The sequence below is a fragment of the Tenrec ecaudatus genome, chromosome 16 (assembly GCF_050624435.1).
Source record: "Tenrec ecaudatus isolate mTenEca1 chromosome 16, mTenEca1.hap1, whole genome shotgun sequence".
Classification (NCBI taxonomy): domain Eukaryota; kingdom Metazoa; phylum Chordata; class Mammalia; order Afrosoricida; family Tenrecidae; genus Tenrec; species Tenrec ecaudatus.
This window is the reverse complement of record NC_134545.1, coordinates 22,395,166-22,467,254: the sequence shown is the minus strand read 5'-3', so window position 1 is coordinate 22,467,254 and position 72,089 is coordinate 22,395,166. Positions and strand designations below refer to the sequence as shown.

Genomic DNA, 72,089 nt, shown 5'->3' with positions numbered 1-72,089 from the left:
CAAACTCCTTATCTATGACAGTGATAAGAGGCCCTCTGGAGTGACAGCCCGTTTCTCAGGCTCCAGGTCAGGCAACACGGCCTTCCTGACCATCTCTGGGCTCCAGCCTGAGGACGAGGCTGATTATTATTGCTCAGCCTGGGACAACAGCATCAATGTTCACACAGTGCTCCAGGCCAATGGGGAAGTGAGACACAAACATGCTGCTCACAATGAAGGGACACGCCCATGCAGCGCACTACTCATTCAAGACATTTACTCCACTGGTTTTTTTTTACCTAATCCTGATGACTCATAGGAGGTATTATCTAGGCAAGAACCAATGATGCTGAAGGAAGAATATCACGGTGCATGGAAAGCACGATCCACAAACAAGGCTCCAGAATTGATGGAATACCCACTGAAGTATTTCAGCCAACTGATGAAGCACAACATCCACCCACTCAACTATGCCAGAAACTTAGAAGACAGTTACTTGACCAACTGATTGAAAGAGGTGGAAATTTGTACCCATTCCAAAGAAAGGTGACCCAACAGAATGCTCACATCATATGTCAATAACACTAATATCACAGGTCTTTATAATGTTGCTGAAGATCATGCAACAACATTGCAACAGTACATGGACAGTCAGCTGCCAGAGGTACAGGAGGATTCTGAAGAGGAAAGGCAACAAAGGATATCTCTGTTGATGTCACATTGATCTTCGCTGAAAACAGAGACTGGATGTTTTCTATTTGTGTTGTACTGATTATGCCAAGACATGTGACTGTGTGGACCATACCAAACTCTGGATGAACTTGAGAAGAAGGGGGCTCCAGAGCACTTCATTGTCTCACGCAGAACTTGTACCTGGATCAAGAGATGGTTGTGGAAATAGAACAAGAGAACACTGCGTGGTTTAACGTCAGGAAAGGTGTCGGACAGGGTTGGATCCTCTCACCATTCTTGTTCCCACAGTATGCTGAGCAAACCAACAGAGAACCTGGATTGGAGGAAGAAGAATGTAGCATCAGGGTGGTAGGACGCCTACTTAGCACCCTATATGTAGATAACTTACTTTTGCTTCCTGAAAGTGAGGGGGACTTGAAGTACTTGCTGATAAAGATCAAGCAAGAATTGCAGCCTTCAGAATGGGTTACAACTCAATGTAAAGAAGATCTAAACCCTCACAAGACAAATGGAGAAAAGGTTGAAGTTGTGACAGATTTCATCTTGCTTAGATCCACAGAGAATGCTTATGGAAGCAGGAGTCAAGAGATCAAAAGATGAATTTCGTTGGGTAACTATGATACACATGAGCTCTAATAGATTACTGAAAAGCAAGGATGTTACTTTAAGGAATGGAACGTACCTGACTCAAGCCAAGGTCTTTTCCATGGTATCTTATGCACAGGAAACTTGGACGTTGAAGACCGAAGAAGAAACCGCATATTTGAATTACGGTTCTGGAGAAGAACATTGAAAGTTCCACATATGCACAAAGGACAAACCAATTGTGCTAGTCCGTGTACACTAGGGAAACAAATTCATTGTCAAGCATCTATGTGTAAGAGAAAACTTTATTTCAAAGATGAATTGTATATTAACAAAACACACCAGCCCAGGCCAAATCAAGTCCATGAGTACGATGTTAGCCCATATGACCAATACCAGTCTATAAATTCCTCTTCAGACTCATGCAACACATGCAATGTTGCCAAATGCAGGTGGATCAGAGGCCTAAGGGTGGAAAGTCTGTGACTCCAGTGACAGTTGAAAGCATCTCAGTGCTGGCGTCGGTCTCCCCATGACTTCTCCATCTCCAGGGCTCTGGCTGTCATCAGCAGAGCTCCATGTGACTTTTCAGGAAGAAGACAAAGCAGATAGAATTGTCATGCCTGTAGGGATGAACACAGAAGTTCCCAGCATCCTCAGGAGCAGGCCATACCTACACAGAGACATGATTGACTACGATCTGATTCACATTCTGGACTCTACGCCTTCACTAAAGTAACAGAAGATTATGTAACTGCCACAGTGATCTATCTTAGAAGAAGTAAGGCCAGAGCTCCTTAGAGGCTAGGATGCTGAGACTTCGTCTTCTCTACTATGGACATGTTGTCAGGAGAGCCCAGTCCCTGAAGGCGGACATCATGGTTGGCAAACTAGGAAGGCCCACAAGGAGATAGATTGACACCATGGTGGCAACCACGGGCTCTGCAGCACAGAAACCATTGCGAGGGTTCTGTTGGGCATAAGGTTGCCTTGGGTAGGAACCCACTCAATGGCACCTAACGTAACAGAACGACATTTAATACTGTTACTGATATAACGTAAGAGGAGTAAAAACTAGCATGTGTTAGGGACAGTCTTCAGTGAAAATGAAATTTAGCTCCCAGACCACATTCCAGGGCCCATTGATTTCAATCAACAGAGGAAGGAGCAGGCTCAGGTCCTGACAGGGGCAGGGCAGCACTGTGGCCTCCTAGTGGAGATTGCATCAGTGGGCACAGGTTCCCAGGACTGTCCCAAGACCTCAGTTGGGAAAACAGGGAGGGAGGCCAGGTGGAGCAGTAGGCTGGAGGTCTGTGGTGAAAAGAGCCATGGGACCAGTTGAGGGTTGTGTGGGATTGTTCTCTGAAGACTCGTTGTGGGCCACCTCCTGCCCACCCACCACCCTCCCACTTCAGAAACTCTTTATCAGGTGAGAGGGAAAATGTGCTGACTCAACTGTCCTCAGTCCCCAAGGAGCTGAGGCAGAAAGCCACAGTCACCTGCACTGGACACAGCAAGATACTGGTCACCAGGGGCCAGGCTAGTTGCAGCAACAAGGCAGTGAGGTTCCCAAAGCTGTGATGAACGGGCATAACAGCAGACCCTGCAGGAGCCCAGAAGGGTTCTCTGGTTCTAGGGCTGGCAATGCGGCCTCCTTGAGCATCTCTGGGCAGTAGCTTGAAGACCAGGCTTAACATTACTGCACAGCCTGGGGCAGGAGCCTCCGTGTTTGCACGGGACTTGATGCTTGTGGAAAAGTGAGATAAAACCCCCAGTACTTCTTCCCACCAACACACTACCAGATCCATGGGCGCAATGAACCTAGGAGGAGACATGGGCTGAGTTCCTGGTGGTCAATTTGAAGGCTTCTCAAACAAAGTATCTTTATGGTGTTGGGCAACTCACAACGCTCTAGAAATGCAGTTATGAATCATCCGTGTTATCATTTCACACATGCCTCAGTCATCACGCTTTTTAAGTGCACTCCTTTCTATTGAGTGGTGTGCATCACACATTCATTATAAGGAGGAGAGATGGCAGGTGTGTTTATTTACCTTCTGCTTTCTTTTTATGAAGGAGGTATTAAAGGGAAAAAAATCCAGGATGACCTTAAGGGCTTCTTATTGACCAATCTAATTCCTAAAAGTCATTTAATGGTGCAGAATCATCCAGTGTTGCACTCCAGATCCAAAACATATTATGAGGTAGATTGTTACTTCATGCGATCAATAACAATGGAAATCCTAGTCCCACACCCACCCCCCCAAAAATGCACTAAATCTCCGTGTCAACTTTGATTCTTCATGCTGAATTCCCCTTTATTGTGCATTTAACACCAACTGCACCTATTTCTATCATTCTTGTTTGGAACTGTGTGAGTGGGATTAAGGAGTACTAAAGGGGCATCCACTCAGGACTTCCCATGAAGCCCGTGCTAGGCAGTGTTCACTAGAGAAACAAAACCTCAAAAAGCAATATAATGGCTAATTTGTTCATAGCATTAGAAAGGACTGAGTTCAACTCATGTCTGCTGCTGGTCCATGGTCAAGGAAGCAGAGAGCACTGTCTTCCCTCAGGCCAGACAGACAAAGTAGGTCCACAGGGAGCAGGGAGCAGGGTGTGGAAAATAGTCACTAGATCTGGAGCTTAGCAAAGCAGGCCCAATGGGTTCTTGAGATGTACTCATGATGAAGGGAAGCAGGTCTCCATGGAACCTCAGTGATGCCGAGCAAGGGAAGATCCATGAGTTGACTCAGATCACAGTAGTGCAAAACAAGCTTGAGTCAAAGGACTATCTCAGACAGCAGGGCATTTGTCTGATCACCAGGGAGAAAGAGAGAAGGGGGTGGACTTTGGAAAGCCATTTATCTCGTTGCCCTCCAATCAGACTGCGAGCTGATTGAACTCCGCCCACGTTCCTATGGAGGCCTAGTTGGCACAATAAAGATGACCATCACGAGGTCTATGATGGATATGGGTTTGTGCCACAAAGGACCAACCATTGAGGTCCCACAGAGGGTTGCTGTCTAACCTGATGCATCTGGGAACAATGAGAATGAGACAGATGGAAAGATGAAGTGACAGGTGCAAATGTCATTAGCAGAAATATGTGCCCGCCACTCAATGCAGAGAAAACAACAAGGCTAGGGGACCCAGAACCACCGTACATTTAGTACCTCAATGCCCCCCTGTGTTAGTGTGACAGGCTTTAGTCTTAGAGGCTAGGAACTGACCTTGTAATAAATTTTTCTGGACATTTCCCCCTAGCCACAACCCATCCATACTCAGTGTCAACAGCTCAGTCGATTAAGAAATCAGTCTGAACAAACAAGAACTCAGGGATTGCAGCGCACAGGTGAGCCATACTGGCCGACAGTCCTCCTGTGCACAGTACCGAAGGTTCTATGTCGCTGCATAAAATATTGATGTTATCAGTCCAATCACCTCACTCCCAGGTGGATGACTGACAATGATTTATTGTTTGTTAATGTTCTTTTTCTTTTATTCGGGTGTTATTTTATTATTTTGTTTTGTTGTTGTTGTTATTTGTCATACTATGACTGCCAGAGTCAACCAGAGTCATTCATAAGCTATGGAGCAGCAGGTGGATTCTGGTCTTCCACGTAATTCTATCCCCAACGCACGAACAATTTATTCTTTTTACACGGTCCTGCTGAATGCACACCTTCATGAAGAGATCGCTGAAGATGAAAGTGAGCCAAGAAAATGTGGTGAAGAAAGCACATGGTACCCAACTATCAATTGGAATAGTGCTTAGTCTTGAAGTTAAACAGTCACCTAAGTGAGGTGTAACCTGAGTCTACATAGAAGAAACACAGTATCTGTGTGGTCCAAAGATGGCAATAACAGAATCCAAATATGATGCAGGGAAAGTATTTGAGTTCAAACTGTGAGCACCCAATTTGTGGAAGGCTATGGAGGACAGTGGGAGGCCAAGATTCATCTGCAGGGAAGCTAGTCAGACAAAGCCTCTGGCAGATCGCATCTCGTCACAGCTGAAGGACTGGAACAGCTTTTATATCAGACAGAGATTCTTGTGAACTTGATTATGGAGGATCAAACCCTGGTACAATATGATACTTGGTCAGTTGGCCTCTCTCTTGACCCAACCTGAATTTCTTTTTGTTCACATATTCCTTGCTTGTTCCATGACAGAAATTTCTTCTCTTGCGTTTTAGTTATTGCTGGTGGTCTTTTCTTTTTGTTCTTCAGTTTCATATTGTTATTATTATTTCCATTCTTTTGTTTGGTTGTTGATGTTCGGTTTCCAAGTTTCTGAAGCTCAGAAGGAGTGGATGCACAGAGACCATAACTGATGCAATGGTTCATCAGGAAAAGGAGGTGGGGGTGGGGAGGGTGAGGGGAATTGAAGAACAAATGAATTCAGCCAAAGGGAGACAACATAGAGCAGTTTATAATGATGTATATACAACTTTTATAGAAAGTGATTTAACTGTGTAAGTGTATGGCAAATGAATATCATATCAAGAAAACTACTAATAAATTAGAAAAAAGACAGTAATGAGACTTGATCTATGGTTACTACTTGTGAGGGAGGCAGAGTTTTTGTTTATGAGGCATTGTGTTTATGTTAATAATTTGAAAAGGATATTAATAATGGTTTTATGACACAAAGAGTATAATCAATGGCACCAAATCATACATGCAGAAGTTGTTGAATGGAGATTGTTTTGTTGTGTATATTTTGTCAAACTAAAAAATTTATTACATGAATAACAATGAGTACAAGGAAGAAGAAAATGTTCTAAAATTGATTGTCCTTATGATTTTACAGTATTCTTGATATGATTGAACTATTGTATTGTATAATCTGTGGATGAACTGCCCATTGAACTGTTATAAAATAAAACAACAAATGTACCAATGGACAATGCCATGGAAAATGGAGAAGAGAGGAAGTTGTCAAGGACTTACAGGCGCTGGCTGCCATCAGCAAGGCTAAGAGTGGCTAGTCAAAAGGAAGGTCAAGCAGAGAGAGAGACAGGCTCGTGTAAGTCTCAACAATTCTCCCTGTGGATTGTCAACAGGAAGGTGAAGACAGAGATACAGAGTGTCACCCACCTTCCAGGAAGGAAAAGAGGCTGCCCTGGACGACCATTTATGTCGATTGCCTTCCAATCAAGCTGTGACTTGAATGAGAGAATAAACGCCGACCACAGGGTCCAAGGGAGCCAAGTTGGCATGAAAATCCTATCCCATTACCCAATGCCATCTATAAATTCAGTGCAATATCCATAAAAATCCCAAGAATTTTATTTTCAGCAATGGGACCACCTCTCATCAGCTTCAAGTGGAAGGACAGCGTGCTCAAAATCACTAAAGCGATCTTAAAGAAGGATTAAATGCAGTAGAACCACCACGTCCTAAGTTCAAAACACACTTAAAGTGAGTCATTGAAACTACCTGGCATTGGCATGAATAAGCATATAGACTAATTTGGATTGAGTTGAAAGTCCAGGCATAAATCCATCCTTCTCTGGAGCACTGATTTCCTTTAAGAGGCCTGATCTAATTAAGGGCAGAAGAAGGGTATCTTTGAAAAGAGAGTCTTCAATGTCCTGGGAAATTGGGATGACCGCATACAGAAGAATGACTGCATTTTGTCAAAGTGGATGCATGCTGTTGTTTCCACATCTGTGGAGAAGTTGACAGGAGTGGAAGATGCCACCATGAGACCCGCCATGATTTCATGGGAAGGCTTCCATCAGCACAACCCTCGTGAGGAAAAGAGTAGCCTTTCTCCTTTGTTCTGTGGTGAAAGTACAGTGGAACGAGAGCCCGGTTCACAGCAGCTCAACAGGGAAGAAAGCACAAGAAGGGGAGAAATCTTGGAAGTTCCTTCAAGGTTGCTGGTCGGTGCTTTGGGCTGGATTCCTCGCATGGAGGCCCTTGTAGAAGAAAGGTCGCTGTGATAGAACCTGATGGACACTCAATAGAGTCGAGGAAGGTTTATGCCCTGCAGTGTCTGAGAAAAAAGACGGCTCTGAGGTAATGGGGAAGCTTCTTGGTGGACCTCACACTGAGGCAGCAGCTGTCCATGAGGACTCTGGTCTCCATGTCACACAGTGACTGTGTCAGAGTCAGGCAGCAGGGGGCCCCCATGGCCCATTCCTGAGGGGACTGGGGTGCTCAGAGCTGGGTCTGGCCCTGCCTGATGGCCTCAGTGGAAGATTCACAGACCAGCACTGTACCTTCACCCTCCTCCACTCTCCCTCGACCACAGACCCCACCCTGCCCTCGTGCCCAGACATTCTCGGGCAGACCTTGGATATTTTTTCTTCAATCTGTGCCCGAGGAGTCCTTTCTTCCTTTCTGAATGATATCCCATGATTCCTGGTGTATACTTTTTTCCTGTACTAATATGAATGTCACTGATTTTATTTCTCTAGGACACACAGTCTAACACCAGGCATCAGGCCATAAGGCGGGTAGGAGGTTGTACAGTTCAGCCTGGAACACGAACCACCCAGCAGCACGTCTGACACAGGCTCAGTAGGTATCTGCCAGGGACAGACAGGAGTCTCACTGCACTGGGTACATTGTATTGGACCAGGATGGGCCTGGACTCGGGAGGTGACTGAGGATCTGCCCTTCTGTCCCAGCCTAGGAGGTGAGTAGGTCCCCAGGTGATGACCACGAAAGGAGAGGCTGCGGGAAGTGCCCTCCTGTGTGTGAGACAACATCAACCTGAGGGAGTCTGTTTATTGAATGTTGAGATTGATAGGTGTGGTTGAGGTGGTACGTACACAACTCTCTGTGCAACAGAACTAAACCCTGACCCTCCTTCACCAACCTTAACATGGTTCTGAAATTGGGCCCATTGTTGCAGCCACTGTGTCCACCCATTCCAACCTCTCCTTAAGTGGTGACCTTCAATAAAACCTTCCTTGAGTTGAAAATCCCAAAGGAATACACCAGGAAAGAGCAAATCCATCTGCAGAGGGCGCCACTCTGACCAATGGGCTGTTCTCCAACCCCTCTGACTGCCCACCGGAGAAATAAGGAGAATCTGTGGGGCTCACTTCCAAAATTTGCCAACCTTCACAGATGTTTTTCATTTTTGGTTTTGGTAAGTAGAAATGCTTTCTCCACTTGCAGTTGGATTTTTTTGTCCAAAGTAATCAATACTGACGTGTAATAGAGACTTTCTTTCAGGGCAGAGCTTATTAATTTTTATTTATTTTAAAACAGCTCCAAAGCACACCTGCTGGAAGATGAACCATAATTCTTTGCTCCAACCTTCAGATTGACTCATCATAAATCGTGCACCTGGAGTGGAAATTTGTCCAAGGAATATAAACTTTTCCATCACACCCTCCTCAAACATTCAGCATGCATGAACTTTCTGCTACGAAGTACATGCTGTAACAGTGTCGTTGGCCACTGTTTCTCTGATCTCTGTGTCCTGTGCTTGGAGAGTAGCCTCCCACAGCAGAGCACTTCATCAAAGTGCACACAGGACGTTGTTCAACATTCTGCGGAAGTGCTGACAGAAGCTGAAGGTTCACCCAGCAGACCAGCTGGAATGTATGTGAGATTCCTCTCAACATACCCGGTGCAATAAAAAGAACAAAATCTCTCCTTGGTCCTATGGGGGACTCACCGAGCAAGGAGACCCCAGGTTCCCAGGGACGGAACATGACGAGGGAGAGGGTCCAGGAGTTCCTCCATGTGTGCTGGTCTTCGTCTGCACTTGGCTCTTGCTCTGGGGTCATTGAAGGGGACTTTGTAGATGAGCACTTTGTAATGACCCGATGAAGAGACAAGAGCACAGGGCAGATGCAGCCCTGAGGTGTCTGAGGAAAGAGCAGCAGGAACAGGAGGTGCTGTGGCTGACACTGAGGTGCAGGCTTTGGCCAGAGCAGTGGGGAGGCAGGAGCTGTCTCTGAGACTCTGGTCTCCAGGTCTCACAGGGACTGTGCCTGAGTCTGGGCAGCAGGGGGCACACGTGGTCCAGTTCTGAGCAGTCTAGGTGCTCACAGTGGGGAAGCAGACACCTGTCCCTGCCTAGTGCCCTCTGCTCAGAGCTGACAGCCCACAGTCCACTGCCCACAGCTGTGAACCCCACACCCCTGGACCCACATAGCCCCACCCCCTTGACAAGCCCTCTTCATTCTCAGGTAAATGGTTTGTTTAGGAGCCCTGTGTGCTCTGTGGGGACTTCATTTACATAGCGGGCCCTCCCTTCTCTCAGAGTATGAAGAGGGCACTTGTAAGATTGGGGCAGCTCTGCTTCAGCTGCGGGGCCTCAGAAGTCAGGACTCAGGGCCAGAAGTCAGGACTCTTCAGCATGGCCTGCTTCCTTCTGTTCCTCGCTGTTCTTGCTCACTGCACAGGTGACTAGATTGGGGCCTCAGGACGGGGTTCTCAGAGTTACTTTCGTTCCTGTCTAGACCTCACCATGACCACCTCTCTGTCTGCCCCACTCCAGGATCCTGGGCCCAGTCGGTTCTGACTCAGCCTCACTCAGTGTCTGGAAACCTGGGCGAGAAAGTGAGCCTCTCCTGCACTGGAAGCAGCTCCAACATTGGGGATGATTATCCTGTGAGCTGGTACCAACAGCTCCCAGGCACGGCCCCCAAAACCCTGATCTATGGTAATAGCAATCGGCCCTCAGGGGTCTCAGGTCGATTCTCAGGTTCCAAGTCTGGCAACTCCGGTTCCCTGACCATCACTGGACTCCAGGCTGAAGATGACGCTGATTATTACTGTGCAGCCTGGGACAGAGGCATTACCGGTCTCACAGTGCTTCAGGGCAGTGGGGAAGTGAGACATAAACACACTGCCCCCAATCATGGGGCTCCCTGTGCAGCAGCACCCTCAGCCAGGACACCTGCTCCTCCTTGTTTGGCCAAAAGCTAAAGTCTCAGACCCGCTCTAGGGAGCGTCCTTCTGCTCTCACGTTCTACCCCTCATGTCTCTTCTTTGTAGCAGCACATTGGCGTTGTGAAGTTGATCTGGGTTTCTATACAAGACATGGTGCTTGACGGGGTCATGGCAGAAACAAGGTTAGAGACCCAGCTGGGTCTGATTCTTCAATGTTCACTGACTCACAATCAGGTCCCCCACACCACTGACGAATCCTTACTATGTGTCACATGCTGAGGGTCTCAGGACGTAGAGACGTGAGGCTTTATATGATCATGGGGCTGACCCTGGAATGATGGAAGAGAGAGAGAGCAAACAAGCATCAATCATTCATTTGCATCCAGTCAATGCTAATTCGGCGACATTATAGGACAAAGTAGAACTCCCATTTCGTTTTCTGAGGGTTTAAATTCTTACAGGAGCAGAGTCGTATCTTTTCCAGCTGTGGTTGATGGTTTTAAACTCTGACATTGTACTTATCTGTCCAATACCTATATCACCACTCCAGAAAATATTAGTACCAATAATAATTAATAGAAAAAGTTAAGTATGATAAAGCTTTGTATTTCATACCATACACACACATACAGACAGAAAGTCACACACGTTTCTTTCATAAATATCTTCCTTTGGCATTTCAGGCCTCCTGCTGAAGATGGACAATGAAGCCCAGGGATATCTGTCCTTGAAGAAAAGTCAAATATTCAACAGACAGGGCATCAAAATCACGTATCTGTATCGGAACTGGCACACACACACACACACGCACATACACGTCCTCTGGGACAAGATGAAGTTAGCAGGAGGAACAGTACAGACATAATCATGAATAAGAAAGGGAAATCCCACTTAACGTTCCAATGACCCTCCAAGAAGCAGTTTCAAAGGCAGTGAGCTTCATCTCTGTGAAGCCTTTCCTGGACTTGAAAGCTGACAGGAAGAGCCAGTCCACCCACAGCCTGCCTGTCCTCCCTCCCCAGCTTCTCAGACAGAATCCTAGGGGAAGCGGGGGACGTGCGGGCTGCTAAGGGCTGGTCAGCAGTGGGAGCCACCAGCTGCTTCTTGGAGCAGTGTGAGGAGCCAGGCCATGGCTGCAGAGGGCATGGAGTCAGTGCTTTGCTACCCTGGAACTCCTGGGAATATCTCAGCTTTGGAGTTCTGAAGGATCAATATGAAATGTACTTTAATTCCAGGTCCTTGACTGACGTTTTGGTAAAGACCAATCACACACTTGGTGCCCAGCTGAAACCATTCTCTCCATGGGGACTGAAATGAGACACACAGGTAGAGGGTGTGAGAATGTGTCACCTAGATTCCCCTTTAAAGAGAGGTTGCAGCTCTAGCTCTTTGTGGCTCAGTGGACACCTCCCCTGTGAGTCCATCAGAGCATCTTCAGTGCAGAGGGCCCTTCCCCGAGGCAGGCTCTTCCCAGGGCAGCTCTACCCAATGGCTGATGGACAGGAGGGTGCAGAGGCCAGACCAACTACCATGCTGTTGCTGGGTGCCACTGGGCCGGTTCTGACCCACAGAGACTCTCTGTGCTGTGGAAGGAAACATTAAACGCCCACAGTCCTGCCCCACCCTCACCGTGGTTCTTCTGCTGGAGCCCGTGTCTGTGGCCCCTGGCTCACTCCATCTTGTCCAGGTTGCTCCTCCTTTTTGCTGCCACTGTTACTCTCCCCAGCATGATGTCCTTCTCCAGGGACAGCTGTCCTCTGACACCATGTGCACAGTACGGGAGACCGAGTCTCGCCATCCTGGTTTCTAAGGAGGACTTGTCTGTCCTTTGTCCAAGACAGAGTCATCCTTCACCAGCACCATATTCAAAGGCACCAACCCTTCTCAGGCCTTCCTTAGTCAATGTCCCACTTTCACATGCAGGTGAGGTGACTGACAATGCCATGGTTAGTTTCAGGCTCCTTAGAACCCAACGTAATGTCTAATTAAGGGGAAAATATGATGTGCAAATGACATCCTGAAAAGGTCCACTGTCATTCCCTCAGAGCCCACGTGCATCCTGGATCTAGGTGACTGCATGGACTGTCCAGAAATCAGACGATCTCTTGGAGCAGTGATCTAGGAGTGTGGAGTGGCTACACTTCCCACCCTCCGTGTGATCGTGCTTGTCCAGTCTTTCCAAATTTGTGCTTTGTAACAATAAAGGACCTATTTCTAGGATAAGGAAGGCTGACTCAGCAGAGACTAAGAGTTCAATTAAACCCAGCTGTAGCTCCATCACAAATCTCATGGAAGAGGCCTCCAGTCAGAGTTAGGCGCCACCAAACTGGGACAACAACTTTCTGGAATCATGAGATCAATTTGACCCATCTCACCAAGGAAGGAAGGAAGGCAACTGCGCATGTGATGCAGCTGAGACCCAGGCCAGATGGGAGCAGTACACGGACTGACAATGGTAGATGCAGATGGTTCTTGGCGGGAATCACCACCTACGGCTAACCTGTGCCTTTCTCAATAACTGAGTTTGATCTATTTCATTTCATGGGATCTGCAGTGAGAATTCAGACCTGGTAAGTCTTAACTCAAAGCTAAGGAGTCAGACACGGTGACGTGTCAGTCAAGCATCAAGGCAATGTACTCACAGGGTCCTGGAGCCCTGATTACAGGCCACAGGAGGCCCTGGAGCAAGCTGGCTTTGGGAGCAGGATCTCACAGGGCCTGATCTGCATTACCTGGTATGTGCCCTCGAGTGAGGTCTTGTCCAATTTGGACATAAAGCACAAATACATTATTAGTAAATGACAGTTGAGAAATGTTTAGAAATGTCCAAAAAAGGCTTGAACAGAGAATATGATACCACATTTGATAATCCACATCAAAGATAATATTTATTCCATCCTACCAGACCCAAGACACCTTTTATATTGTTCACTGGTGATAATTATACCATGGTTGCTGATTTTGACACCGACTTACGTTTGGAACTCCGAGCATTCTTTGCATCTTCTTCTGCTGCTTCCCGCATCATTCCACGTGTTGTACATAGAAAATTTCAACCACGAAACTCGAGAACTTGAATTTTTTCTCCAGTTCTTTTATTTGAAATTGGTGGAGCTTATCATCCTCTTTGGCTTTCTAACTCTAGGTCTTCACAAATTTCATTATAATACTTTATTTTGTCTTCTCAAGCTGCTTTTTAAACTTTCTGCTCCGCTCTTGACATCCAGGTTTGTCCCATGTACCTTAGCAACTGTATGGTTAAGGGCAACTTCCAGAATCTCCTGTCACATCAGCCACCCTGAGCGTCTCTTTCCCATCTTCTTAATGACCTTTGCTTCCCCGTGTGTGATGTTCTCAGTGTCATCCACAGCTCAGCGGGTCTTCTGTCATTAGTAAATAACGTTCTGGTGTTTTCTGCTTTCAGCCAAGTTCCATCTGCAGTCAGCAATGGTATTCCTTGTTGCATGTTCTTTTCTGGACCCAGCATTTCCTGTTCCAAAAAGAGCTAGTCAACCTTCAATCAATTCAGGAGGTGCATATGAGCCAGAGCCCATGGTCCTGAAGGAAGAGGTTCAAGCTGCACTGAAAGAGGAGCCAAAACAAGGCTCCAGGAATGGATGGAACACCAACTGAGATGTTTCAGTATTTCTTCTTGGAAAAAGTAAAATCAGAATGTACCTGAGAGGCAAGGATGAAGCAACTTCATCTCACATATTTTGGATATGTTGTCAGTCAAGTCCAGTCCCTGGAGGAGGAAATCCTACTTGGTAAAGGAGCAGGGCAGCAAAACAGAGGAAGACTTTTGACAGGATGGATTGACATGGTGGCTGCATCAGTGGCTCACATATACAAATTGTGAGCATGGCACAGGACCGGGCAGTGCTCCATTCTGCTGAACACAGGATTGCTATCTGTCTGAACTGACATGATGACCCCTAACAACAAGTGGCTATTGAATAGATCCTTTAGGATTTTCCACTTAAATTACTGTATCGTTGTGCCTGATCTTCTTCCTGTCTAACTGGTGCCTGAGTTCCTGATGCTGTGATCTCCTTTGAGCCTGAGGAACTCGGGCTTCCATTCCTGGCTTCCTGGTGGCCAATCCCTTTGTTTGACGATATGATTATCTCCCGCATTACTCGAGAGTATTTTTTGGATACACTGTTTCTGATAACTGGTCATATTTCTTTTTCTTTCAGTGCTTTCAAAATACTTCACTCTCTTCTGAAGTCTGTTGTTTCCCACAGCATGTCAAGACTTATTCAAATCATTGAGTTTATAACATAATTATATTCTGAATGTTTCAAGAGACTATATTGACTGTTTATTTGCAATAGAGTGATCATAATGCATAGGCTTATTTTCCATTGTTTTTGTATTGTCTGAAATTAGCTCCATATGTTTGTGCATTTATCTCTCACCTAAATCTGCATATTTTGTTTAAGTTTTCTTAAAGTTGATTCCGCTTAAATTTTTCCTGCAGCCATAATCATTACTTGCTGGAATTTTTGATAATGTTTAATGAAGTGCTAAGGTTTTTTTCTCTGCTTCTTTATTCCACTTTTTGTCTCCATTATTCAGACGTGGTCGTGTCTATTTCTCTGTCTTTACAGTAACTCAACCTTCTGTCATCATCTTCATTCTGATCTCCAACCGTCTGTCTAATAGATCAAATCACTACTCTCTCTAAATGTCTCCAGTTCCATGCTGACTCGGGGCTGCCCTACACGACAGGTTAGAACCGCCTTTGTGGAATTCCAAGGCTGTAATCATTACAGGAGTAGAAAGCACTGTCCCAGGGATCAGCTGGTGGTTTCAAACTGCCGTCCTGGGAAGTGCGGCCCAACTGAAACCCCTATGCCACCAGGGCTCCTTCTTTTACGTGATGCCACTTAGATATAATGTTTGCAATTAGGATTTGTGTCCAAGCAAAGAGATGGCCCCATGGCATCTTGGGCTGGCAGAGGGAGGCAGGGGTTGGCTGGAGGACTCTGGTCTCCATGTCACACAGTGACTGTGTCAGACTCTGGGCAGCAGGGGGAGCCCATGGCCCATTCCTGAAGAGATGGTGGTCATCAGCTGGGGAGCAGCCACCTGGCCCTGCCTGTTGTCCTATATGTTCGGAGCTAAACAGCCCACAGCTGTGACCTCTCACACCCCCTTAAATCGACAGAGCCCCACCCTGCTGGTCCTCTTCAGGCAGAGGAGCCTGCCCAGCTTCCAGGTAGAGGACAGCAAGCCTGGAGGCACGGAATTTGCATGACTGGCCCCTCCTTGCTGGCAGAGTATGAAGAGAGCATTGGGGAGATTGAAGAAGTTCTGCTTCAGCTGTGTGAGCTCAGAAGTCAGGACTCACGGGACAGACAGCACCATGGCCTGGTCCCCTCTCCTCCTCACCCTCTTTGCTCACTGCACAGGTAACCAGTTTGGAGCTGAGGACAGGGTCCTGGGGAGACACCCAGGACCTTGTTACTCTCCTGTCTCTAGACCCTAGGATGGTCACCTCCCTTTTCTTCACTTTCAGGATCCTGGGCCCAGTCTGTGCTGACTCAGCCGCCCTCAGTGTCTGGAAACCTGGGCCAGAAGGTCACCATCTCCTGCACTGGAAGCAGCTCCAATATTGGGATCTTCGGTGTGCACTGGTACCAGCAGCTCCCAGGCATGGCCCCCAAACTCCTCATCTATCAAAATAATAAACGGCCCTCAGGAGTCTCAGATCGATTCTCCGGTTCCAGTTCTGGCAATTCGGGCTCCCTGGCCATCACTGGGCTGCAGGCTGACGACGAGGCTGATTATTTCTGCCAGTCTTACGATATTACCCTGAGTGCTAGCACAGTGCTCCAGGCCCACGGGGAACTGAGGCAAAAACCCTGTCTCATCTGCCAGGTGGGGACACACAGCTGCCCCTGCTGTCGCTCAGCCTGAGGCTTCTTATCCTGCTGCAACCCTGGGCCTGCTTCTCCAGGGGCCAGCCCCGCACTGACTCCCCTTCCTGTGTCCTCTGCCCTCAGTACTCACTGACTGGCAAAACCACTCCCAGCAAACCCAGAACTTCCCTCCATCACGCAGGGGCACTCTGCATTGAAGTCTTGCAGCTGGAGTCCAGCCGTGACCATCAGGCCCAAGTTCCATCTCGGGAGTCTACAGCCTTTTCCTAAGGGTTCCAGGGTCTGATACTCAATCCGCAGCTTCTATTGTCTTTTGTGTGGTTTTTCCACCTGAAAGTAAATCCTCACTGCCATCAGGTGGACTCCAAATCATAGCGACTCTATAGGATAGGACAGATCTTCTCAGTAGGTTTCCTACAGTATAACTCTCCCTGGGGATGTAGTGCTTATTCACTGGGCTGCGTCCTGCATGGTTCACAGTTTGAATCCACCCACAGCTCTTCTAGAAAGACTGGGCTTTCTACTCTGTGAACAGTTACACTTTTCGGATCCACAGAGGGTCACGGGGAGGCAGCCTTCACGGTGGCAGAGAGTTTATTGTTGTCTTTCTCTCACTCTGCACGGGAGTAGAAAGTGTCCTCTTTCTCACAAAAGTGGTGGGTAGCTTCCAATCACTTCCACTGGGATTCACACCCCAAAGAGTTAAATCGCAGCAACAAAAATAAGATGGAAGGAATTCCCAGGGTCCCTGTACCACCAAGAATTGGTCCTCACTGGACCATGTCAAAGGGAGCACAAGATCAACAACCAAAGGCAACCAAGGGCTATGTCCGCAGCCCTGCAGGCCTTCATCAGCCAAACAACCAACACACACCCAAGACCAAACAAGGCTCCGGGAATGGATGGAAATGCCATGGAAATGGTCCAATAAATGAACTCCGTGCTGGATGGCCTGGTCTCTGCGGAGACATTGGAGAGATGGCTGCCGGGCTGCCGAGTAGAGCAGAGCCACACCTGTGCCTCTTCCAAAGGAAGGAAGGTGACCCCACATTGTGTGCGGATGATCACACAGCATCATCACGTCACAGGCAACCATGAGTCCCCCAGTGAGGCCCCTAACAGGAGAGCAGGACCAGAGTGCACTGCACAGTGGATGATTGCAGAGACCATGAGATCAGAAGGTCACACATCATCATTCCAGCTCCCACTGGACTCCCGTAGATATGTTCTAATTATTAATATTCCCTGCTTCCTCTCAGAGTCCACCCATCCGCACAGGAGGGCATATCTGAGGCTCAGAGCCCCTGACCACACAGATCAGTGGGCTGACTACGAGCCGGGCAGGGGGTGAATGCAGACACATTCTCAGGCACAGCCCCTCTCGGCCAGAGCGCAGGACCTCAGAGAAGCCTGGGCAGCCCGCCCCGCCCTGTCTCAGAGAGGCTGTGCCAGCAGAGCCTGGTCCCCTCCTCCTGCTCCTCTCTCACTGCACAGGTGGGAATATATATATATGTCTTTTATCTCTGAATTCCTAAGACTCCTTCCAGGTGTTCCTCACTTCCAAATCCTATTACATTTCAGCCTGGAAGCCCTCTTCTCACTGCTCCTGTCACTCTTTTAATCTCGACTTTGTGGATTCTCTTCTTAACCTAAACCCAGGAGGACTACGCGTACTTCCCTTATACCTTCAGCTCACATCAACACTTCCTTCCTATAAACCCAACTTTCCATATACCCAATCCTATAAACTTCCACCCTCCTGTGAGACTCAGGAAGGCAGCAGTGGATTGCTGGTCCGACCCATGCCAGCTGTGCAGCTGAGGAGGGAGGCACCTCCATGTCCCCACCAGTGGGGTCAGTTGACCAGTCGCTTCAGCCTGGCACAATGGTCAGTGAGCATCTCACACAGCAGAGGCACATGTTCAGGAAGCATTTGCCAAGCAGTCTCACTCAATTGGCCACTTTGCCCTGGCCCACGAGAGGCCTACCTGAGTGTTACTTATGGACCTGTCCCTCTGTCCTCCAGAAGGAGAGCATCCTGGCCAGCTTCCTGTGTTTGAGACCCAGTTCATTAAAGTAGGAGGAAGAGGACAAAATATTCACTCTGAAAATGTCTGCAGGCTCTGTAAGGTGAAAATACATTTCAGGAGCAGCTTCAGAGTGGTGATATCAGGAGGGTGGAGGGAAGGTGAGGGAGAAAGGGGAACAGATTACAAACATCTACATATAACCTCCTTCCTGGGGATGGACAGTGGAGAAGTGGGTGAAGGGAGACGCTGGATGGTGTCAGACATGACTTGAAAAGAGTAATTTTTATATTATCAATGGTTCATGGGGGTGGGGGAGCAGGGATAGGGGGAAATGAGGAGTGGACACCAAGGGCTCAAGTAGCACACAAATGTTTTGAGAATGATGATGGCAACATGTGTACAAATGTTCTTGACACCATGAATGGATGTATGGATTGTGATAAGAGTTGTACGAGCACCCAATAAAATGAGTTTTTAAAAAAGAAAATACATTTCTAAATATTGACTTCTATTCGACAACTCTCAAATTCCCATCACATGTTTGGGTGTACCTTCAACAAAATAAACACTAGAAAAAATAACAGTTTGAAAAGTAAATTATAAAAAGGCTAAGATGAAGAAAAAAGACCAAGGTTTGCAATGAAAATACCCTATTGAATAGTGAGGTCAAGGTCATGTAAATTGAGGAACAGCAGTGCAAGAGTGGGATAAGGAGCGGGCTGCTCACCACTAGGTCAACTATGGGCCTGTCTGCTCTCACAGCGACCACTGTGCTCAAAACCTACACAGCGTCCTCACGTGTCTTGACTGGACTTGATGGCACTGAGTTTGGGTGGGGCATCTTGGTAATGAAAATTACGTTACAGCAGACATTTCATTTCCACATAAAATTTTGGGCTATGTTTCTTTAAAGGACTACTTCAGAGCTTAATCAATGTATTTACCATCTTTGATATGTTGAGATCTCAAAAGAATGCAATCACCCTCAAGTACACATGGATCCACCAGAATAGATCTGTTAAGATTGTGCTGCCTATATATCTACAAGTTTTCCAATCATATAAAAAATTTAGTTCTAATTTTGGTTTGGGGAATGCCACAATTTTCTTTAGAAGTTTGATTTTTGTGTACATGAGAACATTTTAATTTACCGTCATTTCTTTTTCCAGGGGAAGCTGACGACTTTCTCTCTGAGGTGTGAAAGCCCCACAGCACTCGCACTTAACTGGGAATGCTGTATTTTTCTCTCAGCCCATATTTTGGAAGACTACTTAAATAAGCTGACCATGAATCGTGCTCACAGAGCGTTGACTTTGTAACTCACTCCATCCTCAAGTGGGCAGGGTCTTTGTGCTATTCTGTGAAGCACTGCGAAGTGTCTTACCGCATCTGACTCTGTGACTTGTGTCCTGTGCTTGGGGAGAAGACTCCTAGGAGTCAGAGCCTTGGTCAACACACTGATGAGACTACTGTTTTTGAACTGTGGAGAAATCTTCACAGAAGATGACAATTTACTCTGCGGGTCTCCTCTTGGTGGAAAAACAACAGTCTGTTTCAATAGCACCATCAGCAGAGGAAAGGGAGATCAGGAAGACTGCACTTTGGGCTGCTACTCCAAGGGTCAGCAGATCAAGCTCACCTGTCATTCTGCAGAGTACACTGGCTTTCTGCTCTTCGGAAGATTTACAGCCCCAGAAACCCACATTGGCTTGAAGACTTAAAGCAAGCAGCCTTCAACGTGAGGCGTCAGCTAAGACTACATGGAGAAACACGACAAGTGGGTGATCCAAAGATTGTTAACGAGAAAACCCGTGACCAGAGGAGGGCATTGTTGTAGAGCTTGAACTCTGAACACGAGAATTGCAAAGGGCTGCGGATGACCATGGGCGTCCAGAATCTCCCTGAAGATCGTCCACTTTTTGCAGACTTTCTGCCCTGGTAGCCATGACGTCTTTCTCCTGACAGTGCTCTCTCCTGATCTCATGTCCACAGTACATGCAGAAAAGTCTCTGTCCTTACCTAGAAGGAACATTCTAGATGCACTTCTCCCAAGACACACAGGTTTGTTTTCTGTCGGTCTAAGTTACTTCAAACCTTCTTTGCTGGCACCATAATTCACATGCACAATCCTTCTCCATCTTCCTTATTCATTGTTCAACGTTCACATCCAAATAAGGCAATTGAAAATACAAACCCTTAGTCAGGGAGACCTGCTCTTCGACATTTTAAATAGGTCCTGTATGGCAGATGTGTTAGACAGGGTGGACTAGAGAAACAAATTCATAGATAATCATGTGTATAAGAAAGTGTTTTACATAAAAGAGTAATTGTATAGTAAGAAAACATCCCAGCCCAGTCCAGATCAAGTCCATAAGTCCAACATTAGCTTACATGTCTCATATCAGTCTGTAAATTCCTCTTCAGACACACTCTATACCTGCAGTGATATTGAGTGCAGGAAGATCACAGGCCTTTAGGTGGGAAGTCTTATAGATTCAATAGCTGTGGAAGTATCTTTGTGCTCATGGGTCTCCACGAGTCTTCTCCACCTCCAGAGCTCTGGCTCTATCAGCATAGCTCCATGTGGCTTGTCACCAACAATATCTCAGTGAGAGGCGCATACAGAGTGTGTGTCCTGCCTCCAGAGAGGAAGACAGGAGTTCCCAGAATCCTCAGGAGAAATCCATGGGCACACAGAGGCCTCTTTGGCTCTTCTCTTATTGACAGGCTAGACTCCCCTTTGCAAGTCCTCAGGAAATTGTGTGATTACCACAGTAGGTTAGCCCAGAGCAGTGAGTTCTTTGATTTCTTGACTGCTGATTCCCTGGGCTTTGATCGTGGCTCTAAGCAAGATTACTCTGAACCTTTTCCCCAAGGATCGAGACACTGTCAGTCGGTTCCGTTGCCAGTATTTGAAATACTCCTGAGGCGGCTTCCAGCACCACAGGCACATGCAAGTGTCTCCGTAGGAAAAACTGCAGGGCAGTGGGACGCGGCACTGTTAGGTAAGACGCTCCTTCCACTGTAGCCATTGGAGGGATCGTTACCACAACTTGGGGAAACAGAAAGAGATTTAGAAAATAAATAAACAGGGATCTGGTTTCACCAAAACAGCAAAACAAATCAAAACAAAAGAGAAAAACACTGAAATTTTACAAATGATTGATAGGTGCTTATTTTTTAATGAAAGAGAAACTATTGTTGTTGTATTTGTTCCAACCCACAGTGAGCCCATGGGGCAGAGTGTGAGTGTGCACAGGGTTGTGGTGCATAGTGTTTGTTTATCTCTCATCCCCCTACCCCCAGCCTTCAGCCAACACCCCCCACACACTGTGATCTTTATAAACACAGATCATCAGGCCTCTCTTCCATGGAACTGCTGTGTGGACTCCAACTTCATTTAGATATGAGATAATGCACAGTATCATTGATCTGTTCTGAACATGTCACCAGGGGGCAGTGTGGATCTTCACAGAGGTAACAAGACTGAAAACTCAATGAGTTCAAGTTGCAAGGTCCATGGATCTTGCTCACTGCCCCAAATAAGAGGTTACAGCAGGTGCTTCCTCCCTAAGGGGCAAACTCAGAGCTCACAGTCCCCTCCCTCCCCTCACTTGAAGCTGCTCCTGACTGAGGAGCCAGGATTGGGGGTGGAGGCTGTGTTCATGAGAAGGAATTGACCTGATGGCAACAGACTCTACTTGTGGTTGTGAAGGGGCTCGGATTTGCATATGCAAACACACACCTTTCACCCAAGGAGAGGAGGACATAGAAGACCTCTCAGAGGTCCAGCAGCCACTGAGGGCACAGGGTCTCTGGAAAGTCTTCACCATGCAGTGGACACCCCTCCTCCTCCTGCTCCTCATTCTTTGCCCAGGTGGGTGGGGGTGTGAAAAAGTGACCTTTAGAGGGATCCCCAGCTTCCATCTCCACTCCTAACATGTGTGTTTGTGTTTTTTTACAGGGACCAGTTCTCAGGCTGTGGTGACCCAAGAGCCCTCACTGACTGTGTCCCCGGGAGGGACAGTCACTCTCACCTGTGGCTCCAGCACTGGAGCGGTTACCAATGGTCACTACCCATACTGGTTCCAGCAGAAGCCTGGGCAAGCTCCCAGGACACTGATTTATAACACAAATAACAAACATTCATGGACTCCCGCCAGGTTCTCAGGCTCCCTCCTTGGGGGCAAAGCTGCCCTCACCATCTCGGGGGCGCTGGCTGAGGATGAGGCAGAGTATTACTGCTGGCTGGTATATGCTGATACTAGGCACAGTGACAGACTACAATGGGGAACCAAGTCATAAACCTGCCCCTGACCTCCCCTTGTGCTGTATATGGGCCATCTGATGCCTAGTCTCTTAGGGCGGTCTAAGCCAGCGAGAGGTGACGGGAAGGACACTCAAAGGACTCCCAGCACGTCGGAGTCCTCAAGGGCAGGAGTGGACAGCAATGATGCAGGAGAGGGTGGCTCAGGAAAGACAAAAGCGGTTACTGCTACACCAAGGGGTCGGATGCTCTAAACTCCGTCTGTTTTATGGCATCCATCAACAACACGCTCATGCCTTCTCTCTCTGTCAGTACAAACGAACTCACTTTGTTTCTCCACTGCCTGCCCTCGGGTCAATGCTGACTCACAGTGACCCCTGTGCGTTTCCCAGACTGTTTATGGGGTGGAAAGACCAGTCTCCTCCCACTGAGCTGCTGGTGGTTTCAAACTGCCAGCCATAAGGATAGCAGCAAAGAGCATGAACACTACACCCCCAGGGCCCCATGGTTTCCTCAAACAGCCCTCTCCCTTCCCTCGCAATATGGAGCACTGGGTGCAGTTGACTCAGAGCTCTCCTTAAGGAACCAAAGCAAGAAGGAACAGCCCTGGATGCATTGAAACCAGAAGATGAACGATCTGTCCATGTCAAACTGACCGTCTGCTCTGACCTCACCTAACTCACACTACACACACACACGCACACACACACACACACACACACACACACACACCAGGAGCCAACAAGAATAGCTACTCTCGTGAGATATACTGAAGATTAGACACCTGTGTACATCGACAGAATTCACCAGGAGAGTAATAAGAGTGTCCACTGACTGGGAAAACATCTTTAGCAATGACACATCAGACAAAGGCCTTATTACTAAAATCTACAATATTTATCAAGCTTACAATAAGAGAAAAAGTAATTGCCCAAGGAGGAGGTGGGCAAAGGACCTGAAGAGAAGTGTCACAGCATCTGAAAACCGAGTGGCCAATCAACATATGAAACAATGTTCCCGAGCATTAGCCACAAGAGAAATGCAAATCCAACAACTCTGAGATACCACCTAACACCTTCAACGACAGCCCAATCCAAAAAATCAGAACGAAACATGAGTTGGAGGGGCTGTGGAGAGATAGGAACCCTTATCCACTGCTGGTGGATCTGTAGGTATGTACAGCCACTATGGAAATCGATTTGGTGATTTCTCAAACAGATGGAAATTGAGTTACCATGCAACCCAGCAATCCCCCTACTGGGCAAGAACAGAGGCAAGAAAAAGCCACAGCCAGCCGTCTGTGCTCCAGTGCACATTGCGGCACAGTTCACAGCCGCAAAGATTGGAAAAAAACCCAAATCCCATTAACAGTCGCATGGATTTTAAAAATGTGGTACGTACATACAATGGAATACTGTGCATCGCTAAAAGGCAGTGAGGAACCCATGAAACATATCACCACATCGGAAGAACTGGAGGAAAACATGCCAGGTGAAGTAAGCCAAGCACAAAAGGACAAGTATAACATGAGTCCACTGACGTAGGTATATATATATATATATATATATATGTATATGTATATGTATATGTATATGTATATGTATATGTATATGTATATATATGTATGGGAATAGAAAGGTAAGTGCGAAAGGGTCACAGGCATAAAGCTACATTATACAGACACTCCAGGCATGAGGTGCAGGGAGAATGCAGGGGCCAGACCAAATCCAGGAATACATATGGCAGCCAACTCCAAAGGGGGTGGAGGGAGGAAAGGGGAAAGAAAAATGTGCGATGAGGGAATAGGGCACTGACCCACCCAAAGGGAGGGTATTGTTTGTGTCTCCACAGGGAAAGAGGGACCAGATATAAATCCAGTGCCAGACCAAAGCAGTGTGCCAGCAAAGAGTAGGGAGCCAATGGAGGGGCCTGAAGGATCAGCCCCCATACCAGCTACGTGGACAACTGGCCCTCACTCCAGAAGAATTTACTTGAGAGGACGGCACTGAAACTGCAGCTAGTGGAGAGGGGCATGTTTAATCAGAGCAAATGGGAGCAAAAACGGGGAGGAAGGGAGAATGGAGCACATCCTGACTCATCAAGCCTGGAGGACGATATCCAAGTTCTGAACAGCCAATGGACAGAGTGGAAAATATGGCTGATCCCACTACGAGACGTGCCATTCCTTGATGACCCAGGGAGTCTCAGTGTTGGGACTGAACCAGATTGACCCTGAGTCACGGATGCCAACCACAAAAAGTGTGAGGCCGAGAAACCATGGAGCAGATCAGGGAGCCCATGAGGGAGAACAAAGGACAGACTCTGGGGCCACAGCATGGTACCCCATTGAACCTGACTGAAAGACACGCCTAGAGATCAAAAATCAGAACTTGATCTATTTACAGGTCTTTCATTCTTTTTAAATTTTTTTCTTTTAATTAATTTATTCTTCTATGGGTAATTGGTTTCCTTTTTCGTTGTCATCGCTGTGTTCTCACTCATCCCCTATCTTGCTATGGCTTGATTTTTGGTGCATATTGATATCTCTACAGATCTATCTAGGCAAGATAGTCTAGATGAATAGTCTGGAGGAGAAAACAATGGGACTCACGTTTCCAGGGGACACGGGAGAGGGGGAGACGGGGGTAAGGAGGTGGTGCTGACCAACCCAGGGACAGGGGAGCAACAAGTGATCCAAAATGAGTGGCAAGGAGGGTGTGAGAGGCCTGGTAGGGATTCAGCAAGGGCAAGGTAACCGAGAGAAATTACTGAAACCCAAATGAAGGCTCAGCATGGTAGTGGGACAAGATGAAATTACAAGGAAATAGAGGAAAGAACTAGGTGACAAAGGCTATTTACAGAGGTCTAAAGACTAGAATGTACATATTACATATATTTATATATAAGGCAGTCAGGGTGCAGGGTAGCAATGATGAAATGTATAACTTTCCTCTATTTCTTAAACAATTTCTCCCCCACCCCCAATATCATGATCCCAATTCTACCTTACAAATCTGGCTAGATCAGAGGATGTACACTGGTACAGATAGCAACTGGAAACACAGGGAATCCAGGACAGATAACTCCTTCAGGACCAGTGGTGAGAGTGGCGATGCCTGGAGGGTAGAGGGAATGTGGGGTAGAAAGGGGGAACTGATTACAAGAATCTAAGTATAGCCTCCTCCTTGGGGGATGGAGAGCAGAGATGAGGGCAGGGGAAGACATCAGACAGAGTAACATATGACAAAATAATAAGATATGAATTATGAATGGTTCATGAGGTAGGGGGAGTTGGGAGGAAGGGGGGAAAATGAGCAGCCGATATTAAGGGCTCAAGTAGAAGGCAAATGTTTAGAGAATGATGATGGCAACAAATGTACGTATGTGCTTGACACAATGGATGGATGGATGGATAGAGACAAGAATTGTATGAGGACCCAATAAAATGATTCTTTAAAAAAAGAAGAAGAAGAATAGCTCCTCTGAGCAGGAACTCCTCTGGCGGTTCCTGTCCCATCTCCCATGGACTTCTCCTCCTGTCTCTCCTCAGGCACAGATCATTCCCCCCACTCCTCTTCCTGCCGCTCATTGATGGCTCTTTCTGGATTCATTCTGGGTTCCTTTCCTCTCCGATCCCTAACTCCCAGGTGAGCTGTTCAATGAATTGTTAGCTTTTATAAACATACATAAAAATGACATTCCTCTTTGTCCAAGTCTTACCTTGATTTTGAGAGTTGTATGTCCTATCAAGGAACCCTGCTGCTTATGTGGTTGTGCATTGAGCTGTGATCCACAAGGGGGTCAGTTCAGAACCACCAGCAGCTCCATGGAAGAAGGACTGGGCTTTCTACTCCTGTAAACAGCTGCCATCTCTGGACCCACGTGGGCCCCTGTGAGGCAGCAGTGACTTGTCGGCAGTGAGTTGCTTGCGTTTGTGCCCCATCTAGTCCTCGAGCTTTTCTCGGCCTCAGTCCTAAGTCGTTCTAAATCTGCTGCGTCTCATGTTTTAAAAACCATGCTGCAGCACATCCTTCAATTACTTGGGTCTTGTCACTCTCCCCTAGATCCAGTGGACCAATCAACATGCTAACTGATGACCCAGTCTCTCCCACACTTCCTGTGAGTGAGCAGTAGGAAGAGAGGACAGTGGATTTGTGAACGCCCGGGGAAGGAGCTCAATGCAGACCTGTCCCTTTCCTCAGCCAACGCAGTTCTTATGTTTGTATTTATTTTCCAGTGGTTCTATGGGAAAGTCATTTTCATATTACGTAACCTAATAGTGAAATCATTCTACCATATCAAGGAGAAGTGTACAATTTCCCCTCAACAATTTTATTTTGGAATATCCCCTTCCATGGTCAAATCATCTCCACGATGAATTATGGAATCACAGTCCCTCTCCCGTCTTCACCACTTATCTCCGAGAAGCCCTGACCCTCATCATCATCCACCCCACACTCCATGCCTGTATTCCCTGTAACCCCTTGAATCAGTTATTCTCGTGATGCATCCACGCCTCCTGCGCTTCTCAGCTGGGAGACCCTACAGAAAAACCATGAAAACCAAAATCACAGTAAGGTGGAAAGATAACAGTATACGGAGATACAAACACTGTGTAAGAAGGGACAGACTACAGCAACATTCAAAAAGTCAGGGAAGACACTTCTGTGATGGACCCGTAAGAACCACCTGCACCCAGAACATTGTCAGGTCCCGTCTATACCGTGGTCAGCTGGCCAAGGGTCAAGGTCGATCCAGCCTAATCAAGATGACACTGGTCTCTGCCTGTCAGAGATCCTTACCTGTAGCCAGCATGAATCTGCCAGGGACTCAGTCTGAACAGATACTCTGTAGATGGTTTTCGGTTCTCACTGCCCCCCAGAGACCCCACACATTGGGTGTTCATCATTTCTGCTTTGATGGTTTTCTCTTTACTGTATTCGAATTTTTTATTTGTCATCTCTGAATCACACTAGCTGGTGTGCTTCCTCTGTGTAGACTTAGTTGACTCCTCGCTTAGATGGCTTCTTGTTTTTATACAAGTCTGATGGGGAAGCAGATCTATGTGCATATGTTTACAGGTTTAGTATTAAGGCAGCTGATGGACATCTGGCCACCATTCAAGCAGTCCCTCAATGCAAGAACACTCTGATCTTTTAAACGGGCAGTGCAGGAAGCTCACCTTCCCGACATGATCGCTGAAGACAAAGCAGGTGCATAAGCAAATGTGGTGAAGAAAGCTGATAGTGCCTGGCTATCAGAAAATATGGCATCTGGGGTCGTAAAGGCTTGAACATAATCAAATGGCCATCTAACTGAGAAGCAACAAAGCCCACATGGAAGAAACACACGAGCCTGTGGGATCACATGAAATGTCGATGAGATCAGGTAGGAGGCATCAAAGAACAAAAATTCTTTGTAAATGTGGGGAAATGTAGAGTGGAGACCCAAAGCCCATCTGTAGGCAACTAGACATTCCCTTAGAGAAGAGTGGCAGGGAGGAGAGGAGCCAGTTAGGGCAAGTGTAGCAAAAATGAAACATACAACTTTCCTGTAGTTCTTTAATGCTTCCTCCCCTCCCAGTATCATAATCCCAATTCTGCCTGAAAAATCAAGCTAGACCAGAGGATGTACACTGGTACAGAAAGGAACTGGAAGCACAGGGAATATAGGACAGAAGGGCCCCACAGGAGCAATGGTGAGAGTAGCGATACCAGGAGGGTGGAGGGAAGGCAATGTAGAAAGGGGGAACTGTTCACAAGAATCTACATACAACCCCTGTCCCTAGGGGACAGACAACAGAAAAGTTGGTGAAGGGAGACGTTGGACAGTGAAACACATGACAAAATAATACCAATTTATAAATTATCAAAGGTTCATGAGGGAGGGTGGAGAAGGGAGGGAAAAAATCAGGAGTTGATACCAAGGGCTCAAGAAGAAAGAAAGTAAGAATCCAGCCAAGGCCTATGCAGTTGATGGCATGTTTGTGATCTGCACTGTGGAATGCAGAGCTTCCTGCTGAAAGAGTTCCCCACTGACCTCAGTTTGGAGAAATCAACCCCTGCCCATGTGAATGTAATCACACAGTGTGACCTGCAGTTTCTGGTTAGATTGGCTTTGAGACAGTTGGTGTGAACCAGCAGACACGCATGCACAGGACCACCCCCCCTCCACACACACACATTACTGAACTAGACAAGCTCAATGTCACACATGTAAGCAGAAGTGTCACAAAATCACGTCACTCTAAAAGGACATCCTCCCTGTCCCTCTGATTGCACTCTGTTTGGCCCAAGGAAGCATGAAGTCTTTATCAAGGAAGCAGGAAGTCTTTCTTCTGGGGACAGGCTCTGCATTTTCCCCTCACCACGGACGCAAGCTGGAGACGGAATCTAGGGATAGGATCATAATAAAAAAAGGCACCGGATAGTTACCTAAATATACTTTTGTTCTACTTCTGCCAATATGAATTTTAACTTGCTTTCTGTTCAGCTTCCTGTAGTCTGCGCTCCTGAGTAATATGAAAGAGGCTTGTCCAGAGAAGACAGGCATACAGTGTGGTGGATGGATCCTCTGGCCATCCCTCTGCAGCCCGGCTGACCTGTTAAGAACAAAGACTTCACCTAATTCAAATTGTACACTGTAGTGCTCTTCTTTACGCAAAACAAAACATCACCATGACCTTCAACGACACAGGCTATTAGTCCAACCCGACGACCCAGTTTTGCTCTCAGTACCAGAAGCCTCTGGCATGGAATTCATCTTGAAGAGCCTAATTACATGGCCCAGTCTTGATTGGCTGCTTTCCTGGCATCTCGGCCTATCAAATGAATAAGCATATTGATTCTTCCGACCCTCAAATCCTTTATAAACCCAAGCAGTGCTTTTGTTCAAGGCATTGGGGTTGGGTGTGGCATAGGCCTCCCTGTGTCCGTGAGCAGACTCCTAGGTAACTGGTTGCTTGGAAGGAGCATCTTCCCCTTTTTTGATTCTTCTTAGTTGCCTAGAGGTCAGATCCCTCTCTTTCAGCTTTGACTGAGGACAGAGCACCAGTAACAGGAGCACGTGGATGGCAGAGTCATTCTGGGGCAGAAGCCAGCCTCCATGAGCCAGCAAACCACAGAGGATTTCTGCTAATGTCTGTCTCCACCTGGAGCTTGTGAGTCAGTCATTTGTCAACAAGATGCTCAATACCACAGCCTGATGCTAAGAACTCAAAGCCCACCATACCCTCATGATTCCTCATCTCCAACTCCTCTACTGGAACCCCATCCAAACATGAGCGGGGGTGGGAGGACATGCTCTTGATTAGATTTGTAAATTCTGTGTCCAGAAAGATTCCCCCGATGAAAGAAATGAATAAATTGCTGAGCATTTATGTGACAGGATGAACTTGAGAGAAATAGTGGCTCCTGGAGAAAAACCATCAGCATAGATCATTTTGGGGACAGAAAACAAAAAGGGAGGGGTCCTCATTTAATGGGAAGACACCAGGAGCTTGTCCCGGGAGGGACTGTGTGTTCTAAAAGGGCAGATGCTCCCTTCAGAGAGGTGCCTTGCACACCCTTCTCCAAGGAGCTTTTGAAAAAAGATAAATTCCTTTTGAAAGCTGGTTTTCAGAAGGACTCCTTTCAGCCAAGGCACGCTGACTAGCGTCATGATGTTGTGCTCTGACAGCATCCCAGGATACCTGCGCTGATGACCTCCCACTCACTGCAGACAAAAGGATTGATGGCAAAGGCCATGACAAGGAAATGCTGCGCAGGCATCTGTCACCACAGGGTTCCCTATGAGTCACTTCCTGGAAGTCCCAGTCCATGTGCACAGTTATGAATGTCCATGCAGGGGTGTCCCCTTCGGATAAGGAAGTGGTAGAGACCGGGCCCTGGACAAGGACGCCATGCTTGGTCAAGCTGAGGGCAGAGAACCAAGAGGAAGCCCTTCACCAAGATGAAGGGACTCGTGGGTGTGTTGATGAGTCAGAGGTGCACCTGATCCTCTTTGCCTCAGCCTAAGAGCTGAGGGAACCCGGGGGAGAGCCCGGTGGGCACTGAGGCTCCTCCTGTGTGCGAGGAACACTCAGCCTGAAGCGCCCCTGGTCAGTACAGTGAGGGGGAGGGAGAGACGGGCACCTTGAAAACACCATGAAAGGGCAACTGCAACCAGCAAACAAGAGTGGAGACTTTTATTCACAGGAGTTTCTACTGGAGGATCCGGTCGAATTTTTTAAATATCCAATAGGGTTTTACACGTGCCTACACTTTCAAACTGCCTTTAAACAATTTTTTAATCGAGGATTGCAAAGAAAAAATACTTTCAATGAATGACATCTTTAAAAATCCTAAATGAAAACACAGCCTAGAGTTTCCTTAAAACAAATGAACTCTTCTTTAGTGGCTACTGAAAACAAACATGTTAAGTGAAGAGGAAATGTTTTGAGAACGATGAGGGCAACGAATGTGCAAATGTGCTTTACACAATGAATGTGTGTATGGACGGTGATAAGAGCTGTATGAGGCCCTCATAAAATGATTCAAAGAAAAGAGACATGTTGTTGCCTGGCAACAGGCAGAGCGATACAACCTCCTGAGGAGCATCATGTACGGTCAGACCCCTGACCCTGCACTGCTCTCCGCCACCTTGTCCGACACCCCAGAGTGAACCTCTGCAGATGCGTCTGTGTGAGCTTCCAGATGTGGATTTTCAATTCACTTTCCTTTTAAATATCCGTGCACAGGAGGGCTGGGGTGGAGAAGAGGGGGGAGGAAGGGAAGGTTGCTAAATGTTGATGTCTTATAGTAAAATAATGAATAAAGGTGATGATCTTTCACAGAAAAAAAATATTATTTTCTTGCTCCTGTTCCACAGCTCCACAGGACAAACATTTAAGTAGGAACCATACTTTTGACTAAACCCCTTGTTTGAAATGGTTCATCATAAACCCACCGGGAATCAGGTGTCCCCAGGGTCATTCATTAGGTAAAGAATTGTAACATTGTATCTCATTCCCCTGTCAAACGTACAGCACACTGGTTTTGTGCTTTGAAGCAAAATGCAGGCAAGAGTGTCATTGGTCTGCCCCTCTGCACACTTGAGTCCCTGTGCTTGGAGAGTAGAGGCCAACAGGGGTCCATTCACCAAAGATTTTCCACATCTGTGGAGATGTTGACAGAAGATGAACCTTCACAGGGCAGGACCTTCTGAGAGCACACAACGGCTTCTCCCCCCAGAAAGATGACAAAAGAAAAACAGCCTTTCTCCCTAGGACAGGGCTGGAAGCCCAAAGGGGGAGAGCTCAGGTCCCCAGGGAAAGGACATGCATAAAGAGAGAGAATCCTGAAGTTCTTCTCCGGTTGGAGGTTTCTGCCCCGGACCTGATTCATGATGGGGAGACATTGGTAGAAGGAAGATCACAGACCACTTAGGTCATGAAGAGAGCCCTGAACAGATGGGGCCTGTGGTGCCTGAGGAAAGAGATGGCCCAGAGGGAGCAGGGAGGCTGCTAGAAGCAGCACCAGGGCAGGGCAGTGGGCAGACAGAGGGAGGCAGAGCTGGGTGGAGGATGTCACACAATGACTGTGTCAGAGTCTGGGCAGCAGGGGGAGCCCATGGTCCATGGTTGTCATCAGAGCTGGGGAGCAGCCACCTGGCCCTGCCTGTTGTCCTCTGCCTGCTCAGAGCTTAACAGCCCACAGCTGTGACCTCCCACTCCCTGCAGAGTCCCACCCTGCTAATCCCCCTCAGGCAGAGGAGCCTGCCCAGGTCCCAGGTAGAGGTCAGCAAGCCTGGAGGCACAGAATTTGCATGACTGGCCCCTCCTTGCTGGCAGAGTATGAAGAGAGCATTGGGGAGATTAAAGAAGTTCTACTTCTCTCTGTGAGCTCAGAAGTCAGGACTCACAGGACAGACAGCACCATGGCCTGGTCCCCTCTCCTCCTCACCCTCCTTGCTCACTGCACAGGTAACCAGATTGGGGCCAAAAGGAGGGTCCAGGGAAGACACCCAGGGTCTTGTTACTGTCCTGTCTCTAGACCCTAGGATGGTCACCTCTGTCGTCTTCACTTCCAGGATCCTGGGCCCAGTCAGTGCTGACTCAGCCGCCCTCAGTGTCTGGAAACCTGGGCCAGAAGGTCACCATCTCCTGCACTGGAAGCAGCTCCAACATTGGGGATGGCTACTATGTTCACTGGTACCAGCAGCTCCCAGGCACGGCCCCCAAACTCCTCATATATGAGTACAGCAAACGACACTCTGGGGTCTCAGATCGATTCTCAGGTTCAAGGTCTGGCAACACGGGCTCCCTGGCCATCAGTGGACTACAGGCTGTGGACGAGGCTGATTATTTCTGCCAGTCTTACGACAAAACCTTGAGTGCTAGCACAGTGCTGCAGGCGCATGGGGAAGTGAAACAAGAACCCTTTTTCATCTTCCAGGAGGGGACACACAGTTGCCCCTGCTCTGACCCATCCTGGTGCTTCTGTTAGATCTCTCTGGAGATAGAGTTGCACCTTGGTCCTTGGCTCCGCGCGAGAAAGAATTCACGCCCAAGCTGGCTCATGATCCAAGTGAGTTTTATGAGAGTTAGAAGAAGTTTCAGGTTTTACACGGCACCCATAGGACTCCTCCTAACCACGCAGCCTGGCAGAGACTGCTCAGTGTCACGCAAAGAACTCTTTCCCTGCAACTCTATGTTAGATCTCTCCCAGGTTCGCCTCCCTCTCCCTATGGGATCCTGCTCTTTCAAGGATTCCACAGGGAGCCATGGTGGATGACCTCAGATTGACCCCATTGGCTGCATTGAATTCACCTGGCCCAGGTGGGCCAATCCAGGTTTCATGCCCACCCATGCCCACCGGCGGGAAACCTGGGCCTCTGAGCATGTGCAGTGCACTGCCCTTTGTTTTCATGCTTGGCTCTCTGGGCACGCGTTAATGGACATCCCATCCCTGCACTATCTGCCTAATGCTTCTGCTCCTGCTGTGTCTCCATCACTGTCCCAGCTCCTCCATTAGGCACCACAGGGAGGGCAGCATCTCCCCTCTCTATTTGGCCATCGAAGTCAGCAGCTGACAACCCTTCCTGGAGAAAGCGGCTCAGAGGATCTTGAAGTTCTTCTTCTCCTGATGCTGGAACTGTCTTCCCTTAATGTTGGCCAGTCGGGGAGAATCTATCTGTGACCACATCACACTGAACCTGACTACGGAGCCTTGTGTCTCTGTGGGGAACAGAGAGATTTCTCCCAAGCCCTCTCCCTCAAACATATGTTAGACTTAGAACACTGCTGGCAGCTTATGGTACATGATTGTCAAGTTACCTCCCTGAAGGGAAGGCAGTCAGTTGCCAGACTACTGTCTGCTCCCACCACAGGTAGGCCCCGCTCCCTGCTGTTAAGGACAGTGGGCTACTTCTCCCTAAAGCCTTGCTGCCATTAGTCTGGTCCCTGTAGGTGGAGTTTACACCCTACTGATATGGTTTCCATACTGAGCCAAAGAACAGGTCAAACTGGCTCAGTGATATCCAAAGTTAGGCTACCATCCTGAATCTAGGATCTGCCCATCTTGTCACATGTATACCCCCAATCCCTTCTCTTTCTATTGTGTGAATACTCCTAGATCACCCTCCTCCCATTACAGTATTACCTATAGCACAACCATTTCCTGTGACATATGTCTTCACCTGTAATTAGGGGGTTTGCATGTCCCCAGAGGATATAAAAGTCTTGGTTAGCAATAAAAATTTCTTTCTCTCTCTCTCTCTCTCCACATGGACCACCAAGCAGGGCTGAGGTGAGCATACTACCATGAAATGTGTCTGACTCCATTATTTCAATCTCTCTTCTATCTCTCATGCTCTCTCTGACTTTACTATAGTCTTTACTTATTATTGATTTACAATTGCACCTACCAGATCGTGATGATGTGTTAGAGGTGTGTACCCTGACATGTCTCCATCATCAACTGTCCACATCTCTCAGAGATTCCCCTGCTCTGGCAGATTTGTCTGTGGCCTGATTTTCTCATTTTGCCACCCCTCGAGCCTAATTAACAGAAGATAGAAGAAATACATGGAGTCACCTCACCACAGAAGCATGAATCCATTTTGAACACTACGGGTACCATCTGACAGCAACAATGACTGCCAATTGCAAACAGACAAGCACAAATGCTCAGAGGATATGGAGACATGGGGACCCTCATGCACTGCTGGTGGGACTGTCAATATGTGCGACCACTGTGCAACCTGCCATGGTGCTTCCTCCAACAACCCAGGAGAGAATTCCCATGTGACCCAGCCATCCCTGACCCTAAAGTGGTCAGATTCATGCGTGAACAGACATATGTACAGAAATATGCATTCCAATACTGTTGGCAATCACAAGAAGTTGGAAACAACATAAATGCCCATGAGTAGAAGAATGGAGGAAGGTACTTTTGGAGACAAACACAATCAATGACTAGGCCAGGGGCAAACAGCATGAAACCAGTTCATGATGTGGATCAACCTGGAGAACATCCTGCTGAGGGAAAGGAGTGAATCACAAATGGACCAACACTGTATGGCATCTTGGTTGCAATGAAATACAGAAAGAAAGGGGGAGAAGAAGCCAAGTCTTTTCATACCAAAGGGAATAGACCTTTGAGATCACCAAGCAGGTGAGGACAACGCAGAGAAGATGGAGCAATAGGGTTGGGGGTTGACAGGTATTAATGAGGATCAAGAAGATAATGAGTCACAAAAAAGAAATGAGAAATCAATGAAAAGAGTAGGATGAGCTATTGGGGAGGATTGATATGCAGTTTAAACTATAGGGTAGAAAATGGATGATCCGAAATGTGAATCCCCACCTAGATCACAATAAAATTCTTGTCTTCTTCCTTATTCAAAAATCACTTTATTGGGGGCTTGTATAACTCATATCACAATCCATTCATACATATATTGTGTCAAGCACATTTGTACATTTGTTGCCATCATCATTCTCAAAACATTTTCTTTCTACTTGAGCCCTTGGTGTCAGCTCATTTTTCTCCATCCTTCCCCACTCTCCCTCCGTCCCTCACAAACCATTCATAATTTATCAATTATTATTTTTCAATGTCTTACAATAAAACTCTTTTAAATGGAAGAAGAAGAAGTGAAGGTACTGAGAGATGTGGTTCAAGCTGCACTAAAGCAGAAGCTAAGCATCAGGCTACAGAAATGTGTGGCATGTCAACTGGAGTGTGAAAAACATCTGATGACGTTCTGGAAGCACACACCAGTCTATGTCAAGAGATATGGAAGACAGCGACCAACTGGCCAGAAGGGCTCCTTTGCGGTCCAAGTCCAAAGGAAAGATGACCTGAGTGGTGAAATAATCAAACAATATATTTCATGTGATATGAAATTAGCATTTTTCCTGAACACCACTCAAAAAGGGTTGCAGCACTACCTGAACATGGAGTTTCCAGAAAGTCTAGTCAGGTTCAGCAGAGGATGGGAACCAAGGAGGGCACTGCTGAGTTCACAGGGATGTGTCTGAAAGCAGAGAAACCTGGAGAGACGTTTGCTTGCCTCTCACTGACTATGAAGGCCATTACAGTGGGGGATCATAGCAAACGATGGAGGAGATTTGGAAGAATGGCAATATCAGAACACTTAATTGTATTCATGGGAAACACACATGGGCCAAGAGGCAATCACTCAAATTGAACAAGGGAAAGCAGAATGCATTGAAATCAGGAAATTTGTGCATCAAATTTGTATCACTATGTTTATTTAACAGTATGCTGAGCTAATAATTGGGAAGCTGGAGTATATGGCGGAGAGTGAGTCATCAGATTGGAGGCAGACTCATGAACAACCTGCAGTATGAAGATGAGATCAGATAATGTTGTTATCTTAGGGAGCAGTCCTTCAGTAAAAACTACCAATCAACATGAAATGAATTCTCACAAATGGACCAATTAACCATGTCATAGTGGAGAACAGATGAAATTTGTGAGGAGGTCTTATTGATTGATGCACAATCTACGTTCATGGTTCTGCTGCACAAGACCACTCAGTGCTCAAGAGCAAGATGCCTGTGTGAGGACTAAGAGGTAGCCAAGTCCTCGTGTTCTCTGCTGTTTGATGGGCCTGTGGAAGCTTGTCCGTGTATCAGGAAGGCTGGGAAGAATGGGAGCATTTGATTGATGGAGAACGTGGGTGAAGCATATTCAAAGAGCAACAATGTGGTGGAGAGAAATCAACTACTTATGGTTCTTCTGTTCGTTTCTCTATCGCTCCTACGAAACAGGCTGCGTGAGATCATCCAAACGATGTGTAGCCGACTCTGACTGAGATCAGTCAGTTTGTCCTTCCCCTGGGCAGTAGAGAGCCACCTCAGAGCAGGAGAGGGAGTCCTGTGATGGTTAGGGGAGAAGGTTCTCCAGGGGAGTGCTGTGAGCTCCTTGCTCATCTGCTGGCGTCAACACAGTCATGTGAGACAGAGCCGAGGAGCAGTCACAGAGAAACAATGAGGCCGAGCAGCTGGGCAGCAGGCCGACTCATGGCCCAGGGAGGCAGGGGCCCAAGGACCATGTGGCTGAGGGACCAGAGAAACCCTGGGCTGCTGGCTGTCAAGAGGAGCTGCTGTGGCCCGAAGACTGTGTCCTCCATGTTTCATAATGCCTGTGTGTGGTCGCCTGTGTGGGTTTTCAAGCCTCACTGCCCTCAAGGTGATTGTAACTCATTGACACCTTCTGGAGAGATTAGAACTACCCTTCTGGGATTCCCATCCTGTAACTCTATACAGAATGACAAATCCTGTGACCTTGCCCAATGAGCACTCACAATCACGAGCACTGTCTGTGAGGTCTGTGTGGCCACTGAGAACCTGAAACATGGTGAGATACGTTACGTGCTGTCACAGGAAGGGCTGGTGTCAGAATAGGGTGAAAGGGAATAGAGGGTTGACACAGACCTCAGCTCTGCCTGTATCATGTGCCCTTGAGCAGGTGAGACGTTGGATCCTTCTCCCTAGTGAAACAAGCAGAGGCAGATGTGGTCCCCACTATATTTCTCATGAAGTGGGACACAGGTACTTAGTATCATCCATTGATGGGATTGAAAGGTATTTTAATGTTCCATAATGTTTATGTTGGTATATTTGTGGTCTTACGTCACTGACTTGATTGTTGAAAGAGACCTAGAGGCAGGATACACTGGATACTGGCTGCATTTTTATAAACGTTTCCCCACAAAGCCTTTTCATGTCTCAAGTCCATCTTCTAAAACTCAGTAGATGCTCGAGTCTATACGGACGCATAGTGACCGCCAGGACAGGATGGACCTGCCCCATCTGGGTATTTGAGACTGTCCCTCTTCCATTGTTGTTGTTAGGTGCCATTAGGTCAGATCTGCCCCATAATGACCGTATGCCCAACAGAATGAAACTCTGCCTCATAATGGTTCCTATGCCTGAGCCCATTTCTGCAGGCAACGTGTCAATCTACCTGCTTGAGGGACTGTTACCTTTTCCTGCAACTCATTGCAGGAGGAGAAAACCTCACCGTGCGGTGTGGCTCAGATGAGCTCTTTACTGTCCTGTAGCTCTCTAGTCTTCCCCCCCCCCCCATCACTCATATGACCTTTATTTGTTTTACCTCATTAAGTGTGCAAGATTTGTGTAGGTTCATCTGTATATTTAAGATCATGGGTTCATGAAAGGCAAGATAGAAAACCCTTCAGAAACAGTAGCATAAGTAATGGTTCCTTGAGGGTACAGGAAGAGAGGAGAGGGAGGGGAGGGAGAGGGAACTGATGGCTTTGATGGTTGTAACCCCGGTCCATGGGCTCAAACAACAATGTTGCAGGCTATTGATAGAAAGGACTGTGTAACACTTGGCAAAAAGGAACAAAGGATAAGGGATCCAAGGGGACAGGGGATTATGAAAAGGGTGGGAGAAGTCAAAATAAAGCAGATATCAAAGAGTTAGGGAAGAAGGAAAATGTTTTAAAACGGATGTGGTAGCAATTATATATTACTCCTTGGTATCACTAAAGGTGGGGTGTTATGCTTTCGGTAAGAGCTCCCAATTAAATATTTTTGTAAAAAATCGAGGGATAGGAAGAGACTGGTTACCAAACAGTGTGCATTGGAGAGATGACTATAGAAGATAAACATGATAAACCTGACTTGAAAGGCTGAAACCTTGTCAGATGAGCCCTTCTCTGAAGCACGTGGGGCCTGATCAGGTGGTCAACATTTTCTGTAGTTTTTTTGTTTGCTTATATTGGATTTAATCTCAGATGTATTCTATCATTAGTAGCGACGCTCTTCAAATTTTGTTATATGTTTTTCTGCTTTACAGTACAAAAACCCCAGAATTGGTGAACCTAAAGGAAGTAGAATAAGGCTTTGGGCAAGTACAGTGGGGATGGAATAAAAGTGAGCTGACATCAAGGAGTTCCAAACAGAAAAGAATGTTCTGAAATTGATCGTGGTAGCAAATGGACAATATCACTTGATGTGACTGTCCTTTGGAACACTGTGATATCAGTACTGGCTCCTGATAAAATGGTTTTGGAAAAAAAAACGGACAAACATGGGGATGCACATTCATCATAAACTATAGTGTCCACCATATACCTTTTTATAATTGACCTGGAGGAACATGCATCATGTCAAATTCACTGTCTGACTTAGAGTTTTTCGATTGCACCACGCGCTTGCTGGTCATGTCCCAGTTAGTCAGTGTTCATCGTCTGCCAAGCAAAGTTTCCGTGTCAGTGATTTCTTTTGTTTTCTTGAGGATCTTCATGTCTGTTCTCTGCTAGGATTGTTGGCTCCCTAGCTTGTTGTAGCTGATGCTTCCTGGTTCCACGACAACAAGGGGAAACAAGCTGCCCACAGTTGACTATCCCTGTGTGTCTAGAAGAGCCGGGAGCGTCCTCAGATGCAAGCTCTCTGGGGCCTCCTAGAGGTTTCTCAGGCATGTGGGGCACTGCCACTAGACATGTCTCCTTCCTGCTGCGCTCTAGAACATTTGGTGATTTAGCCTACTCACTCACAGGATGTTGGGGGTGGATGCAATACCACCAAGGCATTGTAGGTGTGTCCTTCCACCTCCCCATTGCCTGTTGATTCTCCCATGGTAGCCTCTAGTCCACCTGCCTCTAGTCCCTTATGGAGCAGCTCTCTGTCCAGAGGAAATCAGACAAGATGAAGTGGTCCCTAAACTTGTCACACTGCAGTGAAGGACCCCCTTCCCCTAACTTCTGGTGTCACAAAATCCACAGAATAACTGTGGGAGGCTTCCACCTCCAAAGGAGACCTTATTCTGTCCCTGGAGGTGGAGGGAACAGTGGCCAGGACAATGGTGGGTGAGAATTCTCTGTCAGGATCACCTGTGATCGTAGTGATGGTTGGAGAGGACTTGGGGCAGGTCAGAACAGCAGGGGGCACTGTGCGCTTGCTGCTGGGGGTCAAGGATGGGATCTCACTGGGGGACCCAACACCTGTCTCTTGGGTGGAAGTCAGACTCACAGTGAAGGAACTGGCTCCTCTCAGGTCCCTGGGGAGCAGAACTGACCCAGCCCAGCCCTCCCTCATGGGACACCCAACCACAGGGGATGCACATAGGATTCAGGGCGACACTGGTTGGCCAAAAGAAGAGGGACATATTTGCATGAAGGGCCTCTCTCTCCTCAGGGACTTAAGGGGAACAGGAAAGGCCTGTGTTGTGTCTGGTCCTTCAGAGCTCTAGGGAGTCTGCACCATGGCCGGGACCCCACTCCTCCTCCTCACCCTCCTGCTTCACTGCACAGGTCAGCATGGTCCCAGCCCCCTGACTCCCCAGGTCCCTGAACTGACACCCAACCTCATTTCTGGCACCTTCTTCTCTCTTGTCCCTTCTCTGAGACATCATGAGTGTCTGTGTTTTCAGGGTCCCTCTCACAGTCACCCCCAGTGCTGACCCAGTCGCCCTCTGCATCCGCCTCCCTGGGAGCCTCAGCCAAGCTCACCTGCACCCTGAGCAGCGCTCACAGCAACTACATGATTGAGTGGTATCAGCAGAGAGCAGAGAAAAGCCCCCGGTTTGTGATGGCAGTGGGTAGCAGTGGCATGAGCGGATCCAGAGGGAACGGGATCCCAGAACGCTTCTCAGGCTCCAGCTCTGGGGCTGACCGCCACTTGACCATCACCAACGTCCAGGCTGAGGACGAGGCTGACTACTTCTGTGGAGTCTCTCATAGCATTGGAGTGTCTTTCGGGTAAAGCACAGTGACCCAGATGGATGGGGAAGTGACACAAAAACTGTTGTCTCTGTCCTACTGACAAGGTTGATGAGAGTCTCCACACAATGTGTGTGTACTCAACCATTAAAATATGTTATTTCATGAGAGTAGTCGAGGGGAACTGAAACCTATGGTGAATTCGGCCATGAACTCTCTGGTTGTTAGGTTGACAGTGCCAGGCTTCTCATGAGTGCACTCAAAACTCAAACTCACTCCACCATGTGGATTCTGACTCACCATGATGCTGCAAGACATGGTAGAACTGCCCCTATTGGTTTCTAAGACTGTAATTCTTTACAGAGTAGAAAGCCTTATTTTCCTCCCGAAGTGGATCTGGTGGTTTCAAAGGTGTGACCTGAGGCTAGCAGCCTAGAATGTAACCCACTGCATCACCAGGGCCCCAATCATTTCTGAGAGTCACCCACCATCCATGGTTCCTATAAAGCAAAGAGACACATTTCCATCCAGTGGATTCCATCTCATCGCGACCCTGTAAGACAGGGTAGACCTGCCCTTGTGGGTTTTCACGTCTGTCTTTCCTGGAGTCGAATACTTTGTCCCTATTCCACGCAGTAGCTGATGTTTCCAACTGCGGACACGTCGTTAGCATCTCAAGGAACAGAGCCACCTCCTGGGCTCCTGATGCATTGCTTATTTTATATATGAAAGATCACACAGCCTGTGTCTCTATTGGACAGAATTATTTTGCCATTGTGTTTGGGATTCATCCACAGGGAAAAGTGGACCACGTCTTCCCTTGAGTCAAACCTGCTGTCATGTATAGACAACACTTTGTTCATGCATTCAACTGTTGAGGGACAGTGTTGGCTCTTTCCACTATTTGTCTCTTTTGAACAACCTATCCCTATTCACAGGCCCCATTCAGTGTCTAGAACCCAAGCTCTGGGAGAGGGTCTGGGTCAGGAAGTGAGTGGGCCTGGATTTGCCTATGGAGCTCCTCCCTGAAGACAGTGGGGTGGGCATAAGCCAGACCTAATCATCCAGCTCCAGACCGGGGTTCCCACAGGGCTGTGTCCACAACGACCTGGACCCTGCTCCTACTTTTGCTCCTCTCTCACTGCACAGGTAGTGACAGACATCACAGACCCAGGCACACACACTGCCTGTGGCTCAGAAGCCAATCAGTAGCAGCCTGGTCCGTGGCCATCACCATGAATGTCTGTGTTTGCAGGTTCTCTTGCCCAGCCTGTGCTGACCCAGATGGCTTCCCTCTTGGCATCTCTGGGAACAATTGCCAGACTCCCCTTCACCCTGAGCAGTGACCACAGTGTTGGCAGAACAAACATGTACTAGTACCAGGGAGCCATCCCAGGCTCTGCTACTCAGAGTCAGACAAGCAGCTGGCACAGGGGTCCCCAGCCGAGTCTCTGGATCCAAAGATGCCTCAAGCAATATGGCCTACTTGCTCATCTCTGGGCTGCAGTCGGAGGACGAGGCTGACTATTACTGTCAGGTTTACGCAAGTGGCCGTCATCACAGTGATGGAGAGAGATGAGGAAGTGGGACGAGAACATGGGCTGGCAGGTCCCCACATCATGTGCCATGTCCTGTGAAGACTAATAACTCTATGGACAATGACTTCAGAACCTAGTGCCTGGTTTCATGTGGGCCACATCTTTTCTCTCACATTTGTACATATGATGAGCCCTGGTTGGCATAGTTGTTATGGGGTGGGCTGCTCACCGCAGGGTCAGCAGTTCAAAACCACAAGTCACTCCTTGGAACAAAGACGATGTTTTCTCCTCCTGTAAAGAGTTACAGTCTTGGAAATAGGCAGGGTCAGTCTACTTTGTCCTATAGGTTAATTATGAGTTGGAATCGTCCTATCACCACCTTGTGATCACACAGCCTCGTGTACTTCTTCAGTGTGGGCTCTGTTGCTTCCTGCTTGCTGGCCACTACTGTAACTACTAGTCTTTCAGACTCCAGACCCTATAGCGTTTGATAGCCAGACACCATCGGCTTTCTCCAGCATTTGCTTATGCACCCATTTTGTCTTCAGGAAACATGTCAGGAAGCTGAGTATCATACAGTGTGCGGAGAGAATTTTTAGTCCTCATGGAATCTACATTTTCTGGAGCATCAATATTATTAAAAAGCTCCACCCAAGCACAGCCTGGCCCACCAGGCCGTGATGATGATGTTCCTGAGTAGAGCAGCCAGTCCACAGAGAGAACAACATGGCTGGCCCTACTATGAGACATGATGCCCCTCAGTGACTAAGGGTGATACAGGGGACAGCACCGGAGACACAGTGTGGGAATTGCACCTGACCTGATCCCACCACACCGAGGCAAATCACTGGGGGAGTGCAGCGGAACAGCAAGGGAATGGAGTGGCAAGGTCCCCAGGGAACGCTGAAAGTGGACTTTGGGGCCAGGGCGGGGTGCCCCAACAGACTGGACTGGAAAACGCTCCTAAGGGCCAGCAAACGATCCCTGAACTAACTACAAGCTTTTCTCTTGTGAAAAAAAAAAAGACTCCACCCAAACTATTGCCCTAAGGGAATCTTTGAGATCCTTTGACACTGGGCTGAAATAGTCCCCAAAGTGCCTTCTTAAAGCCAAGGAATAATAATAATTTTTAAAAACACCCCAAACTCACTGCTATTGAGTTGATTTTGACTGAGTGACAATATAGAACATGGTAGATCTGCCCCATGAGGTTCACAGACTGTAAGTGATTATGGGAGTAGAAAGCCTCATCGTTCTCCTTAGGAGAAGCTGGTTTCAAACTACTGACCTTGCAGTAATAAACCCAACCTGTACCATGATGCTACAGGGACTTTCAAGTCAAACAATATTTAAGCTCAATGAATAAAGTCTGTTCATCTGGAGCATTGTGTCTTTTAAAGAATCAACTACCTGAAGTATGATTTAACAACAGATCTCAGTAATTATCTGAATTGTTCTTTAAGTCAGGCAGAACCCCGCCTCCCAGTCCAGTACATGTCTTAGTAAACAAGGAGGGTGTTAACATGACAAGCACATGGTAGTCCTGGGCCACCATCCACTGGGCGCCCTCCAGCAGGTGATCTGAACCGAATTCCAATGACTGCCAGTTGGGCACCACTGCCTAGCAGTCCCCTGCTGCTCCTCACTCTGGGGGTTCAGCCCGAAGTTTAAGGCTGAGTGTGAGGAAAAGCTTGGTTCACTTAGTGAGGTTTCCACATCAAGTCCTTCTGATGGACCTATGATGGTTGAGATCCACCTTGAAAGGGCAGGCTCCAAATTCCCAGTAGTTCTCAGCCCACAGCAGACCAGGTCAAAGGTGTCCAATTAGGAACATAATCTCCTCTTGGCCTCTATGTGAGTATTGTTAGATGTTTTTGTTGTTCCCCCCCCCCCTTGATAGGGGGTTCCTCCCCATTTACTTATCAATAGAAATGTTATTGCCTTCTCTGAGGCAGACCTGCCTGCTCCTGTGCCTTGACTTGAGTTTCCAATAAGGTTCACTTAGCCCTTTGGTAGGTGTGTCTGTTGATTTGGGGTAAACTTAGCACAGTGCTATATGGCAGCAACTGAATGGCCTTCTTCCTCTCCCTCACCCTTCTCTCTCTCCTCTACCAGATTAGACCTTAGGTGAGGTGCCCTCTGTGGAAATGACTTTTAAGATGCACATGTAGTGTCTCCAGTAATGTCCCCTTAGTGTTGCAGGTCAGTGAAGGAATGTAATGTTTTGTGGTGGGGCTGGTCCTATGGTCCTCTCAGTGATTGGCTGCTCTGATCAGGGACGTCGTTCCTGGAGCTTAGTGGGTCATGGTGAGGACAGCACAGTTTGTGATGTTGATCGTCCATGACACCATCAATATTCTTCACCAGCTCCATCCATCCGTCCTTCTGTTGTTGTCAGGTGCTGTCAGGTTGGCTCTGCCTCACAGTGACCCTGGCACAGCAGATGACATACTGCACCCATCTCCCTCACCAGCCTCACTGCGATTATGCGTGAGCCCATTGTTAGAGTTACTCAGTCCACCCATCTCACCCAGAGCCATCCTGTCTTTCTCTGTCACTCTACTCTACCAAGCTTGATGTCCTTCTCCATGGACTGGTCTCTCCTGATAACATATCCAAAGTGAGATCAAATCTGACTCTTCTAGCTGCCAAGGAGAATTCCAAGATGAATGACCATGCTTATTCCAAGCCATATTTATTTATTCTGTCAGTTCTGCGATCCTTTTTATATCCTTAGCCAACACCATAATTCAAAAGCATTGATTCTTCTTTGATTCTCCTATTCAATGACCAAATTTCACAGGCATACGAGGTGATTGAAATACCATAGTATGGGTCAGGCCCACCTTAGTCCCCCAGAGTAACACCCTTGTTTTTCAAAGCTTTAAAGAGGTCTGTGCAGCAGATTCCCTCTATGCAGCGTCGTGTTTGATTCCGTGACTGCTGCTTCCATGAGCATTGATTGTGAACCCATGCAAGACCACATCCTCGACAATGTTCATCTTTCCCCTGTTTATTGGTCCAGTTGTGAGGTTTTTGGGTGAGTTGTGATCCACACTGAAGGCGGCAATCTTACATTTTCCTATACGATTCATCAGCAAGTGCTGTAAGCCCTCCTCACATTTGGCAAGCAAGCTTGTGTCCTGTCCGTATCCCAGAATGCATAAGGATGGCACTGAGAGTAGATACCAACCAGACACACACAATAACTTTTATAGTGTCATTTGTTGATAATTACCCATTACTTATTACTTTCCCCCATTAAGAATAGAAAACACAAGATTGACAAGGTAAATGGTAGGAGTTACAGAAAGTTCTCAGCGAAAAGTAAATTTAGCTCACTCATCACAGATCATGGCCCACTAGTTTCTGTCCACAGAGGAGAAGGCAGGCTCAGTGTCTTGGCAGCTCTGGTGGTCGGATGGAGTGGGGATGGGTCTCTGTCTCTCTTGGGCACTCTGCTCAGTGGCTTCCTTAGGAATCTTTATAAGGGAGGCCTGGTTGCCACCACTGTCCTGAGAACTGGGAGCTGTGACTCTGAGTTGTGATCAGAAGACTGTGATCTTTGCGATATTATCTACCAACTGGGGACGGGGATCAATGATATGGGAATTGGGAGCTAGGAGCTAAGACTTTGGTAAGGAGTCTTGGTGGTTCTGGAGGCTGGTGACCTGAGAGGACTAGAGCCATGTGGCCAGCAGACGGGGCTGTGGGACTGTTCGAGGGCGCCTAATGCCCTGCTCTTTATTTTCAACCCCTTAGCAGCTTAGAGGCTTGCAGGGGGATTTAGACCATTGAGTTCAGGGGACTGTGACCTGAGAGCAGCTGTCAGAACTGCCAGAGCCCTCTAGGGATCTCTGACCAATGGGGCCAAGGGCTGGTGAATTTCTCTTCTACTCCTGCATTTCACAACAGAGAAACTGTCCAGAATTGTGTGCCGTGGGCGTGGTCAGGAAGCAAGGGTATTTTTGAAAGTAGAAACTCCACCCCCACATGTCCCTAGAGAGAGAATAAGAGGGACCAGGGGGACATCGGGGTGCAGATTCTTGAGCACCTGCACCATGACCTGGCTTCATCTCCTCGTCTCTCTGTGCACAGGTGCGAGTCGGCCTGCTCTGGGTTGATGACCCCATCCCTACCCACCTGAGATCCTCTCCTCACTCCCTTGATCGCTGTTCTTTTTCTCTCTCCTCCAGTGTCTGTGACTCAGGCTGCACTGAGTCAGCCACCCTCAGTGTCCAGGGAGCTGAGGCAGACGGCCACGCTCACCTGCACCGGAGACAGCAATAATGTGGGTTTTGAGGGAGCAATGTGGGTGCAACAGCATGGGAGCCAGCGCCCCCAAACTGTGATGTATAAGAATCACAACCGGCCCTCAGGCATCTCGGCGCGGTTCTCTGGATCCACGTCTGGCAATGCGGCCACCCTGAGCATCTCTGAGCTGCAACCTGAAGACGAGGCTCAATATTACTGCGCAGCCTGGGACAAAAGCATCAGTAGTTGCATGGTGCTTGAGGCCCATGGGGAAGTGAGATAAAAACTCATGAGCTTCCTCCCACCAAACACTTCCCAGACCATCGAGTGCAGTGGACATTTGAGGATGGGTTCCTGGTGGAGGACCTGAAGGTTTCTCAACTGAAAATTCTCAAAGATGTTGGGGCAACTTATAAAACTCATGAACTTCAGCCAGAAAAGAGTTGAATTGAGGCTCACATGGAAGAGGCACAGCAGCAAATGTGACAAACAGGATTGTGAATGATCAATATAAAAAACAAACAAACTTGGGAATAGTGTTGTGGTAGTCACCCAATGGGGTGTCAATTTAAGAATTAAGGGTGTAGGGGTGGAGTGTAAACTGTCAATCTGGAGATAGCCAATGAGAGTTCTGTGGGCATGTCCGTCTCTTGAAAATCTTGGAAATGAACTACTTTCTCATTGGAGGTGGAAGACACTGTTCTCTCTCTGCCACTTCCTGGGAGACATTGCAGAAGACAAGCCACAATGGATTCAACCAGACCTCTGAAGCCGGAGGAGCCACAGAGAGACCCCTGCCAGTGCTCAGATGCTTACAACGCTACTGGACGCAGGCACTTTCTACCCACTGGCTTGTGCTGGTCCCGCATTTGGCTTCATTGCATGTGTTTCGCGAGTCTGAAGAGGACTTTATGGATTGATATCAGGCATGTGGGCTAATGTTGGACTTATGATCTTGGACTGCACTGGGTGGGGACATTTTCTCAATGCTTAATTGCTCTTGTATATGAATCTCTTTCTTAGACACATACGTGTGTTCATGGATTTATTTCTCTAGTCTACCCAGATGAACACAAGTATCATAGTTTCTATTGTGAACACCTGGTTTGCCGACTGCTGTGGACGACAGCAGAAACCATAATCCATGTGATGGGTCAGGACACGGATGAAGCCTCCATTGAATCCTTTCTAAATGTCGTCCAGGGGGGTGAGTAGCCTCGTTATCAAAGAACATGGAAAAACCAATTGTGGCAGACATGCTTCAGTTAAATTTAATCCATTATCATGGGATCTCCCTAGTGACCCATTTTAAAGTCGTTTACTTTAAAATAAATAAACGTGGAGGGACACACACGTGGATTAAACCTCTGGAGAATGCGCGTTGACTGCGACCAGGGAAGTGCATGGCTTTGCTATTGGGCAGAGCGCATTGGACAGTGGATCATGGCAGATGCACGGGGTCATGTGATAAAGAAAGCTCTTGGGGTCTTCATTTGCTGAAGTGGCAAGACTCACAATGAGAAGAAAAAGCGGGGAACACCCAATAAAAACCAGAGAAGTTTGGGGGTGTGGCTGCATGGTTTCTCGAGTGGGTAATACTTCGGTCATGGCTTCCCACGAGAAAGAATTCGTGCTGAAGCGCGTGTTGCACTCCAAGTGGGTTCTGATGAACGACGGGAGAGGTTTCCGGTTTTAGTGTCGAAAGAGTACACGGTATTTCTGGAAGCGTGCCCCGACTCAGGGAAGCTGCGCTGGGGCTCACAACTGCAACCTTGTGGGACAGAGCACAATCAGCATGAACTCAAGCCAGCGAGGCCTGCAAGAGGGACAGGAATGTCAGAGCTCAGGACAAGAAAGAGCACAGGGGGAAGAGAGGAAGAGGGAGGTCCAAGAGTGACTTCCTGCCCTGATGCTGGCCCACCCCATGGCTCGGGGAGCGCAGTTGAAGGTATTTATTGACCCCATTGCAAGTGTTAAGACCACCTGTGTGAAGTGCTGGCCCTGGATGTAGTTTGGGCTGCACAGGTGTACCTCCCACCTGGCTGTGGGTCTGAATTTGAGCATGCTCAGTCTCAGTGTCCTCATCGGTGTCTAATGGCCCCCTGAGTCCTTCCCAACCTCCTTTATGGGGGCCTTTGCAGGCACGGGATGAACAACCTTTTCACCTGAATCTAGCTCCCTTACATGCCCAACTACAATTAATGAACATTAAAAAAAATCAAAGATTGTACAAATGAATACACCCAAAGGGGAGGGGATGGCAGACAGAATTGCTAATTCTCATGGAATCCTTTCTTTCTGGATCATCAAGGATGAACCAACTTCTGCAAGGCTATTGCCCTGAGAACGTCTTTACAACTGAAATGATGAGCTGTAACTTATTTCCTGAAATCGACCTTTAAACCGAAGCACAGCTTAATTAATGAAGGTATTGATGCTGGGAATTGTGCTGTTTTTATGGATTAGTCGTTTCAACAACTAAAACTGCTCACTGACATCAAGTCAATGGTAACTCACAGTAACCCCCTGTGGGTTTCTGAGAATGTCACTGTTTTCTGGGAATCGAAGGTCCAGTCTTTCTCCTGTGAAACTGTTGGTGGTTTTGAACTAGTGAAATGCGGATTACAACCCAACGCATAACCACGACACCAACAGGCTCCTCTGCTAGGACGCCAATGTGCAATAATTACTTCAACTCTTCTCAAACCAATCAATAATTTTCTGAATGTTCTTCAAGTAAATAACTGGAGACCTACATGTGCACAAGGTGTTCTGTATCCTCTGTTCTGGCCCTGTTTCCGTGGCAATGTGTAATTTCCAGGGAGCCAGAATAGGGACAAAGTGAGGGGAGAGTTTGTCTCCCAAAATGCCTGCCTAGGGCCGCAATAAAGGGGCTGCAGGGAAATCAGGCACCCATTGGACACCTATGAAATGATCCAAACTGAGCATGCGCAGACTATGGCCACCTGGGTGCAGGCGAAGCTAAACCTGGCCACAGCGTTGGCAAGTGACATGACATCACACAGGTGTGCCTAACCCAGTCAGTCGGGTCTGTAGATACCTTCACCCACGCCTCCTCAGCCAGTGTGGAGGGCAGGGAAGAACAGCAGCAGCCCTGCTGGGACCTGACTCTCTTGCTCACGCAGCAAGCAGGGTCTGAGATTCCTCCTGTGTGCAGGCTCTCTGGTCTTCTGGGGATTATCCTGCCCTTGGTCCCTGCTCTTGGCTCCACAGGCACGTTGGCCGCTCCTGTCCTGGTCTTCTGTCCACGTGGGTTCTGACATTCAGTCTCAGACTCCCGCGGAGTTCCAAGGCAGCCTTGTACACTTTCCAGAAGCAGCGTGTAATTTTTGAGGCTGTGATCCTGACACTGCCCTTCCCGTCATGAAATCACTTGGATGACCAAAGTGCTTCTGCGTCGTGTGTGCTTTCACCTTTGCGCAGCAAGATCCGGTGTACCTCCCCAAAGACCCCTCATAAGCACTCAGGATAAGCTGGCGTGTGAAAAATCGGTGACAGGTTTTTATTCTCTGGGATTTTTCGATTCTTCCATCAAAATTTTGCCCCAATTTTCAAAACTATATTAACTGGACTTCAACCACATGTATGATTGGTGTAATATCATGTTGTTTTTTTCTCCACACACCTAAATAAAGGCATCAGAGAGCTCAGGATTGCCCACCGTCCACATAGTAGGGACACAGGTGTGCGAACGGGAGATGAACAGGGAAGGGGCCAGGGAGGAACTGGAGGCTTCCCTCTCCCAAACCTGCCCCTCCTGCACAAGCACGTGTTTCATTTCCTGCTTTACTGTTTGGCTCCTTGGTCCCTCATTAGATCCTTTGAAGCAGAAGAAGGGACCCTTGGGAAGGAGGGAGGGGGGAAGAGAGGCCTGCAGGAATGCCCCTGGGTCCCTGTCTCTCTGTGGGCAGCAGAGGGCGCTGGGACAGACCCTTGCTCAGCTGCAAGGCACTTCTTGAGACCATGACTCCTGCTCACTGCTGGGAAACAGCTCAGTACCTGTGACCTGACCACACTGTCTGCCACCCTCCCCTGGGAGCTCATTTGCATGAAGGCTCCACCCCCGCAGGTGCTGGGGTGATAAGGAGAGCTGGGGAAGCTGACTGTGGCGCAGAGTCCTGAAGAGCAGGGTCTACAGCATGGCCTGGATTCCTCTCCTGCTCACCCTTCTCACTCACTGCTCAGGTCAGGGGTGGGAGAACGCTTGTTGCTGGAGCTGGAGGAAGATGACACTGAACCGACGTGCCTCTGTCCCCTCTCTTGTTAATTTGTCTTTGCCCTGTTTTCAGGTGCCTTGACCCAGGCCGTGGTGACTCAGGAGCCTTCACTGACCATAACTCCAGGAGGGACAGTCACCCTCACCTGTGGCTCCAGTGCAGGTGCTGTCACCACCAGCAACTATGCCAAATGGGTCCAGCAGAATCCTTACCAGTCTCCAAGGGGTCTAATAGGTGATACCAGCTATCGAGTCCCAGGAGTCCCCGCCAGGTTCTCTGGTTCCCTGCAGGGAGACAAAGCCGTCCTCACCATCACCGGGGCCCAGATGGAGGATGAGGCTCAGTATTATTGTGCTCTGTGGTTCAGCAACCATGTTCACAGTGACAGACGCTTGTGAGGAAGTGAGACAAAAACAGTCTTGGTTCGTCTCAGCCCCTCACTGCTGAGTCTTTCCATTGTACTTTCTCCAAGGCTAGATCTGCGCTAGAAGCCATGATGGACAAGTGGAGTCAGCACTGGCTGCCAACTGCGCATTTGTTTTTAGATCTGTGCTACTGTGGACTCAGGGAGCTTGTTCTGCACCGTCCCCAAAGATAGGTGGTTCCACCCGTGTATTTGAAGAACAAACACATATTTATGGGGCCCAGCATGTATGATACCAAACACACATGATCTCAGTTTCCTATTGAGGTGCCTAGAGGGCCCAATACCTTGTGATTCGCGGATAAACCAAAAGTGGGTGCATCCACCACAGACTGCATGCGGGACGGTCTAGTAAAGAGCTTCCATACAGATTGGGGCTGGTGCTGCTTGACTGCCAGTCTGTTCCTGGTCAGGTGACCTCATCTACGCAGAGCAGAAAGACTCTAGTTTTCAAGACTCTGTCTTTTGGAAGCACAGTGGCAGACCTGTCGTCCAAGGTGACTCAGGCTGAGTTCAAGTGACCTGTGGCTCATAGTTATATCAAGCTACTTGGAGAGCCGTAGCAGAGAGCATTCTCTAACAAAAATAAGCAGGCTAAAGAAGAGAAGAACTACTCAAAATTCCAAGTACCCTCCAGGAATGTTGTCCCAAAGTCCATTAAAGTCCACACCTCCAACGTCTCCTCTTGCCAAGTGTCCACCTGAACCCTACACGTTCTCACCTTGAAGTTCCTATCCACCCCGCCCTAACGTGGACCCTTTTCTTTTCTCTGTAGCAACTTTCTTACACATTCGTCACGCCCTGTCTTTGAAAGAAGTCTTCTGTTATTTGTCCTTTCAGCCCCAGGACCCTCTGTAGATAGGAGTGAACGAAGTAGCAAGTTCCTAGAGTTGACAACACTGAGGAGCATCTTTCTTCAAGCCTTGCCCAGTCAACCCATTTCTCCTTTCTGAATTGTAACCACTTGGGTCCTGGAATCACTTTTCTTGTTCATCTAAATCCAAGAGGTCTTTAGGTAGGCCCTATGCCCTGCTTTCTTAGTGTTTCAACTTGCCCTCTGACTCCACCAACATCAATTTCTTCCATTACCGCATGAGTGTATTGACCCCCTACTTCATTGGTGCATGTGAGGCAAGGTGGCTGTTGTGTTCTTCCCATGGATGCTTCCTCCCGAAGTGTGGAGTCTAGCTCCGCTTAGCACATCTAATTCTTCTTGGCTCATCCACCACTCAGCCCACTCCTGAATCCAATGCTCAGTAATGATTTCCCAAATGCAAACATGAGTGTCACTGCCCTGGCCACATTGCCCGGAATATCCCCTGAAATGTGCCGTCAGCTCTCAATCTGTTCCTCTCTGCCTGGGTCTACAGGAAAGACTCATGGCAGACAGTGAGTGAGGGCAGCGTCCTCCTGTGTGTGAAAAAACGTTCAGTCTGGGGAGCTCCTGTTTATTAAGTGAGAGGAAAAGGGGGAGGGGGAAGCACTCTGAAAATTCTTATATCATAAAATGTAGCAATATTGAGAGTATAGGAGACTATATTTCTAAAACTGTACATCAGTCCTCCTTGAAGAATAAAATGGCTGAAGTGTATTTTAAACACAACTAAACTTGATGTATGTATATGTATGGATTGTGATACGAGCTGTATGAGCCCCAAATAAAATGTAAAAAAAAGACTAAGTTCTAACGAACTTAAAAAAAACACACAACTAAATATATCAAGAAGCACCAATGGGTTTAAATCATGGTACTGGTGAAGAATATTGGAATTAGTGTGGACTGCTCAAAGAGCAAGCAAATCTACCTGGGAACAAGAAGGGCCAGAGTGCTCCTTAGCGGATGGTGAGGCCTCATCTCGTGCCCTTTGGACGTGTCGGGAGACCAGCACCTGGAGCAGCACGTCCTGCTTGGTGACAGGGAGCAGCCGCTCCAAGAGGAAGGCCCTAAACAGAGGTGTTCACACAGCGGCTCCAACAATGGGCTCGAGCGCAGCAGCCGTTGTGCGGACGGTGCGGGTCCTGGCAGTGTCTGCTGCTGCTGTGCACAGGCTCGCTACCGCCAGAGCCAACTCAACTGCATGGCGCTGAACAACAACAACCAACTTTTAACTTGTGCTTTTTACAAAAAGCATAAGGAAGAACAGGACCATCAGGAAAGGAGCATTTCATATCACCATATCCATACAACTGCAACTTTCAAACGTAGCATATATGTCCTTTCAGTAAAACTTGAAACTTTTACTTAAGTGACAACATTAAATAAAACCTTGCATGGAAAACCTAAAAAAAACAAAACAAAAAACAACAACCATATGATACGGAAGGCCTTCCCCTCTTTCACGGTCCCTCTAATTTACCAAGCATGATGTCCTTCCCCTGGACTGGTCTCTCCAGACAACATGTCCAAAGTAGCTGAGAGAAAGTCCCCCCCGTCTTGTGTCTAAGGAACACTCTGCATGTGCATGCTCCAAGACAGGTTGGCTTGTCCTGTTAGAAGCCGGTTGTACTTGCTGTGTTCTGCTCCAGCACCACATCCAAATGCATCAATTCTTCTCCAGCCTTCCTAATTCTGGAACCAAGTAACCGCCCAGGCACCATGTCTTTGGATCTCTTGACTGCTCCTTCCATGAGAGTGGATTCTCGGTCAAGTCAAATCCTTGACAACATTCGTCTTTCCTGTTATCCTGATGTTACCTCTTGGTGCAGTGGTGAGGAATACGGTCTTGTTTACATTGGCTTGTAATCCACATTAAAGTCTGCAGCCCGTGATATTCATCAGCAAATGCAACAGAATTCCGTGCAATAGGGCCGCTCAGTGGCAGGGAACTTGTTTTGGGTTGGGATCCAATGAAAGCACAAGGCTGTGACTGTCGGGAAGGGATGCTCATCCCAGTGACAGAGATGAGGAAGTGGGACAAGAACCTTCAGGCTTGTGACTCCCAATATGTAGTGTCGTGGTGATGTTTGATCATCGTGACTCTAAGAAGACCGGAACAAAACACCGTCCGGTCCTGTTCCATCCTCACAATTGTTCTGGGGATTAAAACGGTAGCCGCACATGCAGCCCCTCAGTGCAGAGAAGAACACGGGGGATGAAGCTGGGGGTCTCATGGGAAGACACCCAGAAACTTCCAGATGGGAACAGTCTAGAAATCTAAAGGAAGCCTGAACAAAGGACATGTTACAGATTCTATGACAAAGGAAACAGCCCTTCTTAACACATCATATACTTTCAAATAAATCCATCCTGTTATGTAATTACTTGCTGATAAGGACTCACTGCTCACTAATCTCACTCATTTGTGTTCAGACTTGCTAACACGTTATGAGAGCACAGTATTCATCGCAGTCAGAAGAACAACAGGATGAACACAAGCTCGATGTCCACCAGGGGAGGACCAGGAGAACAGCCTGTGCTACATGCCCACAATGGGATCCTTCCCAACATTAGAGAATGCGGAATCTGAGATACACTCATAACATTGGTGGATCTGCTAGACACGAATAACACCACCCCCCAGTGGGATGAATTCTCAATTGTATTGACCTCCAGGGCACAGTAGAACTACCCACCCAGCTGAGTTTCTGAGGCGCTAATGTTCATGGAAGCAGGAAGACTCATCTTTCCCAAGCAGATCGCCTACTGTGTTTGAACTTCTGACCTTGTAGTTGGGTTAGTAGCCCAACGTGCAACCTCTTCCAACACCAGGGCTCCTGAAAGATATGATTCTGAGTGTGCCAATTATGAAAAGACAAAGATTGTATGAATCCACTCATATAAATAAAAGTTTCGACATTAAAAAACCATAAAGTTAGATGTTTACCACAGAGGTACGTTTTGGACTAGAGGTCGACATTCATGAACTCGCATGAAAGGGGAAGCAAGGTCAACCAAGGGGAAGGACAGAAACACGTCTGGGGGTGGGAAACAATGACATTGAATGTGGACAATTGTTCAATGGAAACGACTTTGCTCTCTGTAAACCCTCACTGAATATACAACAAAAATTAATGAACGACGATAAGGTGAGACGATGCAGCACAACCACTTCTACAGTGATCTCTGTGTCAGTTAAGAAATTCTCTTGTACCTCCTTCTTGGCTCATGCGTCTCCATCAACAGAGGTGAGGACGAGGCTCGTTGTCCAGGCTGGGAGGGCACTTCCCTGCTTCAAGTCCCAGGTTCCCGATGGAGAAGCTCTGAGTGGTGTTGTGGGGGCCATGGAGTCAGTCGTGACCACAGCGACCTCAGGCACACACAGCCAACACTGCAGGCCTGAGTCACTCTCAAAATGGCTCATCTGCTTGAGGCCATCATTGGAGCAGGTCTGCTTGAGAAACATGGGTCGGTCCATCTGGTCAGGGCCTTCCTGTTTCCCCTGCTCCTCGACTTCACTAACATGCTGTCCTTCCCAGGGACTGGCCTCTCTTAACGACTATCCCAAAGGATGTAAGACGAGGTCTCACCATGCTTGCCTCTAAGGAGTATTCGGACTGTCCTTCTTGACGATAGATTGATTTCTCCTTTTCTCAAAATATTGGACTTTTCAATATTTTTCACCACCACAATAACTCAAAAGAATTGATTCTGATTCTCTCTTCTTTATTCAATATCTAACTTTCCAATCCATCTGAAGCATCGAAAAATACCATGGCTTGGATCAGGCTCACCTTGGCCCTCAGTGTATCGTCCTTGCTTACAGTAATGCATAGAGGCCTTGTCCCTGAGATCTACACAATGCAGCATGCCTTTGCTCTCCTAACGGCTGCTTCCAGGGATATTGATTGTGAATCCACACAAGATGAAACCTTTCACAACCGTCACTGTTTCCTCCCATGAGAGTCTCCATTAGTGAGACGGAGTTCCCAGGGTTGTCCTGAGAGGTGGCAGCCCTGTGGAGCAATGAGACTCACATGCATGACATCGTGACCACAGCCCAGCTGGGCATTCAGGAAACAATCAAAAGCCTCACAGAGCAGCTCTGCCTTGTCTGCATGCTGGGTCCTGGCCTCCAGCAGCAGAGGGCGCTGTGGTCCGTTCCTGAGGGTCCATGCTGGGATCCAGGTTGGGTATCAGCTAACTGCCTCTGCTTGGTGCTCAGTGGGGCTCACAGTTGTGACATCACAGTGCCCAGGGAGTCACAGTCCAGGACCTGTGGCTCGCTGTGCTCTGATGCCAATCTCTAGATGGGTGTGAAATGGGCGGGGCTTCAGTTTCCCTAGTCAGGATGCTATTTGCATGACGGCCCCCCGTAACGTCAGTCGCTCAAGGGATAAGAAGGTCTTGAGGGTGTCAGACGTGGCTGGGAGCCTCAGGGTGCAGAGCGTGTGGGATCTTCACCATGGCCAGGGTGTCCTTACTCTTCTCCCTCCTCCTTCACTGCACAGGTGGCTCCAGGATGGACATGAGAGCTGGGAATGATGGGACGGGGGAGGTCCACTGTGTCCTTGCTCACTAACCCCACCTCTCTCACGGGGTGTCTCTCCTGACTTTCAGGGTCCTGGGCCCAGTCTGTGCTGACCCAGCCATCTGCAATGTCTGAGTCCGTGGGGAAGACAGTCACCATCTCCTGCACTGGAGGCAGCAGTGATGTTGGACTTGGATATCCAGACTGGTTCCAGCAAGTCCCTGGAAACTCCCCCAAACTCCTTATCTATGACAGTGATAAGAGGCCCTCTGGAGTGCCAGCCCGTTTCTCAGGCTCCAGGTCAGGCAACACGGCCTTCCTGACCATCTCTGGGCTCCAGCCTGAGGACGAGGCTGATTATTACTGTGAAGCCTGGGACAACAGCATCAATGTTCACACAGTGCTCCAGGCCAATGGGGAAGTGAGACAAAAACATGCTGCTCACAATGAAAGGACACGCCCATGCAGCGCCCTACGCATTCAAGACATTTACTCCATTGGTTTTTTAAAAAATATTATTTTATTATGCACACATACAACTCTGGTTTTAACCTAATCCTGATGGTTTATAAGAGGTAGCATCCAAGGAAGAAGCAATGATGCTGAAGGAAGGAGTTCACGGTGCATGAAAAGCACGATTCCAAAACAAGGCTCCAGAGTTGATTAAATACCCATAGAAATGTTTCAGCCAGTGGATGAAGCACTAGAATCACCCACCTTCGATTCCAGGAAATTTGGAAGACAGGTAGTTGGCCAACTGAGTGGAAGAAATCCAAATTTGTACCCATTCCAAAGAAAGGTAACCAAACAGAATGTTTAAATTATGCATCGATAAAACTAACAACACCATATTAATCACATGCTTTTAAAATGTCGCTGAAATCATGCAACAGCATTTACAGCAGTACATTGACAGGCAGCTGCCAGAGGTTCAAATGGATTCAGAAGAGGAAACGTCACAAGGAATATCGTTGCTGATGTCACACGGATCTTGGCTGAAAAACAGAGAATGGATGTTTTTTCCTTGTGCTGTATTGAGTATGCGAAGACGTGACTGTGTTACTCATATCAAACTCTGGATGAACTTGATAAGAATGGGATTCTTGAACACTTCATTGTCTCACACAAAACTTGTACCAGGATCAAGAGATGGTTGTGGAAATAGAACAAGAGAACACTGCGTGGTTTAAAATCAGGAAAGGTGTCGGACAGGGTTGCATCCTCTCACCTTGCTTGTTCCCTCTGTATGCTGAGCTAATCTTTAGAGAAGCAGGATTAGCGGAAGAAGTAGCATCCGGGTGGGGGGACGGCTACTTAGCACCCTATGACAAGTAAAGGACTTGCCCTTGCTTGCTGGAAGTGAGGAGAACATGAAGCACTTGCTGACAAAGATCAAGGATTGCAGCCTTCAGAATGGGTTACAGGTCAATGTAAAGAAGATCTCAACCCTCATATGATTCATGGAGAGAAGGATGAAGGTGTAAAGGATTTCATCTTGCTTAGATCTACGAAGAAGGCTTATGGAAGCAGCAGTCAAGGTCAAAGGATGTATTTCATTGGGTAAATCTGCTGCACATGACCTCTAATGGATTACTGAAAAGCAAGGATGCTACTTTAAGGACTAATGTGTGCCTGACCCAAGCCAAGGTCTTTTCCATGGTCTCTTACGCACAGGAAGGTGGACCTTGCACATAGAAGAAGAAGCCGTGCTTGTGAATTGTGGTTCTGGAGAAGAACCTTGAACGTTCCACAGACTACACAAAGGACAAACCAATTGTGCTAGTCCATGTAGACTAGGGAAACAAATTCATTGAAACTCACATATGTGTAAGTGAGAACTTTATTTCAAAGAGAAATTGTATGTTGAGAAAACACCCCAGCCCAGTCCAGACCAAGTCCATGAGTATGATGTTAGCATATATGTCCAATACCAGTCTATCAATTATTCTTCAGACTCATTCAACACATGCAATCATGCCAAATGCAGGAAGATCAGAGGCCTAAGGGTGGAAAATCTTGTGGATCCAGTGACAGTGGAAGCAGCTCAGTGCTGGCGTGGGTCTCCACATGGCTCCTGCAGCTCCAGGGTTCTGGCTGCCATCACTGTGTTAAATTTCATTTTTCATGATGGAGCCTCCTCCATTATGCTTTCCAACCCCACTTGAACCTATTTCTATCATTCCTGGTTGGAGCTTCATGAGTTGAATTAAGGAGTACAAGGGTGCATCAACTCAGGATCACCATAGGGGTCCTTGTTAGGCAGGGTTCTCTAGAGAAACAAAACCGGAACACTTATGAATACACAGCAAGAAGGAATGTAACAGCTAATTTATCCTAGGAGTACCGGGTGCTGAGTTCAATTCATGTTCATGGAAGAGCTAATATACTGAATGTCCTCCATCTCCTGTAGGTTGCTGGTCCATGGTCAAGGAATCTGAGAGCAGAGTCTGCTCTCAGGCAACACAAGCAAAGATGGCTCTCAGGGAGCAGACAGTAGGGTGGGGCAGCAAAAGTCAATGGCCCTGGAGTTTAGCACAGCAGGCCCTAATGGGCTTTCAAGTTGTACTCATGACAGAGTAGCAGGTCTCAATGAAACCTCAGTGATGCACAGCAAAGCAACAAGATCCATGGGTTGGCTCAGGCTACAGTAGTGCAGCACCCATTGAGACAAAGGACCACCTCAGACAGCAGAGTACTTCTCTGATCACCATGGAGAAAGAACGAATTCGGTGGGCCTTGGGAGCCATTTATCTCATTGCCCTCCAATCAAGCTGTGACCTGATTGAACTCTGCTCACATGTTCCTCTCGAGGTCTAGTTGCATTAGTAAATCTGACTGTCACAAGGTCTATGATGGATAAGGGTTTATGCCACAGAGCCCGGGCCTCAGGAGCCACACAGAAGGTTGCTGTCTAAGCTGATGCTTCTGGGAACAATGAGAACAAGAGCAATGGAAGGATGAAGGGGCAGGTGCATCTGTGCTCCAAGCACACTGTGCTGCCTCCCACGACTCTACGTGGAGAACACCACCTTAGGGGGACCCAGAACCGCGTATATTTAGTACGTCCGTGCTCTTCTTGCATTATTATGACAGGTTTTAATCTGAGAGGCTAGGAACTGCATCTATCGATATTATCATGTGGTTCTTATAATTTTTCATGTCAATTTGACATGAATCCCACTTGGTCATGGTGAATTATTTGTTTTATATACTTTTGTATTCTGTTGGCTAGTATTTTGTTAAGGATTTTTACATCAAGATTCATTAGGGATATTGGTGTGTAGTTCTCGATTCATGTGGGATCCTTGCCAGGTTTGGGTATCAGAGTTGTACTAGCTTCATAGAAGGACTTCGGGAGTCTGCCATCTTTTTCTATGTTCTGGAAAAGTTTGCGTAGGATTGGTGTTTATTCTTTCCTAAATACTTGGTAGAATTCTCCAGTGTAGCCATCTGGTCCAGATTTTTTTTGTTGGTAATCCCTTGATAACCTTTTCTATTTCTTCTATTGCTATGGGTCTGTTAAGATTCTTGACGTCCACTGAGGAGAGCCTAGGGAGGGATAGTTTTTCCAGGATTTTGTCCATGTCTTCCAAATTGTTGAATTCATTGGAGTACAATCCTTCATAGTACTGTGTAACTATTCTTTTGATTTCATTAGGGTCTGTTGTAATGACCCCTCTTTCATCCCTTATTCTTGCTATTGAAATGTGTTCCCTCCTTTCTTTGGTTAGGTTTGCCAATGGTCTATGGATCCTGTTTATCCTTTCAAATAACCAACTTTTAGCGATATTAATTTTTTCCATAGCTTTATATCAATATGGGGTTATATGTGTTGTCCAGCCCAGCCCAGTCCACATCAAGTCCATAAATCCCTCTACAGACTCACACAGCTACCTGCCATGATGCAGAATGCAGGAAGATCTCTGGCTGGTGGGTGCAAAGTCTAGTGGATCCAGTGACAGAGGATGCATCTCCCGGGCTCTGGCTGCCATCAGTGTGGTTCCAAGTAGCTAGTCAAGGTAAAGAAGAGAGAGACTGTGTGTGACCCATCTCCAAGGAAAGAAAGAGGCAGGGCTAGAGGAGCCATTTTTGTTGGTTGCCTTCCAATCAAGCTGCGACTCGAATGACAGGCTAAACTCTGACCACGGGTTCTAAGAAAGCCAAATTGGCATGGAAAACCTATCATATTACCCAATGCCATCTATAAATTCAATGCAATGTCCATAAAAATCCCAACAGCTTTATTTCCAGAAACGGGATCCCCTCTCGTCAACGTCAAGTGGAAGGACAACGTGCTCAAAATTATTGAAGCAATCCTAAAAGAGGAGGTTCAGACGCAGTAGAACCACCACTTCCTGAGTTCAAAGCATGCTTAAAGTTAGGCATGGAAACTACCTGGGAGTGTTTTCCAGTCCAGTCTGTTGGGGCACCATGGCATGGACCCAAAGTCCACCTTCAGCATTCCCTGGGACCTCTCCGCTCCATTCCCGTGCTGTTCTGTTGCACCCCCTTCAAGTTTTGCCTCAGAGTTCTGGGATCAGATCGGGCACCATTCCCATGATGTTTCTCCGGAGTTGTCGCTGTAGGGCTATGGGTCAGTGAGGGACATCATCTCTCATAGTGGGGCCGGCCATGCCATCCTCTCGGTGGAGTGGCTTCTGAACCACTAATAAAATGACTAAAAAACAAAAACACATAAGTCCTGCCCAGGGTATAGACAACCAAAAAAAAAAAAAGATTAATCCCCACCAGGAATTACAGTACACGCACGTATTAAAGTCTGGGTGAATGCAGACGGAAGAAAATAAAATTGCTGGAAGAAATTTGGTACGGGTGACCACGAGCAGCCTTAATGGAAAAACCATCATCGCTAGTTTGGGATATGTTCAGAGCTACACATTTGATGACATAAAAAAAATTAGCAAAGTCTTCTCACATTATGATGGCTGTTATTCCAGGTGGGCTTACATCTGCATTGTAGCCCCTAGATGTGTGTTTAAATAAACCTCTCAAAGACCATGTGAGAAAGTTGTGGCGTGAATGCATGTCATCTGGTCAAGCCTGACTGACAAAAGTTGGAAATCTGATGAAGCCCTGCATCGACCTGATAGCAAAGTGGGTTTGTGATACATGGGAAGAGATTGCGGAGGACATGGTGCAACTTGCCTTCAAGAAAGGTGGCGTCAGCAATGCTGTGGATGGCAGTGAAGACAGCGCTTTGTATGAGAACAGCAGTGAAGGTGATGACGGGGAACTCAGTGATGAGGACAATGTCTGTGCTGATAATCCCACACCAGCTGAAGCTGACGCTCTGCTTGGACATCCAGAGGATGCTGAGGAATGCAGTTTGGAAGGATTTTAACTCTTGTGTTTTAGTTTGGTTGCTGATTGATCTAAGGTTTTCATTCTTTTAAAGTTATTGTTGATACCGGGTTGATTTTGTTGACCCTCTTTTCTACTCAAAGAGATAGTTTACTGTTTTTCTATGAAATAAATGTTTCAAACACATTAAAAAAAACTACCTGGTATTGGACTGAATAAACACATGGACTGAGTTGGATGGAATTGAAAGTCCAGGCATAAATCCATCCTTCTCTGGAGCACTGATTTCCGACAAGAGAACTGAGTCTGCTTAAGGGGGAAAGCCTCTTTGAAAAGAAAGTCTTCAAAGTGCTGGGGTTTGCGATGACCTCCTACAGAAGAATGACTCCGTTTTCTCAAAGTGGACACAGGACACAGGTGTTCTCACCTCTGTGGAAACGTGGACAGAAGAGGAAGATTCCACTACAGGACTCACGGTGAGTTCACAGGGTGGCTTCCATCGCCACAGCCCTCAGGAGAAAGAGAAGCGCCTTTCTCTTTAGTTCTGTGGGGAAATTGCAGTGGGAATGGAGCCCAGTTCACAGGCCTTCACGCAGGAAGGAAGCACAAGAAGGGGAGAAGTCTTGGAAGTTCCTTCAAGGTTGTTGGTCGGTGCTTTGACTGGATTCCTCGCATGGAGGCCCTTGTAGAAGAGAGTTCACTGTGATAGAACCTGTTGGACACTCAATAGAGTCGTGGAAGGTTTAAGCCCTGGAGTGTCTGAGAAAAGAGAAGGCCCTGAGGTGAACCTGACACTGAGGCAGGAGCTGTCCCTGAGGACTCTGGTCTACATGTCACACAGTGACTGTGTCAGACTCAGGCAGCAGGGGGCCCCCATGGCCCATTCCTTGGGCGACTGGGGTGCTCAGAGCTGGGCTTGCCCTGCCTGATGGCCTCAGTGGAGGATCCACAGACCACACCTTTGACTTCACCCTCCCCCACTCTTCCTGGACCACAGACCCACCCTTGCCCTTGTGCCCCAGACATTCTCAGGCAGAGCATGGACATTTTTTCAAGCTGTGCCTTTGTAATCCTTTCTTCCTTTTTGAATGATAACCACTTGATTCCTGGTATATACATTTTTCCTGTACAAATATGAATGTCACTGATTATATTTCTCTAGGACACCCAGTCTAACACCAGGCGTCAGTCCATAAGGTGGGGAGGAGATCATCCAGCTCAGCCTGGAACACCCACCACCCCGCAGCACATCCAACTCAGGTGGGGGTGCTCAGTAGGTGTCTGTGAAGGACAGACATGAGTCTCGCTGCACTGGGTACATTGTATTGGACCAGGATGGGCCTGGACTTGGGAGGTGACTGAGGATCTGCCATTCTGTCTCAGCCTAGGAGTTGCAGAGACCTCAACAGGTGATAACCAGGAAAGAGAGGCTGCGGGAAGCGCCCTCCTGTGTGTGAGACAACATCAACCTGAGGGAGTCTGTTTATTGAATGCTGTGACTGATATGTGCGATTGAGCTGGTACGTACACAACCCTGTGTACAACAGAAACAAACCCTGCCCCCTCCTTCACCAACCTTAACATTGTTCTGACGTTGAGCCCAATTTTGCAGCCTCTGTGTCCACCCATTACAACCTCTCCTTAAGTGGTGACCTTCAATAAAATCTCCCTTGAGTTGAAAATCCCAAAGGAATACACCAGGTAAGAGCAAATCCATCTGCAGAGGGCGCCACTCTGACCAATGGGCTGTTCTCCAACACCTCTGACTGCCCAACGGAGAAATAAGGAGAGTCTGTGGGGCTCACTTCCAAAATTTGCCAACCTTCACAGATCTTTTCCTTTTTGGTTTTGGTAAGTAGAAATGCTTTCTCCACTTGCAGTTGGATTTTTTTGCCCAAAGTAATGAATACTGACATGTAATAGAGACATTCTGTCCGGGTAGAGCTTATTAATTTTATTTATTTTAAAACAGCTCCACAGCAGGCCTGCTTGAAGATGAACCATAATTCTTTGCTCCACCCTTTGTTTGGAGTGGCTCATCATAAATCATGCCATGTACCAGGTGCACCTGGAGTGGAAATGTGTCCAAGGAATATAAACTTTTCCAACGTACCCTCCTCAAACATTCAGCGTGCATGAACTTTCTGCCTAGAAGCACATGCTGTAACGTTGTCGTTGGCCGCTGTCTCTCTGATCTCTGTGTCCTGTGCTTGGAGAGTAGCCTCCCACAGTGGAGCACTTTATCAAAGTGCACACAGGATGTTGCTAACCATTCTGCGAAAATGCTGACAGAAGCTGAAGGTTCACCCAGCAGACCTGCTGGAATGTATGTGAGACTCCTCTCAACATATCCAGTGCAGGAAAAAGAACAAAATCTCTCCTGAGTCCGATGGGGGACCCACCGAGCAAGGAGACCGCAGGTTCCCTGGGACGGAACATGTCGAGGGAGAGGGTCCAGGAGTTCCTCCATGTGTGCTGGTCTTCTCTGCACTTGGCTCTTGCTCTGGGGTCTTTGAAGGGGACTTTGTAGATGAGCACTTTGTAATGACCTGATGAAGAGACAAGAGCACAGGGCAGATGCAGCCCTGAGGTGTCTGAGGAAAGAGCAGCAGGAACAGGAGGTGCTGTGGCTGACACTGAGGTGCAGGCTGTGGGCAGAGCAGTGGGGAGGCAGGAGCTGTCTCTGAGGGTCTGGTCTCCAGGTCACACAGGGACTGTGCCTGAGTCTGGGCAGCAGGGGGCACACATGGTCCAGTTCTGAGGAGTCTGGGTGCTCAGACATCTGTCCCTGCTCAGAGCTTACCACCCATATTCCACTGCCTGCAGCTGTTAACTCCACACCCCTGGAACCACATAGTCCAACCCCCTTGACAAGCCCTCTTCATTCTCAGGCAAATGGTTTGTATCTGAGCCCAGTGTGGTCTGTGCGGACTTCATTTACATAGCGGGCACTCCCTTCTCTCAGAATATGAAGAGGGCACTTGTAAAATTGGGGCAGCTCTGCTTCATCTGTGCGGCCTCAGAAGTCAGGAATCAGGGGCAGAATTCAGGACTCCAGCATGACCTGCTTTCTTCTGTTCCTCACTGTTCTTGCTCACTGCACAGGTGACAAGATTAGGGCCACAGAAAGGGTCCTCAGAATTTCTTTCTTTCCTCTCTCTAGACCTCATAATGACCACCTCTCTGTCTCCCTCACTCCAGGATCCTGGGCCCAGTCTGTGCTGTTTCAGCCACCCTCAGTGTCTGGAAACCTGGGCCAGAAGGTCACCGTGTCCTGCACTGGAAGCAGTACCAACACTGGGAGATTTAGTGTGGACTGGTACCAGCAGCTCCCAGGCACGGCCCCCAAACTCCTCATCTATGGTAATAATAAACGACCTTCAGGGGTCTCAGATCGATTCTCAGGTTCCAAGTCTGGGAACTCAGGCTCCCTGGTCATCACTGGGCTGCAGGCTGAGGATGAGCGTGTTTATTACTGTGGAGCGGGGGACGTCATTGAAGGTCTCACAGTGCTTCAGGCGAGTGGGGAAGTGAGACATAAACATGCTGTCCCCAATCATGGGGCTCCCTGTGCAGCAGCACCCTCAGCCAGGACACCTGCTCCTCCTTGTTTCGCTAAAAGCTAAAGTCTCAGACCGGCTCTAGGGAGTGTCCTTCTGCTCTCACATTCTACCCCTCATGCCCACCTTGTAGCATCACATTGTCGGAGTGTGAACTTGACCTTGGTTTCTATACAAGACAGTGTGTGTAATGGGATCACGGCAGAAACAAGGTTAGAGACCCAACCTGTGTGTGATTCATGAAAGTCCACTGACTCACAGGCTGGTCCACCACACCATTGCCTGAATCCCTACTATGTGTCACATGCTGAGGGACTCAGGACATAGGAACAGGGAGGCTTTATATGATCATGTGGCTGACACTGGAAAGAAGGAAGAGAGACAAACAGGCATCAATCATTCAGTTCCATCCAGTTGATGGGGACTCATAGTAACGTAATAGGACAAAGTAGAACTCCCCTCTGGGATTCTGAGGGTGTAAATCCTTACAAGGAAAGAGAGTCTCATCTTTTGAAGCAGCGGTTGCTGGTTTTGAACTGAACACCCTGTAGTTACCTGCCCAATACCTAGGTCACAACTCCAGAAAATATTCATAACAAGTGCATTTAGTAGAAAAAGTTAACGATGATAAAGTATGCTTTTTCATACCATGCACACACAGACACACAGTCACACACACAGGTTTCTTTCATAAATGTCCTCTGTGGCTCTCAGGCCTCTTGCGCAAGATGGACAATGAAGCCCAGGATGTTCTGTCCTTGGAGGAATGTTAAACATTCCACAGACAGGCCATCAAAATCACATATGTGTACCTGAGATAACACAAACACACACACACACACACACACACACGTGCACACGTCCTCTGGGACAAGTTGAAGCTGTGAGGAGAGATATCACAGACTGTGTTATTCTGGGTACTTTAGAGGAACAAATCCACACCAACTCAATATATAACAAAGTTTTATGTAAAGGTTAAGTTCACACCAAGAAAACATCCCAACCCAGTGCTGCCCAAGCCCTCAAGTCCAACATTAACCCATATGTCCAACACCAATCCACAAAGCCCTCCTCCATCTCACAAAAAACATGCAATGATGCCGACTGCAGGAGGAAAGCTGAATCAGTGAATGTGGAAGCATCTCAGTGATGTCAGCAGGCTCCACACGGCTGCTCCAGCACCCAGAGATGCATCAGGGTGGGTTCTTGTGGCTTCTCCTTGGGGATGTCTTGTAGGAAACTGAAGCAGGGAATGGCTAAGGCCGCTGCATCCTGGTGGAACCACTACAAATCAAGAGACCAGAGAACTAGAAAGGCAAGGCTCACAGAGCCATGTATCCTTCCGCCCTTCAATTAAGCCATATGTGTTTATTAGACAGGGTGGCACAATGAACTAACTCACAACATAACCAGGATTAAGAAAGGGAAAACTCGCTTAATGTTCCAAAGACCCCCTAAGAAACAGTATCAAAGGGCAGTGTGGTTCATCTCTCTGAAGCCTTTCCTGGACTTGAAAGCTGACAGGAAGAGCCAGTCCACCCACAGCCTGCCTGTCCTCCCTCTCCAGCTTCTCAGACAGAGTCCTGGGGGAAGTGGGGGATGTCGGGGGCTGCTGAGGGCTGGTCAGCAGTTGGAACCACCAGCCTCTTCAAAGAGCAGTGTGAGGAGCCAAACCAGGGCTGTGGAAGGCACGGGGTCAGTGCTTCCAAGGTCATCCTCGCGAGGACCCTGCCACCCTCCAAGAAGAAGTCAGTGCATCGTCTTCAGGGGAGAACAAATCTCAGAGTCATGTTCCTGGCCTTTTACGACAGTGTAGTTTTCCTTTTGCTTAAAATTCCTCCTCAGATGCCCATGGTTTTCCTGTGTCCTTGAGCCACTCCATCAGGGTGATCCCTCTGGTGTCTCAAAATCTGGTCACAAACCTTTGGGAGTGGCCTCTCTGCTATGCCTGTAGCTGTCCCCTCAGCTCCCCTTTGAAGTCGTGTGTTTCATTGGGTTTGTCCTGAGGGCGTCCAGTGAGACGAGGAGGAGTGCATTCCTGAGACACCTGTCTGCAGCCTCCACTGAGCACAGACACACGGTCCATCATCATTTGCAATAAATCAGGAATGAATCTCAGTAATTATCTGAATTGTTCTTTAAGTCGGGCAGAACCCCGCCTCCCAGTCCAGTACATGTCTTAGTAAACAAGGAGGGTGTTTACATGACTAGTACATGGTAGTCCTGGGCCACCATCCACTGGGCGCCCTCCAGCAGGTGATCTGAACTGAATTCCAATGACTGCCAGTTGGGCACCACTGCCTAGCAGTCCCCTGCTGCTCCTCACTCTGGGGGTTCAGCCCGAAGTTTAAGGCTGAGTGTGAGGAGAAGCTCAGCTCACTCAGTGAGGTTTCCACTCAACTCCTTCTCATGGGCCGATGGTGGTTGAGCTCCACCTTGAAAGAGCAGAATCCAGACTCCCAGGAGTCACAGAGCACAGCGCACCAGCTCACAGGTGTCCAATCAGGAACATGTCCTCCCCTTGGGCTCTCCGTAAGTATTGTTAAGAGTTCTCCCCAACTTTCCGCCCACTCCCCGCTCCCTCACGAACCTTGGCAATTTATAAATTATTATTATTTTTTCATATCTTACACCATGTCTCCCTTCACACACTTCCATCTTGTGTGACCCCAAGGGAGGAGGTTATATGTAGATCCTTATCATCGGTTCCCCCTTTCTAACTCTTCTTCCCTCCATCCCCCGGTATCACCACTCTCATCACTGGTACTGAGGGGCCTTAATTATATTATATACATATATATATTCTCAATACATGCCCATACAGATGGTGTCAGAGCACAGACTTCAGACGTGCTCCATCTTAAGTCCTGAGCTGAGTCTTGGGAAGCAGCACAGAGGATCCCCTACCGGTGGCACTGGAGGAAGCTGCCCAGGGGAACAGCTGGGCACAGAGACTGCTCTGCACAGGCTGAGAGGAGCCCTCCACAGGGGCCTACACTCAGGGAGAGAATCATAAGGCACAGGAAGTTGTCGGGCAACACACAAGAAGCCTGACAAATTCCGTGTGGCAAAATCCTGGAAATCCAAAGGAGACCTGAACAGAGAACAGTATAAAGGGTCTCACGTTTGCTATTATTAGCTGGCTTGCCTGGTTACTGCCGTTCTGACCGCCCCTGAGCTCTGTACTTCTTCCAAAAGAGATCTGTTTGTTCTTTGGGCAGTCCATGGTACTGGGGATATTCTTTGCCAGCACCAGTGTCCAAAAGCACCGATGTTTCTTTGGTATTCCTTACTCCAGGCGCAACTTTCCCATGCACATGAGAAAATGGATTTACCGCGCTGTGGGTCAGGCACACATTAGTCCTCAAAGTCACGCCCTTGCTTTAGCACACGTTAAAGAGTTCATGTTCAGCCGCTTTGCCGAACGCCACGGGTCTTTCATCTGTGTCCTGCGGCTCCATGAGCACTGACTATGGCTCCAAGCAAGACAGAGTCCTGGACAACTTCAACCCTCTCTCCATTTATCGTGATGCTATTGGGTCAGTTATGGGTTCTCATGTTCTTTACATTAACTTGTCATCATACTGATGGCCGTGATCCTTGACCTTCATCAGCACGTGCTCATGTCCTCCTCACCATCAGCAAGCAAGATTGGGGGGTCGCTCTATCAAAACCTATTAATAAGACTTCTCATGTGGATACCAAATTCTTCTTTATATACAACAGCTTCTCTGATTGTTTGCTCAGCATACAGATTGAACGACTGTGGAGTGAGCATGCATCTTTAATGCTCAACCTTCCTGGTCTTAACCATGCCGTACTCCCTTGCTATGGTGGCGGGAGTGCTCTTGCTCCAGGTGCAAGTGCCCACGAGCACACTGTCCTGTTCTGGGTCCCTTTTCTTCTCAGGCCATCCCGAGTGTGCTGTGATCCGCACCGTCGAGGGTCATTGTGTAGTCAAGGAAGCACAAGCAGACAGCTGTCTGGTGCTCGCTGCTTTTACTTGAGTGAAAGCACAAGCAGAGCTGACTATTGGGGCTCCTTTCCACGTGGAGGGGTGCTGCTGGTTCAGTTGGATCTGAAATGGGAGGGAGACAGGGATGCATTCAAGCCTGTCCTCCCCTAAATCACTCTCCTTGGTTTCCTCCGGGAGGGATTCCAGGTGCTGCATTGTATTCACTGAGGGACAAAGCAGGAGAGATCTGGAAAGGGAGGGAGAGGGCAGGAAGAAAGATCTGCAGGGTGGAGTCTCCATCAGTGGCTTTCTCCTCATGGACACTAGAGGGGGCTGCATCAGGGGAAAGTACACTCCCCTCTAAAAGACTCATAACCTCCTCCTTACCAATGGTAAGCTACTCCATTACTGTGGCTGGGCTAAATTGCCCACAGCTGTCAGTTGGGCGCTCATTTGCATGGAGGCTCCGCCCCCGTGGGTGTTCAGGCTTCTAATGAGAGAGGGGAAGCTGACTGTGGTGAGTCCTCCTGAGAAGCACAGCCCTGGGGTGTGGACACCATGGCCTGGATTCCTCTCCTGCTAACACTGCTGACTCAATGCTCAGGTCAGGGTGGAAGTGGCCTTGGGCAGACAGATGACTCTGAGCCTGCCTGCCTCTGTCTGCTCTCTTGACAATTTTGTCCCCCATCTGTTTTCAGGAGCCTCTTCGCAGATTGTGGTGACTCAGGAACCCTCACTGACCACAACTCCAGGAGGGACTGTCACGCTCACCTGTGGCTCCAGTGCAGGGGCCGTCACCAGCGGCAACCATCCTACTTGGGTCCAAGAGAAAGCCTACCAGGTTCCAAGGGGTCTAATTAGTAGTACCAGCAATCGAATCCCAGGAGTCCCTGCCAGGTTCTCTGGTGCCCTGCAGGGAGACAAAGCCGTCCTCACCATCACCGGGGCCCAGATGGAGGATGAGGCTGACTATTATTGTATTCAGTGGCACAGCAACCATTTCCACAGTGACTCATGTGAGGGAGGAAGTGAGACAAAAACTTGTGGTCATCCTCCGTCCCTCACTGCTTAGTCTTTCATCCGAATGTCACTGAGGCTGGACCTGTGCTAGTGTGGACTTAGGGAGCTGGGCTCATAGAGCCCTCCTAGACGGGCCAAAGAATTCTAAGCTTAGTCATATTTACTAAAATATTTCACTTTACTCTCAACGTTTCTGAGATCGGATAACTATGGCCCTGTTTCTTATTAGGGAGCCTTGGTGGCACAGAGGGTTAAGTGCTGAGCTGATAACCACAGGGCCAGCAGACAATACCACCAGCTACTCCTCAGGAGAGAGTGAGGCTGTCTGCTCCGGGAACAGTGATAGTCCAGGAACCCTCATGGTCTGTTCTATGCTGTCATATAAAGTCAGAAATGACTCTACGGCACAGTTTATTGCTTGAATTTTCGTACTGAGGAATGTGGATGACAGGAACAATCTGTGCTTTTCTACTACAATGAAAGTCACCGCTATTGCTGCTGGTGTTGCTGTTCGGTGCCAGCACGTCCGTTCCAATCACAGCGACGCTCTGTGCAGCAGAATGAGACGCCGCTGTGCCTGCACCGTCCTCACAGCGCTCTTAGGTCTGAGCCGTCGCTGCAGTCGCTCTGTGGACCCATCTTGTCCAGTGGATTCAAACTCCGCGGTTCCGGGGAAGAAGCCTCGTGAACGGCTTCCATCAGGACTGCTCTTGTTGTCGGGAGTTGCTTTCAACTCTCTTCCTGCTGATGGTGACCCGTGTGAGCCCAGTGACAAAGGCGCCATAAGCCTTTCACGTGTCCTGTGAGATGCAGCCCATCAGGCCTGTGTTCCCCGGTGATTCTGTGCGGATTCAAAACACCAGCCTTTTGGCTCATAGTGGAATCTGTCATAATTAACAACTCCCAGTGACTCCTGAGAAAGGTTGTGTATAAATTAACTCCTTAGAGTGTGTCTACACATGTGGGGTTGCTGTGGGTCAGAATTGACAGGAAGACCATTGGTTGGTTGGACTGTGCACTTTTTTAATTGCTTAAATGGTATTCACACATTGACAAGACATCCTGGGAGGACACCCTGCATTGTGGTGAATTGTTTACGTGAAACTTCCCAGAATATCTCAGTGTTGGAGTTCTGAAGCCTCACCGTGAGATGCACTTCAATTCCAGGACCTGCACTCATGCTTCATTAAAGACCAATCACACACTTGATGCCCAGCTGAACCATTCTCTCCATGGGGATTGAAATGAGGCACACAGGAGGAGGGTGTGAGAATGTGTCACCAAATTCCCTTCTAAGAGAGGTTGTAGCACTTGCTCTTTGTGGCTCAGTGGACAACTCCCCTGTGAGTCCATCAGAGCCTCTTCAGTGCAGAGGGCCTCCCCTGAGGCAGGTTCTTCCCAGGGCAGCTCTACCCAATGGCTGATGGACAGGAGGGTGCAGAGGCCAGGCCAACTACCTGTTGTTGCTGGGTGCCACTGGGCAGGTTCTGACCCACAGAGACTCTCTGTGCTGTGGAAGGAGACAATAAACGCCCACTGTCCTGCCCCACCCTCACCGTGGTTCTTCTGCTGGAGCCCATGTCTGTGGCCCCTGGCTCACTCCATCTTGTCCAGGTTGCTCCTCCTTTTTGCTGCCACTGTTACTCTCCCCAGCATGACGTCCTTCTCCAGGGACAGCTGTCCTCTGACACCATGTGCACAGTACAGGAGACCAAGTCTCGCCATTCTGCCTTCTAAGGAGTGCTTGTCTGTCCTTCGTCCAAGACAGAGTCATCCTTCACCAGCACCATATTCAAAGGCACCAACACTTCTCAGGCCTTTCTTAGTCAATGTCCCACTTTCACATGCAGGTGCAGTGACTG

General features: G+C 48.0%; 2 gene segments (V, D, J or C); both read left to right on the top strand.

Annotated features, from left to right (window-relative positions):
- The first annotated feature begins 40,051 nt into the window (after positions 1-40,051).
- Positions 40,052-40,551, top strand: LOC142428542 (immunoglobulin lambda variable 4-69-like). The segment is given in 2 exon segments: positions 40,052-40,100; positions 40,220-40,551. Coding segments are annotated over 2 exon segments (381 nt in total).
- A 7,355-nt stretch (positions 40,552-47,906) lies between these two features.
- Positions 47,907-50,936, top strand: LOC142428541 (Ig lambda-1 chain V region-like). The segment is given in 2 exon segments: positions 47,907-47,982; positions 50,611-50,936. Coding segments are annotated over 2 exon segments (402 nt in total).
- The last annotated feature ends 21,153 nt before the right edge of the window (positions 50,937-72,089 follow it).